The following is a 72089-nucleotide window of genomic DNA, read 5'->3' as shown; positions in this document are numbered from 1 at the left end:
CAAGTCCAAGAGTCGCGACAGTGTCGAGAGTGGGCAGGAGCCCAGGAAATACCAGCTGAGGGTGCAAGGAAGCTGTAACCGGATGGAAGAAGCTTGGTCTTCTGCAAGAACGAAGAGCACTAGGAACTTCCCCTTTGGAGGATGAGTGTCCCACGTCGTGAAGAAGCTTGCAGACGTGTTCCCACGCAGAAAGACCACAAACAAGCCTTGCTAGCTGCAGGGGTCACGGTTAGGGTTTTTGGGTGCTGCTGTGGCCCAGGAGGGACCAGGATGTCGCCACTTGGATGAGGAGACAGAGGGGGCGCCCAGCAACGTAGGAAGCCCTCACAGAAGCAGGCAGCACCCGCAGAAGTACCTGAAGAGGCACTTAGAAGAAAAGTGAACTGGAGTCCACCAAAAGTCACAAAAGGGAGTCCCACAACGCCGGAGGACAACTCAGAAGGTTGTGCACTGCAGGTTAGAGTGTCAGGGACCCAGGCTTGGCTGTGCACCAAGGAAATCCTAGAAGAGTGCACAGGAGCCGGAGCAGCTGCAAATCACGCGGTACCCAGCAATGCAGTCTAGCGTGGGGAGGCAAGGACTTACCTCCACCAAACTTGGACTGAAGAGTCACTGGACTGTGGGAGTCACTTGGACAGAGTGTAGGAGGCTGGACTGGCTTGTAGTGAGTACCAAGGGGTACTTACACCTTGCACCAGGCCCAGGTATCCCTTATTAGTGTATAGTGGTGTCTAGCAGCTTAGGCTGATAGATAATGGTAGCTTAGCAGAGCAGCTTAGGCTGAACTAGGAGACAAGTGAAGCTCCTACAGTACCACTCGTGTCACTTGCACAATATCATAAGAAAACACAATACACAGATATACTAAAAATAAAGGTACTTTCTTTTTATAACAATATGCCAAAGTATCTCAGTGAGTACCCTCAGTATGAGGATAGCAAATATACACAAGATATATGTACACAATACTAAAAATATGCAGTATAGTAATAGAAAACAGTGCAAACAATGTATAGTTACAATAGGATGCAATGGGGACACATAGGGATAGGGCCAACACAAACCATATACTCCAAAAGTGGAATGCGAACCACGAATGGACCCCAAACCTATGTGACCTTGTAGAGGGTCGCTGGGACTGTAAGAAAACAGTGAGGGTTAGAAAAATAGCCCACCCCAAGACCCTGAAAAGTGAGTGCAAAGTGCACTGAAGTTCCCCAAAGAGCAGAGAAGTCGTGATAGGGGAATACTGCAGGAAAGACCAACACCGGCAATGCAACAACGATGGATTTCCAGACTAGAGTACCTGTGGAACAAGGGGACCAAGTCCAAAAGCCACGATCAAGTCGAGAGTGGGCAGATGCCCAGGAAATGCCAGCTGTGGGTGCAAAGAAGCTTCTACTAGGCAGTAGAAGCTGAGGATTCTGCAGGAACGACAAGTGCTAGAAACTTTTCCTTTGGAGGATAGATGTCCCACGTCGTGAAGAGTCGTGCAGGAGTGTTTTCCCGCCAAAAGACCACAAACAAGCCTTGCTAGCTGCAAGCTTGCGGTTTAGGGTTTTTGGATGCTGCTGTAGCCCAGGAGGGACCAGGATGTCGCCAATTGCGTGAGGGAACAGAAGGGGCGTCCAGCAAGAAAAGGAGCCCTCTCTGAAGCAGGCAGCACCCGCAGAAGTGCCAGAAAAGGCACTACAAAGTGGAGTGAAACAGAGCTCAGCCGAAGTTGCACAAGAGAGTCCCACGCTGCCGGAGGACAACTCAGGAGGTCGTGCAATGCAGGTTAGAGTGCCGTGGACCCAGGCTTGGCTGTGCACAAAGGAAATCCTGGAAAAGTGCACAGGAGCCGGAGTAGGTGCAAAAGACGCGGTTCCCAGCAATGCAGTCTGGCGTGGGGAGGCAAGGACTTACCTCCACCAAACTTGGACTGAAGAGTCACTGGACTGTGAGAGTCACTTGGACAGAGTTGCTGAGTTCAAGGGACCTTGCTCGTCGTGCTGAGAGGAGACCCAGAGGACCGGTGATGCAGTTCTTTGGTGCCCGCGGTAGCAGGGGGAAGATTCCGTCGACCCACAGTAGATTTCTTCGGAGCTTCTAGTGCAGAGAGGAGGCAGACTACCCCCACAGCATGCACCACCAGGAAAACAGTCGAGAAGGCGGCAGGATCAGCGCTACAGTGTCGCAGTAGTCCTCTTTGCTACTTTGTTGCAGTTTTGCAGGCTTCCAGGGCGGTCAGCAGTCGATTCCTTGGCAGAAGGTGAAGAGAGAGATGCAAAGGAACTCTGATGAGCTCTTGCATTCGTTATCTACGGAATTCCCCAAAGCAGAGACCCTAAATAGCCAGAAAAGAGGGTTTGGCTACTTAGGAGAGAGGATAGGCTAGCAACACCCGGAGGAGCCTATCAGAAGGAGTCTCTGATGTCACCTGCTGGCCCTGGCCACTCAGAGCAGTCCAGTGTGCCAGCAACACCTCTGTTTCCAAGATGGCAGAGGTCTGGAGCACACTGGAGGAGCTCTGGGCACCTCCCTTGGGAGGTGCAGGTCAGGGGAGTGGTCACTCCCCTTTCCTTTGTCCAGTTTCGCGCCAGAGCAGGGCTGAGGAGTCCCTGAACCGGTATAGACTGGCTTATGCAGAAATGGGCACCATCTGTGCCCAGGAAAGCATTTCCAGAGGCTGGGGGAGGCTACTCCTCCCCTGCCTTAACACCTTTTTCCAAAGGGAGAGGGTGTAACACCCTCTCTCTGAGGAAGTTCTTTGTTCTGCCTTCCTGGGCCAGGCCTGGCTGGACCCCAGGAGGGCAGAAACCTGTCTGAGGGGTTGGCAGCAGCAGCAGCTGCAGTGAAACCCCTGAAAAGGCAGTTTGGCAGTACCCGGGTCTGTGCTAGAGACCCGTGGGATCATGGGATTGTGCCAACAATGCCAGGATGGCATAGAGGGGGCAATTCCATGATCATAGACATGTTACATGGCCATATTCGGAGTTACCATTGTGAAGCTACACATAGGTAGTGACCTATGTGTAGTGCACGCGTGTAATGGTGTCCCCGCACTCACAAAGTCCGGGGAATTTGCCCTGAACAATGTGGGGGCACCTTGGCTAGTGCCAGGGGGCCCACAGACTAAGTAACTTTGCACCTAATCTTTACTAGGTAAAGGTTAGACATATAGGTGACTTATAAGTTACTTAAGTGCAGTGGTAAATGGCTGTGAAATAACGTGGACGTTATTTCACTCAGGCTGCAGTGGCAGGCCTGTGTAAGAATTGTCAGAGCTCCCTATGGGTGGCAAAAGAAATGCTGCAGCCCATAGGGATCTCCTGGAACCCCAATACCCTGGGTACCTCAGTACCATTTACTAGGGAATTATAAGGGTGTTCCAGTATGCCAATGTAAATTGGTGAAATTGGTCACTAGCCTGTTAGTGACAATTTGGAAAGGAATGAGAGAGCATAACCACTGAGGTTCTGGATAGCAGAGCCTCAGTGAGACAGTTAGCCATTTTACACTGCACTTAAGTAACTTATAAGTCACCTATATGTCTAACCTTTACCTGGTAAAGGTAAGGTGCAAAGTTACTTAGTGTGAGGGCACCCTGGCACTAGCCAAGGTGCCCCCACATTGTTCAGGGCCAATTTCCCTGACTTTGTGAGTGCGGGGACACCATTACACGCGTGCACTACATGTAGGTCACTACCTATATGTAGCTTCACAATGGTAACTCCGAATATGGCCATGTAACATGTCTAAGATCATGGAATTGCCCCCTCTATGCCATCCTGGCATTGTTGGCACAATTCCATGATCTCAGTGGTCTGTAGCACAGACCCTGGTACTGCCAAACTGCCCTTCCTGGGGTTTCACTGCAGCTGCTGCTGCTGCCAACCCCTCAGACAGGCATCTGCCCTCCTGGGGTCCAGCCAGGCCTGGCCCAGGATGGCAGAACAAAGAACTTCCTCTGAGAGAGGGTGTGACACCCTCTCCCTTTGGAAAATGGAGTGAAGGCAGGGGAGGAGTAGCCTCCCCCAGCCTCTGGAAATGCTTTGTTGGGCACAGATGTGCCCAATTCTGCATAAGCCATTCTACACCGGTTCAGGGGACCCCTTAGCCCTGCTCTGGCGCGAAACTGGACAAAGGAAAGGGGAGTGACCACTCCCCTGACCTGCACCTCCCCTGGGAGGTGTCCAGAGCTCCTCCAGTGTGCTCCAGACCTCTGCCATCTTGGAAACAGAGGTGCTGCTGGCACACTGGACTGCTCTGAGTGGCCAGTGCCACCAGGTGACGTCAGAGACTCCTTCTGATAGGCTCCTTCAGGTGTTAGTAGCCTATCCTCTCTCCTAAGTAGCCAAACCCTCTTTTCTGGCTATTTAGGGTCTCTGTCTCTGGGGAAACTTTAGATAACGAATGCAAGAGCTCATCCGAGTTCCTCTGCATCTCTCTCTTCACCTTCTGCCAAGGAATCGACTGCTGACCGCGCTGGAAGCCTGCAAAACTGCAACATAGTAGCTAAGACGACTACTGCAACTCTGTAACGCTGATCCTGCTGCCTTCTCGACTGTTTTCCTGGTGGTGCATGCTGTGGGGGTAGTCTGCCTCCTCTCTGCACTAGAAGCTTCGAAGAAATCTCCTGTGGGTCGACGGAATCTTCCCCCTGCAACCGCAGGCACCAAAAACCTGCATTATCGGTCCCTTGGGTCTCCTCTCAGAACGACGAGCGAGGTCCCTCGAATCCAGCAACTCTGTCCAAGTGACTCCCACAGTCCAGTGACTCTTCAGTCCAAGTTTGGTGGAGGTAAGTCCTTGCCTCACCTCGCTAGACTGCATTGCTGGGAACGCGACTTTTGCAGCTACTCCGGCCTCCGTGCACTTCCGGCGGAAATCCTTTGTGCACAGTCCAGCCTGGGTCCACGGCACTCTAACCTGCATTGCACGACTTTCTAAGTTGGTCTCCGGCGACGTGGGACTTCTTTGTGTAACTTCAGGTGAGCACCGTTTCACGCATCCTCGTAGTGCCTGTTTCTGGCACTTCTCCGGGTGCTACTTTCTGCTAAGAGGGCTCCTTGTCTTGCTCTACGTCCCCTCTACCTCCTGGTCCAATTTTCGACCTCCTGGTCCCTCCTGGGCCACAGCAGCATCCAAAAATGCTAACTGCACGATTTGCAGCTAGCAAGGCTTGTTGGCATTCTTTTGGTGGGAAAACACTTCTGCACGACTCTACAAGGCGAGCGGGATCCGTCCTGCAAAGGGGAAGTCTCTATCCCTTTGCGTTCCTGCAGAAACCGCAGCTTCTTCTGTCCAGTAGAAGCTTCTTTGCACCCGCAGCTGGCATTTCCTGGGCATCTGCCCATCTCCGACTTGCTTGTGACTTTTGGACTTGGTCCCCTTGTTCCACAGGTACCCCAGATTGGAAATCCAGCGTTGTTGCATTGTTGGTTTGTGTCTTTCCTGCATTATTCCTCTAACACAACTTCTTTATCCTTAGGGGAACTTTAGTGCACTTTGCACTCACTTTTCAGGGTCTTGGGGAGGGTTATTTTTCTAACTCTCACTATTTTCTAATAGTCCCAGCGACCCTCTACAAGGTCACATAGGTTTGGGGTCAATTCGTGGTTCGCATTCCACTTTTGGAGTATATGGTTTGTGTTGCCCCTATCCCTATGTTTCCCCATTGCATCCTATTGTAACTATACATTGTTTGCACTGTTTTCTAAGACTATACTGCATATTTTTGCTATTGTGTATATATATCTTGTGTATATTTCCTATCCTCTCACTGAGGGTACACTCTAAGATACTTTGGCATATTGTCATAAAAATAAAGTACCTTTATTTTTAGTATAACTGTGTATTGTGTTTTCTTATGATATTGTGCATATGACATTAAGTGGTACTGTAGTAGCTTCACACGTCTCCTAGTTCAGCCTAAGCTGCTCTGCTAAGCTACCATTATCTATCAGCCTAAGCTGCTAGACACCCTATACACTAATAAGGGATAACTGGGCCTGGTGCAAGGTGCAAGTACCCCTTGGTACTCACTACAAGCCAGTCCAGCCTCCTACACCCTCCTATAGTTGAAAATGCAGTTTTAACTTTTGCATTCTCAGCCAATTTGATCTGCCAATACCCTGCAGTCAAATCAAAGGTGCTTAGATACTTGGCAGATGCCAGTGTATCTATGAGCTCATCTGCCCTGGGTAAAGAGTGAGCATCAGTTTTTGTTACCTGATTGAGACCTCTGTAATCAACACAAAACCTCATCTCCCTTTTTCCATCTTTTGAGTTAGCCTTTGGTACAAGCACCACAGGACTCGCCCATGGGCTTTCAAAAGGTTCAACCACTCCTAGATCAAGCATTTTGTGAACCTCTCGTTTTATGCAGTCCCTGACATGAACAGGCTGCCTATAGATTTTACTTTTGACAGGCAAGCTGTCTCCAGTATCAACTGTGTGTTCACACCAAAATGTGGTGCCTGGCACAGTTGAAAAGAGTTCAGAGAATTGTCCAAGGAGATTTATGCAGTTGTCTTTCTGCTCAGCAGTAAGACAGTCTGCCAAAATTACACCTTCCACTAGAGCATTCTCATCTGTGGAAGAGAAGAGATCAGGGAGAAGATCACTCTCTTCTTCCTGTCCCTCATCTGTTGTAATGAGCAGGGTGAGATCAGCCCTGTCATAGTAGGGTTTTATGCGGTTGACATGAATCACCCTAAGGGGACTCCTGGCAGTGCTTAGGTCAACCAAGTAGGTGACCTCGCCCTTCTTTTCAACAATGAGATGGGGTCCACTCCATTTGTCCTGGAGTGCTCTTGGGGCCACAGGCTCCAATACCCACACCTTCTGTTCTGGTTGGTACTGAATCAGAACAGCCTTCTGGTCATGCCATTGCTTTTGGTGCTCTTGGCTGGCCTGAAGGTTTTTACTGGCCTTTTTCATGTACTCCGCCATTCTGGATCTTAGGCCAATTACATAGTCCACTATATCTTGCTTAGGAGCTTTTAAAGGTTGTTCCCAACCCTCCTTTACAAGTGTTAGAGGACCTCTTACAGGGTGCCCAAATAGGAGTTCAAAGCGGCTGAAGCCCACTCCTTTCTGGGATACCTCCCTGTAAGCAAAAAGGAGGCAAGGTAACAGGACGGGAGTCCCATTATCATTCCTTTGAGAGTTTTATTAAACCTCTCTACCACTCCATTTGTTTGTGGGTGATAAGGTGTGGTGAATTTGTATGTTACACCACATTCCTTCCACATAGCATTCAAATATGGAGACATAAAGTTGCTACCCCTGTCTGATACAACCTCTTTTGGAAAACCCACCCTGGAAAAGATTCCCAGGAGGGCTTTTGCCACTGCAGGTGCTGTAGTTGTCCTTAGAGGAATAGCTTCAGGATATCTTGTGGCATGGTCCACTACCACCAAGATAAACCTATTGCCTGAAGCAGTAGGAGGGTCAAGGGGGCCAACTATGTCAACCCCTACCCTCTCAAAGGGGACCGCAAACTCAGGTAGTGGAATAAGGGGAGCCTTTGGTGTGCCACCAGTCTTGCCACTGGCTTGGCAGGTCACACAAGACTTGCAAAAATCTTTGTGTCCTCTGACATCCTAGGCCAGTGAAACAAGGGGACAAGCCTTTCCCATGTTTTGATCTGGCCGAAATGCTCAGCCAAAGGAATGTCATGTGCCAGAGTTAGGAGGAACTCTCTGTACTGCAGGGGAATGACCAATCTCTTGGTTGCTCCAGGTTTTGGGTCCCTTGCCTCTGTGTACAAGAGGTTATCCTCCCAGTAAACTCTATGTGAGTCACTGACATCCCCATTTTGCTGTTTGACAGCTTGCTGTCTGAGACCCTCTAATGTGGTCCAGGTTTGCTGTGCCACACTCAGCTCTTCCCAGGCAGGCCCCCCTCCACACAAAAGCTCAGCAGTGTCTGCTGCCAGCTCATCTGGTGAAGGTTCTGCACAGGGAGGAAATTCTTCATCCTCAGAAGGAGAATCATCTGTAGAGGGAGGGATAGTGGGTAGGAATTTACCCTTGCTACCCCGAGCTTTAGGGAGCACTTGGTCCATTGTTCCAGGATCCAAGTTACCCTGTCCTTTTTGCTTTTTGGACTGAGCCCTTGTCAAAGCAAAAATATGCCCAGGAATGCCCAGCATTGCTGCATGAGCCTCCAACTCCACTTCTGCCCCAGCTGATGTCTCTAAATCGTTCCCTAGTAGACAGTCTACAGGTAAATATGAGGCAACCACAACTTTCTTTGGACCAGTAACCCCCCCCCAGTTGAGATTCACAAACAGCCATGGGGTGACTAAGAGTGTTGTTATGAGTGTCTGTTACTTGGTACTGCTGACCAAGTAGGTGTTGTTCAGGGTGTACCAGTTTCTCTATCACCATGGTAACACTGGCACCTGTGTCCCTGTAGGCCTGAACCTCAACACCATTTATTAGGGGAAGTTGCTTGTACTTATCCATATTAAGGGGACAAGCAACCAAGGTGGCCAAATCAATGGCACCTTCAGAGACTAACACAGCCTCTGTGGTCTCCCTAACAAGATCAACCCCAACTAAATTACCAAAAGTGAGCCCAGCTACTCCCTTGGATTGGCTATTAGTAGGTTTGCTCCCACCACCACTGCTATTACTATGGGCACTAGAATTTGCAGTAGGGGTTGTGGTAGTGGGAGGTTTTGTGTTTTTCTTTGGACAAGTGGCATCACTTGTCCAATGGCCTTTGGCTTTACACAAATAACACCAAGGCTTTTTAACTTGATTATTGGAAGAGGATTTGGACCCACACCCCAACCATAGGCTTTTTGTGGGCCTGATGAAGACTCAGTTTTACTTTTGTCCCCACCCTTGTCAGAAGATTAACCATCCTTCTTCTTGCCATCCTTGTCACCCCTGTATGAACTTTTCTGTTCACTCTTGTTCTGACCCATTTGTCTGCCTTCTTTCCCAATTCTTGGGGAGAGGTCAGATCTGAGTCCACTAGATATTGGTGTAGACACACAATTATTCAGAATATGCTCTCTCAGATTAAGATTATACAGGCTTTCATAGTCAGAAACGTTACTGCCATGTAACCACCCCTCCAAGGCCTTCTGGTCCAATTTGCGACCTCCTGGTCCCTCCAGGGCCACAGCAGCGTCCAAAAACGCTAACCGCACGATTTGCAGCTAGCAAGGCTTGTTGGCGTTCTTTCGGCGGGAAAATACTTCTGCACGACTCTCCACGGCGAGTGGGATCCGTCCACCAAAGGGGAAGTCTCTAGCACTTTTCGTTCCTGCAGAAACCTCAGCTTCTTCTGTCCAGTAGAAGCTTCTTTGCACCCGCAGCTGGCATTTCCTGGGCATCTGCCCATCTCCGACTTGCTTGTGACTTTTGGACTTGGTCCCCTTGTTCCACAGGTACCCTAGATTGGAAATCCACAGTTGTTGCATTGTTGGTTTGTGTCTTTCCTGCATTATTCCTCTAACACGACTTCTTTGTCCTTAGGGGAACTTTAGTGCACTTTGCACTCACTTTTCAGGGTCTTGGGGAGGGTTATTTTTCTAACTCTCACTATTTTCTAATAGTCCCAGCGACCCTCTACAAGGTCACATAGGTTTGGGGTCCATTCGTGGTTCGCATTCCACTTTTGGAGTATATGGTTTGTGTTGCCCCTATCCCTATGTTTCCCCTTTGCATCCTATTGTAACTATACATTGTTTGCACTGTTTTCTAAGACTATACTGCATATTTTTGCTATTGTGTATATATATCTTGTGTATATTTCCTATCCTCTCACTGAGGGTACACTCTAAGATACTTTGGCATATTGTCAGAAAAATAAAGTACCTTTATTTTTAGTATAACTGTGTATTGTGTTTTCTTATGATATTGTGCATATGACACTAAGTGGTACTGTAGTAGCTTCACACGTCTCCTAGTTCAGCCTAAGCTGCTCTGCTAAGCTACCATTATCTATCAGCCTAAGCTGCTAGACACCCTATACACTAATAAGGGATAACTGGGCCTGGTGCAAGGTGCAAGAACCCCTTGGTACTCACTACAAGCCAGTCCAGCCTCCTACACAGACCCTTGTCAGAACCCTCCCCAGCTTCTTCAGGGAAGTCCTCTGAATCAGACTGGGAAGCTTCTCCCTTTTCTAACCTCTCATTTGATGGTCCAGACTGGTTCTGGTCATCCACAACAGGCATGTTAAAAAGAAACATGCCAGGCAAGATGATACTTTCCTACACTCAGTTCCCTTAGAGGATGGAACTTCTTCCTGGGAAGAGAGGTTCTGTTTCTTGTGCTGTGTTGAAGCTGGTTCCCAGTCTTCTTTCCTTTTCTCTTGGAAGGTCCGGCCATTATTCCAGACTCCAACACTTCTTTTTCACCCTGAGCCCTGCACGGTGCCCTTGTTTTGACACACACCAGTTCAGGGATACCCAGCATGGCTGCATGGGTTTTGAGTTCTACCTCAGCCAATACTGAGGACTCCAGATCATTTCCAATCAGACATTCTACTGGTATAGCAGGAGAGACTACCACCTGTTTCAGGCCAGTAACCCCTCCCCATTCTAAAGTTACCATTGCCATGGGATGGACTTTAGTCTGATTGTCAGCACTGGTGACTGGATATGTCTGTCCAGCAAGGTATTGTCCTGGGGAAACAAGTTTGTCTGTCACCATAGTGACACTGGCACCTGTATCCCTCAGGGCTTCTACTCTAGTCCCATTGATTAAGAGCTGCTGCCTTTAATTGTGCATGTTAGGTGGCTAGGCAGCAAGTGTGGCTAGGTCCACCCCACCCTCTGATACTAATGTAGCTTCAGTGTGAACCCTGATTTGCTCTGGGCACACTGTTAACCCCACCACTGCCACTAATGTAGGAAGTTGGCTCTGTATATACTATTTCAAAGTAAGAAATAGTGTGCACAGAGTCCAAGGGTTCCCCTTAGAGGTAAGATAGTGGCAAAATTAGATAATTCTAATGCTCTATTTTGTGGTAGAATGGTCGAGCAGTAGGCTTATCAGAGGGTAGTATTAAGCATTTGTTGTACACACACAGGCAATAAATGAGTAACACCCACTCAAAGACTTAACTCTAGGCCAATAGTTTTTATATAGAAAAATACCTTTTCTTAATTTATTTTTAGAACCACAATTTGAAGATTTTAAGTAAATAAAGGTATTCCACGCAGGTAAGTTAGGAACTTTGAATTAGACCAATAACATATACCGTTTTTGTTAAAATGGCAATAAGCTATTTTAAAAGTAGACAGTGCACAAATCAACAGTTCCTGGGGGATATAAATATTGGTTAGATTGTGAGGTAAATAAGACACTTACAAGTCTCAGTTCCTGGGCATAGGCAGCCCACCGTTGGGGGGTTCAAGGCAACCCCAAAGTTACCACACCAGCAGCTCAGGGCCGGTCAGGTGCAGAGGTCAAAGAGGTGCCCAAAACACATTGGCGCCTAAGGAGAACAGGGGTGCTCCAGTTCCAGTCTGCTGGCAGGTAAGTACCGGTGTCCTCGGGGGGCACACCAGGGGGGTTTTGTAGAGCACTGGGGGGGGGACAACTAGGCACACAAAACACACGCTCAGCGGCAAAGGGGCGGCCGTGTGAAGTGTACAAAGCAGGCGTCGGGTTTTGTATTGGTTTCAATGGAGGGACACGGGGGCACTCTAGCGGTGCAGGCAGGGCACAGGGGGGGCTTTTCGGGCCAGCCATGACCTGGGCTAGGATGAGGGTCGCCTGGGGGTCACTCCTCCACTGAAGTTCGGTTCCTTCTGGTCCTGGGGGCTGCGGGTGCAGTGCTTGGTCCAGGCATCCTGTCCCTTGTTACAGGCAGTCGCAGTCAGGGGGAGCCTCTGGATTCTCTCTGCAGGCATGTTGTGGGGGTCCAGGGGGGTCGTCTCGGGCTACTCACAGGGTTGCAGTTGCCGGGGAGTCCTCCCTGTGGTGTTTGTTTTCTGGATCTCGAACCGGAGGCGTCGGGTGCACAGTGTGAAGTCTCACGCTTCCGGCAGGAAGAGTGAAGTTCTTTAACATTTCGAGAAAGTTGCAAAGTTGTTGTTGAACTTGAACAGAGCCGCTGCTCATGGGAGTTTCTTGGTCCTTAGGTTCAGGGCAGTCCTCTGAGGCTTCAGAGGTCGCTGGTCCCTGTCGGATGTGTCGCTGGTTGCAGGTTTTCGAGTCAGGAGACAGGCCGGTAAGGCTGGGGCCAAAGCAGTTGTCGCCTTCCATCTTCTCTGCAGGGCTTGTAGGTCAGCAGTCTTTCTTATTTCTTCAGGTTGCAGAAACTGATTTCCTGGGTTCTTGGGTGTCCCTAAATACTAAATTTAGGGATGTGTTTAAGTCTGGGAGACCAGTAGCCAATGGCTACTGTCCTGGAGGGTGGCTACACCCTCTTTGTGCCTCCTCCCTGAGGAGAGGGGGGCACATCCCTAATCCTATTGAGGGGAATCCTCCAAAACTAAGATGGAGGATTTCTAAAGGCAGGGGTCACCTCAGCTCAGGGCACCTTAGGAGAAGTCATGATTGGTGGGTGACTCCTCCTTGTTTTCCTAATTATCTCCTCCAGCCTTGCCACCAATAGTTGGGGCAGTGGCCGGAGGGGCGGACATCTCCACTACCTGGGATGCCCTATGGTGCTGTAACAAAGGTGTTGCAGTTCCTGCAGGGGGAGGTGAGAAGCACCCACACCCAGTACAGGCTTGTTTCTTGACCACAGAGTGACAAAGGCACTTTCCCCATGTGGCCAGCAACTCTTCTGGTTGTGGCAGGTTGGCAGAAACTGGTCAGCTAACACTAGAAGTCCGATTGGTATTCAGGGGGCATTTCTAAGATGCCCTCTGGGTGCATTTTACAATAAATTCCACACTGGCATCAGTATGCATTTATTGTGCTGAGAAGTTTGATACCAAACTTCCCAGATTTCAGTGTAACCATTATGGAACTGTAGAGTTCGTGTTTGACAAACTCCCAGACCATATACTCTTATGGCTACGCTGCACTTACAATGTGTAGGAAAGTACCATCTTGCCTGGCATGTTACCACCATATTTCACTGTATATATGTTGTTTTAGTGTATGTGTCACTGGGACCCTGCCAGTCAGGGCCACAGTGCTTATAAGTGTGCCCTGTATGTGTTCCCTGTGTGATGACTAACTGTCTCACTGAGGCTCTGCTAACCAGAACATCAGTGGTTATGCTCTCTCTGCTTTACAAATTGTCACTAACAGGCTAGTGACCAATTTCACCAATTCACATTGGCATACTGGAACAACCTTATATTTCCCTATTATATGGTACTGAGGTACCCAGGGTATTGGGGTTCCAGGAGATCCCTATGGGCTGCAGCATTTCTTTTGCCACACATAGGGAGCTCTGACAATTCTTACACAGGCCTGCCACAGCAGCCTGAGTGAAATAACGTCCACGTTATTTCGCAGCCATTTACCACTGTACTTAAGTAACTTATAAGTCACCTATATGTCTAACCTTCACCTGGTGAAGGTTGGGTGCAAAGTTACTTAGTGTGTGGGCATCCTGGCACTAGCCAATGTGCCCCCACATCGTTCAGGGCAAATTCCCTGGACTTTGTGAGTGCGGGGACACCATTTCATGCATGCACTATACATAGGTCACTACCTATGTATAGCGTCACAATGGTAACTCCCAACATGGCCATTTAACATGTCTAAGATCATGGAATTGTCACCCCAATGCCATTCTGGCATTGGAGTGACAATTCCATGATCCCCCGAGTCTCTAGCACAGACCCGGGTACTGCCAAACTGCCTTTCCCGGGGTTTCACTGCAGCTGCTGCCAACCCCTCAGGCAGGTTTCTGCCCTCCTGGGGTCCAGCCAGCCCTGGCCCAGGAAGGCAGAACAAAGGACTTCCTCAGAGAGAGGGTGTTACACCCTCCCCCTTTGGAAAAAGGTGTCAGGGCACGGGGAGGAGTAGCCTCCCCCAGCCTTTGGAAATGCTTTGATGGGCACAGATGGTGCCCATCTCTGCATAAGCCAGTCTACACCGGTTCAGGGATTCCCCAGCCTCTGGAAATGCTTTGATGGGCACAGATGGTGCCCATCTCTGCATAAGCCAGTCTACACCGGTTCAGGGATCCCCCAGCCCTGCTCCGGCGCGAAACTGGACAAAGGAAAGGGGAGTGACCACTCCCCTGAACTGCACCTCCCAGGGGAGGTGCCCAGAGCTCCTCCAGCGTGCCCCAGACCTCTGCCATCTTGGATTCAGAGGTATGCTGGCACCCTGGACTGCTCTGAGTGACCAGGGCCAGCAGGTGACATCAGAGGCTCCTTCTGATAGGCTCTTACCTGTCTTACTAGCCTATCCTCCTTCCTAGGTAGCCAAACCTCCTTTTCTGGCTATTTAGGGTCTCTGCTTTGGGAAATTCTTCAGATACCGAATGCAAGAGCTCTCCAGAGTTCCTCTGCATCTCCATCTTCACCTTCTGCTAAAGGATCGACCGCTGACTGCTCAGGACACCTGCAAAACCGCAATAAATTAGCAAAGCCGACTACTGCAACCTTGTATCGCTTCATCCTGCAGGCTTTCTTGCCTGTTTCCTGGTGGTGCATGCTCTGGGGGTAGCCTGCCTCCTTCTTGCACCAGGAGCTCTGAAGAAATCTCCTGTGGGTCGACGGAATCTTCCCCCTGCAACCGCAGGCAACAAAAGACTGCATCACAGGTCCTCTGGGTCCCCTCTCACCTCTGATGAGCTCTTGCATTCGTTATCTGAAGAATTCCCCAAAGCAGAGACCCTAAATAGCCAGAAAAGGAGGTTTGGCTACCAGGTTAGGAGGATTGGCTACCAAGAGAGGTAAGAGCTTATCAGAAGGAGCCTCTGACGTCACCTGATGGCACTGGCCACTCAGAGCAGTCGAGTGTGCCCCAAACACCTCTGTTTCCAAGATGGCAGAGGTCTGGGACACACTGGAGGAGCTCTGGGCACCTCCCTTGGGAGGTGCAGGTCAGGGGAGGGGTCACTCCCCTTTCCTTTGTCCACTTTCGCGCCAGAGCAGGGCTGGGGGATCCCTGAACCGGTGTAGACTGGCTTATGCAGAGATGGGCACCATCTCTGCCCATCAAAGCATTTCCAGAGGCTGTGGGAGGCTACTCCTCCCCAGCCTTCACACCTATTTCCAAAGGGAGAGGGTGTGCACCCTCTCTCAGAGGAAGTCCTTTGTTCTGCCTTCCTGGGCCAGTGCTGCCTGGACCCCAGGAGGGCAGAAACCTGTCTGAGGGGTTGGCAGCAGCAGCAGCTGCAGTGGAGACCCCGGAAAGGCAGTTTGGCAGTACCCGGGTTCTGAGCTAGTGCCAGGGTGCCCACACACTAATTAACTTTGCACCCAACCTTCACCAGGTGAAGGTTAGACATATAGGTGATTTATAAGTTACTTAAATGCAGTGGTAAATGGCATGACATTATTTCACTCAGGCTGCACTGGCAGGCCTGTGTAGGAATTGTCAGAGCTCCCTATGGGTGGCAAAAGAAATGCTGCAGCCCATAGGGATCTCCTGGAACCCCAATACCCTGGGTACCTCAGTACCATATAGTAGGGAATTATATGGGTGTACCAGTATGCCAATGTGAATTGGTAAATGTAGTCACTAGCCTGTTAGTGACAAATTTGGAAACAGAGAGAGCATAACTACTGAGGTTCTGGTTAGCAGAGCCTCAGTGAGACAGTTAGGCATCACACAGGGAACACATACAGGGCACATACTTATGAACACTGGGGCCCTGCCTGGCAGGGTCCAGTGACACATAGACTAAAACAACATATATACAGTGAAATATGGGGGTAACATGCCAGGCAAGATGGTACTTTCCTACACAACACCCCCCAAACGAAGGACAATAAGACTAGCCATGATCTGATGAGTCTTCATTGTCTAAGTGGAAATATCTGAAGAGTCCATCTGCATTGGAGTGGGTACTCCCAGGTCTATGTTCCAATGTATAGTCCATTCCCTGTATTGATATGGACCACCTCAACAATTTAGGGTTTTCACCTTTCATTTGTTTTAGCCAAAGTAGAGGTTTGTGGTCTGTCTGAACAATAAAGTGAGTGCCAAACAGTGCCCAGACCAGAGCAAAGGCCTCCCTCTCAATGGCAGGCCAACGCTGTTCTCTAGGGGTCGACCTTCTGCTGATAAAAGCATCTGGTTGATCCTGGCCCTCAAAATTCAGTTGTGATAAGACTGCCCCTGCCCCTAATTCAGATGCATCAGTTTGAACAATGAATTTCTTGGAGCAACATGGGCTTTTTAGGACAGGTGCAGAGCACATGGCCTGTTTGAGTTCTTCAAAACCTTTCTGACAGCTAGCTGTCCACAATACCTTTTTAGGCATCTTTTTACTGGCGAGATCATTAAGTGGGGCTGCTATGTAGCCATATTTTTTAATGAATCTCCTTTAATACCCAGTGAATCCTAGGAAGGCTCTCACCTGGGTCTGAGTTGTAGGGGGAACCCAATCCATGATTGTCTGGATTTTCCCCTGAAGTTGTGCAATCTGTCCTCCACCTACCAGGTGTCCCAGATAAACCACCTTTCTCTGCCCTATCTGGCACTTTGAGGCCTTGATAGTGAGCCTGCCTTTTGCAGGGCCTCTACAACTTTCCAAAGGTGGACCAGGTGCTCATCCCAGGTGTAGCTAAAGACAGCTATATCATCTAGATATGCTTCACTAAAAGCCTCCAACCCTTGCAGGACTGTGTTCACCAACCTCTGAAAAGTGGCAGGTGCATTTTTCAACCCAAAGGGCATCACTGTGAATTGGCAGTGCCCTCCTATAGTTGAAAATGCAGTTTTAGGTTTAGCATCCTCAGCCAATTTGATCTGCCAATACCCTGCAGTCAAATCAAAGGTGCCTAGATACTTGGCAGATGCCAGTGTATCTATGAGCTCATCTGCCCTGGGTATAGGGTGAGCATCAGTTTTTGTTACCTGATTGAGACCCCTGTAATCAACACAAAACCTCATCTCCCTTTTTCCATCTTTTGAGTGAGCCTTTGGTACAAGGACCACAGGACTTGCCCATGGGCTTTCTGAAGGTTCAACCACTCCTAGATCAAGCATTTTCTGAACCTCTTGTTTTATGCAGTCCCTGACATGGTCAGGCAGCCTATAGACTTTACTTTTGACAGGCAAGTTGTCTCCAGTATCAATTGTGTGTTCACACCAAGATATGGTGCCTGGCACAGTTGAAATGAGTTCAGAAAATTGTCCAAGGAGATTTATGCAGTTGTCTTTCTGTTCTGCAGTCAGACAATCTGCTAAAACTACTCCCTCCACTAAAGCATCCTCTTCAGTGGAGGAGAAGAGATCAGGGAGAGGGTCACTCTCTTCTTCCTGTCCTTCATCTGTTGCCATGAGCAGGGTGAGATCAGCCCTGTCATAGTAGGGTTTTAGGCGGTTGACATGAATCACCCTAAGGGGACTCCTGGCAGTACCCAGGTCTACCAGATAGGTAACCTCACCCTTTTTCTCAGCAATTAGATGGGGTCCACTCCATTTGTCTTGGAGTGCTCATGGGGCCACAGGCTCCAATACCCACACCTTCTGTCCTGGTTGGTACTGTATCAGAACAGCCTTCTGGTCATGCCATTGTTTCTGGAGCTCTTGGCTGGCCTGAAGGTTTTTACTGGCCTTTTTCATGTACTCGGCCATTCTGGATCTTAGGCCAAGTACATAGTCCACTATGTCCTGTTTGGGAGCTTTTAAAGGTTGTTCCCAACCTTCCTTCACAAGTGTTAGTTGACCACTTACAGGGTGTCCAAAGAGGAGTTCAAAGGGCCTGAAGCCCACTCCTTTCTGGGGTACCTCCCTGTAAGCAAAAAGGAGGCAAGGTAACGGGACATCCCATCTCCTCATGAGTTTTTCAGGGAGTCCCATTATCATACCTTTGAGAGTTTTATTAAACCTCTCTACCAGTCCATTAGTCTGTGGATGATAAGGTGTGGTGAATTTGTAGGTTACACCACATTCCTTCCACAAAGCTTTCAAGTATGCAGACATAATGTTGCTACCCCTGTCTGATACAACCTCTTTTGGGAAACCCACCCTGGAAAAGATTCCCAGGAGGCCTTTTGCCACTGCAGGAGCTGTAGTGGTTCTTAGAGGAATTGCTTCAGGATATCTTGTGGCATGGTCAACAACCACCAAGATAAACCTATTGCCTGAAGCAGTAGGATGGACAAGGGGGCCAACTATGTCAACCCCTACCCTTTCAAAGGGGACCCCAACCACAGGTAGTCGAATTAGGGGAGCCTTTGGTGTGCCACCAGTCTTCCCACTGGCTTGGCAGGTCACACAAGACTTGCAAAAATCTTTTGTGTCCTCTGACATCCTAGGCCAGTGAAACAAGGGGACAAGCCTTTCCCATGTTTTGATCTGGCCCAAATCCCCAGCCAAAGGAATATCATGTGCCAGAGTTAGGCGGAACTCTCTGTACTGCAGGGGAATGACCAATCTCCTGGCTGCTCCAGGTTTTGGGTCCATTGCCTCTGTGTACAAGAGGTTGTCCTCCCAGTAAACTCTATGTGAGTCACTGACATCCCCATTTTGCTGTTTGTCAGCTTGCTGTCTGAGACCCTCTAAAGTGGGACAGGTTTGCTGTGCCACACTCAGCTCTTCCCTGGCAGGCCCCCTCCACCCAAAAGCTCAGCAGTGTCTGCTGCCAGCTCATCTGGTGAAGGTTCTGCACAGGGAGGAAATTCTTCTTCCTCAGAAGGAGAATCATCTGTGGAGGGAGGGATAGTGGGTAGGGATTTACCCTTGCTACCCCTAGCTTTAGGGATAACTTGGTCCATTGTTCCAGGATCCAAGTTACCCTGTCCTTTTTGCTCTTTGGCCTGAGCCCTTGTCAAAGCAAAAATATGCCCAGTAATGCCCAGCATTGCTGCATGAGCCTCCAAATCCACTTCTGCCCAAGCTGATGTCTCTAAATCATTCCCTAGTAGACACTCTACATGTAAATCTGAGGCAACCACAACTTTCTTTGGACCAGTAACCCCCCCCCTCCACAATTGGGATTCACAACAGCCATGGGGTGGCTAAGAGTGTTGTTATGAGCGTCTGTCACTTGGTACTGCTGACCAAGTAGGTGTTGTTCAGGGTGCACCAGTTTCTCTATCACCATGGTAACACTGGCACCTGTGTCCCTGTAGGCCTGAACCTCAACACCATTTATTAGGGGAAGTTGCTTGTACTTATCCATATTAAGGGGACAAGAAACCAAGGTGGCCAAATCAATGGCACCTTCAGAGACTAACACAGCCTCTGTGGTCTCCCTAACAAGACCAACCCCAACTAAATTACCAAAAGTGAGCCCAGCTACTCCCTTGGATTGGCTATTAGTAGGTTTGCTCCCACCACCACTGCTATTACTAGGGGCACTAGAATTTGCAGTAGGGGTTGTGGTAGTGGGAGGTTTGGTGTTTTTCTTTGGACAACTGGCATCACTTATCCAATGGCCTTTGACTTTACAAAAATAACACCAAGGCTTTTTATCTTGATTATTGGAAGAGGATTTGGACCCACCACCCCCACCAGAGGCTTTTTGTGGGCCTGATGAAGACTCAGTTTTACTTTTGTCCCCACCCTTGTCAGAAGACTTATCATCCTTCTTCTTGCCATCCTTGTCACCCCCTGTATGAAATTTTCTGTTCACTCTTGTTCTGACACATTTGTCTGCCTTCTTTCCCAATTTTTGGGGAGAGGTCAGATCTGAGTCCACTAGATATTGGTGTAACAAGTTAGACACACAGTTATTCAGAATATGCTCTCTCAGAATAAGATTATACAGGCTTTCATAGTCAGAAACTTTACTGCCATGTAACCACCCCTCCAAGGCCTTCACTGAACAGTCACCAAAGTCTATCCAGTCTTGCGAGGACTCTTTTCTGGTGTCTCTGAACTTAATCCTGTATTGTTCAGTGGTTAAGCCAAATCCATCCAAGAGTGCATCCTTCAAAACTGCAAAAATGTTTGCATCTCTTTCTCTAACAATAAGGAGCCTATCCCTACCCTTTCCATTGAAAGATAGCCATAGAATAGCAGCCCACTGCCTTTGAGGGACCCCCTGTACCATACAGGCCCTCTCAAGTGCAGCAAACCACTTGTTAATGTCATCCCCCTCTTTGTAAGGGGGAACTATCTTGTGCAGATTCCTTGAATCATGCTCTCTCACAGGATTACTATCAGGAATACTGCTGCTGCCACCATGGGGTCCTAACCCCAATCTCTGTCTCTCCTTCTCCAGGTCTAGGGATTCCCTGTCTAGAGCCAACTGTTGCTGTTTAAGCTTCAGTCTGGTCTCTTCCACTCTCAACTTTTTGAGTTCCCTTTCTAACATGTTGTCTTCAGGGTGGGTGGGTTGGGAATGCTTGGACACAGAAGGTAAATTGGAAACAACAGACGGAGATCTGTCCCTAACTGACTGAACCCTAATAACCTGGCCTCCAGGAATAAAGACACTCCTACTATGATGGGAGCCTCCATTACTACCAGCATTACTAGGTGGCCTGCTAGGGGGCGGATTTGGAACAGAACCCTCCCCACCTCCCTCAAGGAGATCCCCTGAGTCAGAATGGGAGCCTTCTATTAACCTTTCATTTGAAGTGCCTGCTTGGGACTTATCATTCACAATAAGCATGTTATAGAGAAACTCTTTTGTAGGGTTCTTTCCTATCACTAAACCTCTTTCTAAGCAGAGACTCCTTAGGCTCTTGTAATTTAAATTGTCATAGGTAGTATTGACCATCTTAAGAGCAGAATCTACATCAGACATGATAGAAGGTTTAGAGACAGTGAGAAGGAAGAAAAAGTTTCAGAACTTTTTAAAGAACAGAGAAAAAAACTTTTTCTAACTTTTAGAAACTTTTAGAAGTTTAGAGAAACTTTTCAGAACTTTGTAAAAAGTTTGAGAGAAGAAAAGCAAAACTTTTTGGTTAGGTGTACATACACTGAACTTGTTTTGTATATTATTCTCTTATGAAAAGTACACAATGACAAAGTGGTAAGTAGTTACAAGTACTTATCCCACCGCTGCACAACCAATGTAGGAGGCTGGCCTGGCTTGTAGTGGGTACCAGAGGTACTTACACCTTGTGCCAGGTCCAGTTATCCCTTATTAGTGTAGAAGAGGTGTTTCTAGCAGCCTAGGCTGATAGAAGGTAGCTATGGCAAAGCAGCTAAGGCTGAACTAGGAGACATGTAAAGCTCCTACTATACCACTGGTGTCACAATATCATAAGAAAACACAATACACAGAAGTACTAAAAATAAAGGTACTTTATTGTTATGACAATATGCCAAAAGTATCTCAGTGAGTACCCTCAGCATGAGGATAAGTTATATATACAAGATATATGTACACAAACCAAATTATACAGGTAATAGCAAGAAAAGTAATGCAAACAGTGAGGAATTATAATAGATTGCAATAGGAGCAGATAGGTATAGGGGCAACACAAACCATATACTCCAAAAGTGGAATGCGAACCACAAATGGACCCCAAACCTATGTGAGCTTGTAGAGGGTCGCTGGGACTGTAAGAAAACAGGGAGGGTTAGAAAAATAGCCCACCCCAAGTCCCTGAAAGGTAGGTGTAAAGTGCACCAACTACCCCCAGAGAGCACAGAAGTCGTGATAGGGGGATTCTACAGGAAGAACAAACACCAGCAATGCAAGAACAGTGGATTTCCGGACCTGAGTACCAGTAAGACAAGGGGACCAAGTCCAATAGTTGTGACAGTGTCGAGAGTGGGCAGGAGCCCAGGAAATGTCAGCTGAGGGTGCAAGGAAGCTGCCACCTGTTGGAAGAAGCTTGGAGTTCTGCAAGAAAAAAGAGAGCTAGGAACGTCTCCTTTGGAGGACTGATCTCCCACATAGTTTTGAGGCTTGCAGAGGTGTTCCCACGCAGAAATATCGCCAACAAGCCTTGCTAGCTGCAAGGGTCGCGGTAGAGGTTTTTGGGTGCTGCTGTGGCCCAGGAGGGACCAGGATGTCGCCACTTGGAGGAGGAGACAGAGGGGCCACCCAGCAAGTCAGAGAGCCCTCACAGAAGCAGGCAGCACCCGCAGAATTACCTGAACAGGCACTTAGAAGAAGAGTGGACCGGAGTCCACGTGAAGTCACAAAAGGGAGTCCCATGACGCCGGAGGACAACTCAGAAGGTTGTGCACTGCAGGTTAGAATGTCGGAGACCCAGGCTTGGCTCTGCATGAAGGAAATCCTGGAAGAGTGCACAGGAGCCGGAGCAGCTGCAAATCACGCGGTACCCAGCAATGCAGTCTAGTGTGGGGAGGCAAGGACTTACCTCCACCAAACTTGGACTGAAGAGTCACTGGACTGTGGGAGTCACTTGGACAGAGTTGCTGAGTTCCGGGGACCACGCTTGTCATGCTGAGAGGGGACCCAGAGGACCAGTGATGCAGTATTTTGGTGCCTGTGGTTGCAGGGGAAAGATTCCATCGACCCACGGGAGATTTCTTCAGAGCTCCTGGTTCAGAGAGGAGGCAGGCTACCCCCAGAGCATGCACCACCTGGAAACATTCGAGAAAGCCGGCAGGATGAAGCGATACAAGGTTGCTAGTAATCGTCCTGCTACTTTGTTGCGGTTTTGCAGGTGTCCTGAGCAGTCAGCGGTCGATCCTTTGGCAGAAGGTGAAGAGGGAGATGCAGAGGAACTCTGGTGAGCTCTTGCATTTGTTATCTGGTGAGCTCCCCAAAGCAGAGACCCTAAATAGCCAGAAAAGGAGGTTTGGCTACCTAGGAAGGAGGATTGGCTACCAAGAGAGGTAAGAGCCTATCAGAAGGAGTTTCTGACATCACCTGCTGGCACCAGCTACTCAGAGCAGTCCAGTGTGCCACAAACACCTCTGTTTCCAAGATGGCAGAGGTCTGGGACACGCTGGAGGAGCTCTGGGCACCTCCCCTGGGAGGTTCAGGTCAGGGGAGTGGTCACTCCCCTTTTCTTTGTCCAGTTTCGCACCAGAGCAGGGCTCGGGGATCCCTGAACCGGTGTAGACTGGCTTATGCAGAGATGGGCACCATCTGTGCCCATCAAAGCATTTCCAGAGGTTGGGGGAGGCTACTCCTCCCCAGCCTTCACACCTATTTCCAAAGGGAGAGGGTGTTACACCCTCTCTCAGAGGAAGTCCTTTGTTCTGCCTTTCTGGGCCAGGGCTGGCTGGACCCCAGGAGGGCAGAAACCTGCCTGAGGGGTTGGCAGCAGCTGCAGTGAAACCCTGGGAAAGGCAGTTTGGCAGTACCCGGGTCTTTGCTAGAGACTCGGGGGATCATGGAATTGTCACTCCAATGCCAGAATGGCATTGGGGTGACAATTCCATGATCTTAGACATGTTAAATGGCCATGTTGGGAGTTACCATTGTGACGCTATACATAGGTAGTGACCTATGTATAGTGCATGCATGAAATGGTGTCCCCGCACTCACAAAGTCCAGGGAATTTGCCCTGAACGATGTGGGGGCACATTGGCTAGTGCCTGGATGCCCACACACTAAGTAACTTTGCACCCAACCTTCACCAGGTGAAGGTTAGACATATAGGTGACTTATAAGTTACTTAAGTGCAGTGGTAAATGGCTGTGAAATAACGTGGACGTTATTTCACTCAGGCTGCTGTGGCAGCCCTCTGTAAGAATTGTCAGAGCTCCCTATGGGTGGCAAAAGAAATGCTGCAGCCCATAAGGATCTCCTGGACCCCCAATACCCTGGGTACCTCAGTACCATATACTAGGGAATTATATGGGTGTACCAGTATGCCAATGTGAATTGTTAAATTTAGTCACTAGCCTGTTAGTGACAAATTTGGAAAGCAGAGAGAGCATAACCACTGAGGTTCTGGTTAGCAGAGCATCAGTGAGACAGTTAGGCATCACACAGGGAACACATACAGGGCACATACTTATGAGCCCTGGGGCCCTGCCTGGCAGGGTCCCAGGGACACATAGACTAAAACAACATATATACAGTGAAATATGGGGGTAACATGCCAGGCAAGATGGTACTTTCCTACAATTGGTCCCCAGGGTGGCATAAGACATGCTGCAGCCCTTAGAGACCTTCCCTGGCATCAGGGCCCTTAGTACCAGGGGTACCAGTTAGAAGGGACTTATCTGAGTGCCAGAGCTGTACCAATTGTGGAAGCAAAGGTACAGTTTAGGGAAAGAACACTGGTGCTGGGGCCTGGTTAACAGGGTCCCAGCACACTTTGAATCAAAACTTGGCATCAGCAAAGGCAAAAAGTCAGGGGGTAACCACGCCAAGGAGGCATTCCTTACAAGGTGACTCTGGTTACCCCAACCTCTCATGGCTACTGTAGGAGGCTGGACTGGCTTGTAGTGAGTACCAAGGGGTACTTGCACCTTGCACCAGGCCCAGTTATCCCTTATTAGTGTATGGGGTGTCTAGCAGCTTAGGCTGATAGATAATGGTAGCTTAGCAGAGCAGCTTAGGCTGAACTAGGAGACGTGTGAAGCTACTACAGTACCACCTAGTGTCATATGCACAATATCATAAGAAAACACAATACACAGTTATACTAAAAATAAAGGTACTTTATTTTTATGACAATATGCCAAAGTATCTTAGACTGTACCCTCAGTGAGAGGATAGGAAATATACACAAGATATATATACACAATAGCAAAAATATGCAGTATAGTCTTAGAAAACAGTGCAAACAATGTATAGTTACAATAGGATGCAATGGGGAAACATAGGGATAGGGGCAACACAAACCATATACTCCAAAAGTGGAATGCAAACCACGAATGGACCCCAAACCTATGTGACCTTGTAGAGGGTCGCTGGGACTATTAGAAAATAGTGAGAGTTAGAAAAATAACCCTCCCCAAGACCCTGAAAAGTGAGTGCAAAGTGCACTAAAGTTCCCCTAAGGACAAAGAAGTTGTGTTAGAGGAATAATGCAGGAAAGACACAAACCAACAATGCAACAACGCTGGATTTCCAATCTGGGGTACCTGTGGAACAAGGAGACCAAGTCCAAAAGTCACAAGCAAGTCGGAGATGGGCAGATGCCCAGGAAATGCCAGCTGCGGGTGCAAAGAAGCTTCTACTGGACAGAAGAAGCTGCGGTTTCTGCAGGAACGCAAAGGGCTAGAGACTTCCCCTTTGGAGGACGGATTCCTCTCGCCTTGTAGAGTCGTGCAGAAGTGTTTTTGCCGCCGAAAGAACGCCAACAAGCCTTGCTAGCTGCAAATCGTGCGGTTAGCGTTTTTGGAGGCTGCTGTGGCCCAGGAGGGACCAGGAGGTCGCAAATCGGACCAGGAGGTAGAGGGGACGTCGAGCAAGACAAGGAGCCCTCTTACCAGCAGGTAGCACCTGGAGAAGTGCCAGATACAGGCACTACGAGGATGAGTGAAACAGTGCTCACCCGAAGTCGCACAAAGAAGTCCCACGTCGCCGGAGAACAACTTAGGAGGTCGTGCAATGCAGGTTAGAGTGCCGTGGACCCAGGCTGGGCGGTGCACAAAGGATTTCCGCCGGAAGTGCACGGAGGCCGGAGTAGCTGCAAAAGTCGCGGTTCCCAGCAATGCAGTCTAGCGAGGTGAGGCAAGGACTTACCTCCACCAAACTTGGACTGAAGAGTCACTGGACTGTGGGGGCCACTTGGACAGAGTTGCTGGATTCGAGGGACCTCGCTCGTCGTGCTGAGAGGAGACCCAAGGGACCGGTAATGCAGCTTTTTGGTGCCTGCGGTTGCAGGGGGAAGATTCCGTCGACCCACAGGAGATTTCTTCGGAGCTTCTAGTGCAGAGAGGAGGCAGACTACCCCCACAGCATGCACCACCAGGAAAACAGTCGAGAAGGCGGCAGGATCAGCGTTACAGAGTTGCAGTACTCGTCTTTGCTACTATGTTGCACTTTTGCAGGCTTCCAGCGCGGTCAGCAGTCGATTCCTTGGCAGAAGGTGAAGAGAGAGATGCAGAGGAACTCTGATGAGCTCTTGCATTCGTTATCTAAAGAATTCCCCAGAGCAGAGACCGTAAATAGCCAGAAAAGAGGGTTTGGCTACTTAGGAGAGAGGATAGGCTAGCAATACCTGAAGGAGCGTATCAGGAGGAGTCTCTGACGTCACTTGGTGGCACTGGCCACTCAGAGCAGTCCAGTGTGCCAGCAGCACCTCTGTTTCCAAGATGGCAGAGGTCTGGAGCACACTGGAGGAGCTCTGGACACCTCCCAGGGGAGGTGCAGGTCAGGGGAGTGGTCACTCCCCTTTCCTTTGTCCAGTTTCGCGCCAGAGCAGGGCTAAGGGGTCCCCTGAACCGGTGTAGACTGGCTTATGCAGAATTGGGCACATCTGTGCCCAACAAAGCATTTCCAGAGGCTGGGGGAGGCTACTCCTGTAGGAAAGTACCATCTTGCCTGGCATGTTACCCCCATTTTTCACTGTATATATGTTGTTTTAGTTGTATGTGTCACTGGGACCCTAGTAACCCAGGGCCCCAGTGCTCATAAGTATGCCTGAATGTGTTACCTGTGTAGTGACTAACTGTCTCACTGAGGCTCTGCTAATCAGAACCTCAGTGGTTATGCTCTCTCATTTCTTTCCAAATTGTCACTAACAGGCTAGTGACCATTTTTACCAATTTACATTGGCTTACTGGAACACCCTTATAATTCCCTAGTATATGGTACTGAGGTACCCAGGGTATTGGGGTTCCAGGAGATCCCTATGGGCTGCAGCATTTCTTTTGCCACCCATAGGGAGCTCTGACAATTCTTACACAGGCCTGCCACTGCAGCCTGAGTGAAATAAAGTCCACGTTATTTCACAGCCATTTTACACTGCACTTAAGTAACTTATAAGTCACCTATATGTCTAACCTTTACCTGGTAAAGGTTAGGTGCAAAGTTACTTAGTGTGAGGGCACCCTGGCACTAGCCAAGGTGCCCCCACATTGTTCAGAGCCAATTCCCTGAACTTTGTGAGTGCGGGGACACCATTACACGTGTGCACTACATATAGGTCACTACCTATATGTAGCTTCACAATGGTAACTCCGAATATGGCCATGTAACATGTCTATGATCATGGAATTGCCCCCTCTATGCCATCCTGGCATAGTTGGCACAATCCCATGATCCCAGTGGTCTGTAGCACAGACCCTGGTACTGCCAAACTGCCCTTCCTGGGGTTTCACTGCAGCTGCTGCTGCTGCCAACCCCTCAGACAGGCATCTGCCCTCCTGGGGTCCAGCCAGGCCTGGCCCAGGATGGCAGAACAAAGAACTTCCTCTGAGAGAGGGTGTGACACCCTCTCCCTTTGGAAAATGGTGTGAAGGCAGGGGAGGAGTAGCCTCCCCCAGCCTCTGGAAATGCTTTGTTGGGCACAGAGGTGCCCAATTCTGCATAGGCCAGTCTACACCGGTTCAGGGGACCCCTTAGCCCTGTCTGGCGCGAAACTGGACAAAGGAAAGGGGAGTGACCACTCCCCTGACCTGCACCTCCCCTGGGAGGTGTCCAGAGCTCCTCCAGTGTGCTCCAGACCTCTGCCATCTTGGAAACAGAGGTGCTGCTGGCACACTGGACTGCTCTGAGTGGCCAGTGCCACCAGGTGACGTCAGAGACTCCTTGTGATAGGCTCCTTCAGGTGTTGCTAGCCTATCCTCTCTCCTAGGTAGCCAAACCCTCTTTTCTGGCTATTTAGGGTCTCTGTCTCTGGGGAAACTTTAGATAACGAATGCAAGAGCTCATCCGAGTTCCTCTGCATCTCTCTCTTCACCTTCTGCCAAGGAATCGACTGCTGACCGCGCTGGAAGCCTGCAAACCTGCAACATAGTAGCAAAGACGACTACTGCAACTCTGTAACGCTGATCCTGCCGCCTTCTCGACTGTTTTCCTGCTTGTGCATGCTGTGGGGGTAGTCTGCCTCCTCTCTGCACCAGAAGCTCCGAAGAAATCTCCCGTGGGTCGACGGAATCTTCCCCCTGCAACCGCAGGCACCAAAAAGCTGCATTACCGGTCCCTTGGGTCTCCTCTCAGCACGACGAGCGAGGTCCCTCGAATCCAGCGACTCTGTCCAAGTGACCCCCACAGTCCAGTGACTCTTCAGTCCAAGGTTGGTGGAGGTAAGTCCTTGCCTCACCTCGCTGGGCTGCATTGCTGGGAACCTCGACTTTTGCAGCTACTCCGGCCCCTGTGCACTTCCGGCGGAAATCCTTTGTGCACAGCCAAGCCTGGGTCCACGGCACTCTAACCTGCATTGCACGACTTTCTAAGTTGGTCTCCGGCGACGTGGGACTCCTTTGTGCGACTTCGGGTGAGCACTGTTTCACGCATCCTCGTAGTGCCTGTTTCTGGCACTTCTCCGGGTGCTACCTGCTGCTGAGAGGGCTCCTTGTCTTGCTCGACGTCCCCTTTCTCTCCTGGTCCAATTTGCGACCTCCTGGTCCCTCCAGAGCCACAGCAGCGTCCAAAAACGCTAACTGCACGATTTGCAGCTAGCAAGGTTTGTTGGCGTTCTTTTGGCGGGAAAACACTTCTGCACGACTCTCCACGGCGAGAGGGATCCGTCCACCATAGGGGAAGTCTTTAGCCCTTTTTGTTCCTGCAGAAACCTCAGCTTCTTCTGTCCAGTAGAAGCTTCTTTGCACCCGCAGCTGGCATTTCCTGGGCATTTGCCCATCTCCGACTTGCTTGTGACTTTTGGACGTTGTCCCCTTGTTCCACAGGTACCCTAGATTGGAAATCCACAGTTGTTGCATTGTTGGTTTGTGTCTTTCCTGCATTATTCCTCTAACACGACTTCTTTGTCCTTAGGGGAACTTTAGTGCACTTTGCACTCACTTTTCAGGGTCTTGGGGAGGGTTATTTTTCTAACTCTCACTATTTTCTAATAGTCCCAGCGACCCTCTACAAGGTCACATAGGTTTGGGGTCCATTCGTGGTTCGCATTCCACTTTTGGAGTATATGGTTTGTGTTGCCCCTATCCCTATGTTTCTCCATTGCATCCTATTGTAACTATACATTGTTTGCACTGTTTTCTAAGACTATACTGCATATTTTTGCTATTGTGTATATATATCTTGTGTATATTTCCTATCCTCTCACTGAGGGTACACTCTAAGATACTTTGGCATATTGTCATAAAAATAAAGTACCTTTATTTTTAGTATAACTGTGTATTGTGTTTTCTTATGATATTGTGCATATGACAGTAAGTGGTACTGTAGTAGCTTCACACGTCTCCTAGTTCAGCCTAAGCTGCTCTGCTAAGCTACCATTATCTATCAGCCTAGGCTGCTAGACACCCTATACACTAATAAGGGATAACTGGGCCTGGTGCAAGGTGCAAGTACCCCTTGGTACTCACTACAAGCCAGTCCAGCCTCCTACAACTCCTCCCCTGCCTTCACACCATTTTCCAAAGGGAGAGGGTGTCACACCCTCTCTCAGAGGAAGTTCTTTGTTCTGCCATCCTGGGCCAGGCCTGGCTGGACCCCAGGAGGGCAGATGCCTGTCTGAGGGGTTGGCAGCAGCAGCAGCAGCAGTGAAACCCCAGGAAGGGCAGTTTGGCAGTACCAGGGTCTGTGCTACAGACCACTGGGATCATGGGATTGTGCCAACTATGCCAGGATGGCATAGAGGGGGCAATTCCATGATCATAGACATGTTACATGGCCATATTCGGAGTTACCATTGTGAAGCTACATATAGGTAGTGACCTATATGTAGTGCACGCGTGTAATGGTGTCCCCGCACTCACAAAGTTCAGGGAATTGGCTCTGAACAATGTGGGGGCACCTTGGCTAGTGCCAGGGTGCCCTCACACTAAGTAACTTTGCACCTAACCTTTACCAGGTAAAGGTTAGACATATAGGTGACTTATAAGTTACTTAAGTGCAGTGTAAAATGGCTGTGAAATAACGTGGACGTTATTTCACTCAGGCTGCAGTGGCAGGCCTGTGTAAGAATTGTCAGAGCTCCCTATGGGTGGCAAAAGAAATGCTGCAGCCCATAGGGATCTCCTGGAACCCCAATACCTTGGGTACCTCAGTACCATATACTAGGGAATTATAAGGGTGTTCCAGTAAGCCAATGTAAATTGGTAAAATGGTCACTAGCCTGTTAGTGACAATTTGGAAAGAAATGAGAGAGCATAACCACTGAGGTTCTGATTAGCAGAGCCTCAGTGAGACAGTTAGGCACTACACAGGGAACACACACATATAGGCCACAAACTTATGAGCACTGGGGTCCTGACTAGCAGGGTCCCAGTGACACATAACAAACATACTAAAAACATAGGGTTTTCACTATGAGCACTGGGCCCTGGCTGGCAGGATCCCAGTGAGACAGTGAAAACACCCTGACATACACTCACAAACAGGCCAAAAGTGGGGGTAACAAGGCTAGAAAGAGGCTACTTTCTCACAGCTAATGACCCCTGTGAGGAATCCCAGGACAAGGGCAGAGGAATGTTACAATGAGGCACATGGGCGAACAAGAAGGATTATAGAGAAGACATTCGGTCTACTGAATGCCAGGTTTCGGTGCCTCCATCTGACAGATGGTTCCCTGAGCTACTCACCCAAGAAGGTCTGCCAGATCATCGTGGCATGCTGTATGTTGCACAACCTTGCCTTACATCGCCAGGTGCTTTTTCTGCAGGAGGATGAGGCTGGAGATGGGAGTGTGGCAACAGTGGACCCTGTGGACAGTGATGAAGAGGAGGCAGAGGATGAGGACAACAGAACAGCAATCATACAACAGTACTTCCAGTGACACACAGGTAAGATACTTGTAATTCACCTTCCATTGACAGTTTTGTGTTGGATAGTGTCACTGGCAGGCTGATTTTCCCAGTACTATGGCCACTTACCCTTTGGCATGTCTATTGTCAGATATCTGTGTCTCACTCTGGCTCCTGGTGTGTTGACTGCAGCCAACTACAGGCCATATCTATGTGTACATTACTGTACAGTTGAATTGCAATGTTTACAGCTTGTTAAATGAATACATAGTTCAATCAACTGATAGACTCAGTACTTGTATTTTTTACAAGGGTGTTTATTGATATGCTAATAAGTAGAGGGGGTATGGGCTTGGGTGGTGGTGGAGGAGAGTCCAGGTTAAAGTTTCAGTCTATTTGTATCACAGGTGCATTGTCCAAGGGGGCATAGGAAGTGGAGCAATGGCGGTTCAAGGTGGACAGAGTGACAGAGTGGGAGACAAGGGTGACATTCAGGAGAGTCTTATTTCCTGGCAGGGGTCTTGGCAGCATTCTCTGGCTTCTGCCTGGATCGCATGGACCGGTTGTGGGGTGGTTCTCCTTCTGCCAGGGGGGCAGGAGTGCTGATGGCCTGTTGTTCCTGTGGCTGGGCATCCTGTCCACCAGCGTCAGCGGAGGTGCAAGGCTGTTCATTAGTGTGGCTAATGTCAGGGGCCTGTTGGTGTGCCACTGCCTCCCTCATGGTGTTGGCCATGTCTGCCAGCACCCCTGCAATGGTGACCAGGGTGGTGTGGATGTCCCTCAGATCCTCCCTGATCCTCAGGTACTGTCCCTTCTCCTGCAACTTGGCCAGTATCTGGCCCATTGTCTCCTGGTAATGGTGGTATGCTCCCAGGATGTTGGTGAGTGACCCGTGGAGAGTCGATTCCCTGGGCCTGTCCTCCCCCTGTCACACAGCAGTCCTCCCAGCTTCCCTGTTGTCCTGTGCCTCTGTCCCCTGAACCGTGTGCCCATGGCCACTGACCCCAGGTCCCTGATCATCCTGTGTTTGTGGTGTGGCCTGGGGTCCTTGTAGTGGTGGACACACTGCTGATTAACATGTCCTGGGGACAGTGGTATGGGCCCCCTGGGACTGGTGCTGTGGTAGTGTTTCCTGAGGGGGGATGCTCTGTGGTAGTATTGGACTGTGCCTTAGTATCCGACTATCTGGAGGTCCCTGATGGGCCAGGTTGGTCATCCAGATCCAGGCATGCAGAGTTGCTGTCATCACTGTGGGCATCTTCTGTGGGGGGACTGGATGTTGCTGGCACCTCCTCTCCAGTGACATTGATGGGGGACCTGTGGGGATGTAAATGCAGTGTTATTGTTTCTGCGTGTGCCATCTTGTGCATGGGTGTGTTGCGCTCTATGGTTGTTATTTCCCTGGCAGCTTAGGCTTGTGTGAGTAGTGATTTAGTGGGCTAGGTGATTGTCTCAAGTGTGCATGCTTTGGTGATCGGTGTTCATGCAGATCCGTGATGGGGGTCCATGAACTGGTGTTACATGTAGGGCTGTAGGAGGCAGGACTGGCTTGTAGTGAGTACCTAGGGGTACTTGCACCTTGCACCAGGCCCAGTTAACCCTTATTAGGGTATAGGGTGTCTAGTAGCATAGGCTGATAGATAATGGTAGCTTAGCAGAGCAGCTTAGGCTGAACTAGGAGACGAGTGAAGCTCCTACAGTACCACTTAGCGTCATATGCACAATATCATAAGAAAACACAATACACAGTTATACTAAAAATAAAGGTACTTTATTTTTATGACAATATGCCAAAGTATCTCAGAGTGTACCCTCAGTGAGAGGATAGTAAATATACACAAGATATATGTACACAATACCAAAAATATGCAGTATAGTCTTAGAAAACAATGCAAACAATGTATAGTTACAGTAGGATGCAATGGGGACACATAGGGATAGGGGCAACACAAACCATATACTCCAAAAGTGGAATGCGAACCACGAATGGACCCCAAACCTATGTGACCTTGTAGAGGGTCGCTGGGACTATTAGAAAATAGTAAGGGTTAGAAAAATAGCCCACCCCAAGACCCTGAAAAGTGAGTGCAAAGTGCACTAAAGTTCCCCAAAGGACATAGAAGTCGTGAAAGGGGAATTCTGCAGGAAAGACACAAACCAGCAATGCAACAACGATGGATTTCCAGTCGAGGGTACCTGTGGAACAAGGGGACCAAGTCCAAAAGTCACAAGCAAGTCGGAGATGGGCAGATGCCCAGGAAATGCCAGCTGTGGGTGCAAAGAAGCTTCAACTGGACAGAAGAAGCTTAGGTTTCTGCAAGAACGACAAAGGCTAGAGACTTTCCCTTTGGAGGACGGATCCCACACACCGTGGAGAGTCGTGCAGAAGTGTTTTCCCGCCGAAAGACCGCTAACAAGCCTTGCTAGCTGCAAATCGTGCGGTAAGCGTTTTTGGATGCTGCTGTGGTCCAGGAGGGATCAGGATGTCGCAAATTGCGTCAGGAGACAGAGGGGACGTCGAGCAAGAGAAGGAGCCCTCTCAGCAGCAGGTAGCACACGGAGAAGTGCCAGAAACAGGCACTACGAGGATGCATGAAACGGTGCTCACCCGAAGTCCCACAAAGGAGTCCCACGTCGCCGGAGAACAACTTAGGAGGTCGTGCAATGCAGGTTAGAGTGCCGTGGACCCAGGCTGGACTGTGTACAAAGGATTTCCACCGGAAGTGCACGGAGGCCGGAGTAGCTACAAAAGTCGCGGTTCCCAGCAATGCAGTCTGGCGTGGGGAGGCAAGGACTTACCTCCACCAAACTTGGACTGAAGAGTCACTGGACTGTGGGGGTCACTTGGACAGAGTTGCTGGATTCAAGGGACCTCGCTCGTCGTGCTGAGAGGAGACCCAGGGGACCGGTGATGCAGTTCTTTGGTGCCTGCGGTTGCAGGGGGACGATTCCGTCGACCCACGGGAGATTTCTTCAGAGCTTCTAGTGCAGAGAGGAGGCAGACTACCCCCACAGCATGCACCACCAGGAAAACAGTCGAGAAGGCGGCAGGATCAGCGTTACAGAGTTGCAGTAGTCGTCTTTGCTACTATGTTGCAGTTTTGCAGGCTTCCAGCGCGGTCAGCAGTCGATTCCTTGGCAGAAGGTGAAGAGAGAGATGCAGAGGAACTCGGATGAGCTCTTGCATTCGTTATCTAAAGTTTCCCCAGAGACAGAGACCCTAAATAGCCAGAAAAGAGGGTTTGGCTACCTAGGAGAGAGGATAGGCTAGCAACACCTGAAGGAGCCTATCAGAAGGAGTCTCTGACGTCACCTGGTGACACTGGCCACTCAGAGCAGTCCAGTGTGCCAGCAGCACCTCTGTTTCCAAGATGGCAGAGGTCTGGAGCACACTGGAGGAGCTCTGGACACCTCCCAGGGGAGGTGCAGGTCAGGGGAGTGGTCACTCCCCTTTCCTTTGCCCAGTTTCGCGCCAGAGCAGGGTTAAGGGGTCCCTGAACCGGTGTAGACTGGCTTATGCAGAAATGGGCACCAAATGTGCCCATGAAAGCATTTCCAGAGGCTGGGGGAGGCTACTCCTCCCCTGCCTTCACACCATTTTCCAAAGGGAGAGGGTGTAACACCCTCTCTCAGAGGAAGTCCTTTGTTCTGCCATCCTGGGCCAGGCCTGGCTGGACCACAGGATGGCAGAAGCCTGTCTGAGGGGTTGGCAGCAGCAGCAGCTGCAGTGAAACCTCAGGAAAGGCAGTTTGGCAGTACCAGGGTCTGTGCTACAGACCACTGGGATCATGGGATTGTGCCAACTATGCCAGGATGGCATAGAGGGGGCAATTCCATGATCATAGACATGTTACATGGCCATATTCGGAGTTACCATTGTGAAGCTACATATAGGTAGTGACCTATATGTAGTGCACGCGTGTAATGGTGTCCCCGCACTCACAAAGTCCGGGGAATTGGCCCTGAACAATGTGGGGGCACCTTGGCTAGTGCCAGGGTTCCCTCACACTAAGTAACTTTGCACCTAACCTTTACCAGGTAAAGGTTAGACATATAGGTGACTTATAAGTTACTTAAGTGCAGTGAAAAATGGCTGTGAAATAACGTGGACGTTATTTCACTCAGGCTGCAGTGGCAGGCCTGTGTAAGAATTGTCAGAGCTCCCTATGGGTGGCAAAAGAAATGCTGCAGCCCATAGGGATCTCCTGGAACCCCAATACCCTGGGTACCTCAGTACCATATACTAGGGAATTATAAGGGTGTTCCAGTAAGCCAATGTAAATTGGTAAAATTGGTCACTAGCCTGTTAGTGACAATTTGAAAGAAATGAGAGAGCATAACCACTGAGGTTCTGGTTAGCAGAGCCTCAGTGAGACAGTTAGGCACCACACAGGGAACACATACATATAGGCCACAAACTTATGTGCACTGGTGTCCTGACTAGCAGGGTCCCAGTGACACATAACAAAAATACTGAAAACATAGGGTTTTCACTATGAGCACTGGGCCCTGGCTAGCAGGATCCCAGTGAGACAGTGAAAACACCCTGACATACACTCACAAACAGGCCAAAAGTGGGGGTAACAAGGCTAGAAAGAGGCTACTTTCTCACACAACCCCCCCCCAAACGAAGGACAATAAGGCTAACCTTGGCCAGTTGAGACTTTATTGTCTAAGTGGTGATAAGTAGAGAGTAGCTCTGCAATAGACTGGTTACTCCCTTTATCATCCACTATATGGTTACTTCCCTTTGGGGATGTAAACCACCCTGTTTGAAGTTTTTTAGCTAAGCAACAATGTGAAGATGTATTTTCAGAGTTTCTATCAGTAAGTTTTAGTTTAGAGCAGTGGGAATTGTCCACTGAACCTATTTGAAATGATGGAAATGCCAGACAGGGATGCTGTCTCAATAAAGCCATAGCTGGGCAAAAACTTTGTCCATATGGCTGGAAGAGAGAACAGGGAAGCTGTTTCTCTTGAGTTGGAGCAGGGCAGGGATGCTGTCCTCTGAGCTCCACACTAGGGCAGGGATGCTGTCCTAAGTGTTGTGAGGCAGTGCAGGTTTTCTGCACTAAAGTTTCTCTGGGAGGGTTGGAGGGATGCTCCATGTTAACTAAAATGGTGCTCTTTTTCTCACCAATGTTAGTAATCCCACAGAGAGGTACTTCTACCTCAGGGAGTACAGTTTTGACAACTGATGATTCCCTTGAAACAGGTGCCACCCCTGGAGAGGTTTCTCCCACCACAGGAATGGTATCCTGAATGGTAGGGTGGTTAGGGGATACTGTGATACCCCTTTTACCTGTTGTTGGAGAGGGATCCTGAGTTTTCAGGCCTTCTCTCCTTTGCTTTTTCATTTCAGTAGAAATGAGAGGGAACAATTCCTCTGGGATGCCCAGCATGGCTGCATGGGCATAAAACTCTACATCAGCCCAACCTGAGGCCTCTAGGTCATTACCTAAGAGACAATCTACAGGTAAGCTAGGTGATACCACCACCTGCTTAGGGCCAGTAACTCCACCCCAACTAAACTGAATTATAGCTAAGGGAAGAAGCTTAGTGGAGTTATGGACATCAATAATCTTATACTGTTGTCCAATGATGTGTTGATCAGGGTGCACTAGGTTTTCAGTCACCAAAGTGATACTGGCACCTGTGTCCCTGTAGGCCAAGGCCTCAACACCATTTATTGAAACTGTCTGCCTGTACTTATCCATTGTAAGGGGACAAGCAGCCAGTGTGGCAAGGCCAATGCCACTAGGTGTGACAGAAACTGTCTTGGGAGTGACTACCCCAGTTTCTACTATGGACCCATAAGTGAACCCAACTACACCTTTAACTTGACTGTTGCCAGCAGTCCCACCACTAGTACCACTACTGCTAGGGGCACTAGAGCTTGATGTATTAGTGGTGGTAGGCTCAGGGGGTTTACCTGGACAGGACTTATCCCCTGGCCTATGGCCTCTATTTTTACACACAAAGCACCAAGGCTTTTTAAATTGTGTAGGTTGAGAAGAAGAGGAAGAATTTGTTTTATCCCCACCCCCTGAAGAGTGTTTAAGATTTGAAGTGGGATCTTTGGTTTTACCCTTATCCCCATGCTTATCTTGAGATTTTTCACCATCTTTCTTCTTAATGTTCTCTTTGTCACCCCCTGTATGAACCTTTCTGTTCACCCTTGTTCTGACCCATTTGTCTGCCTTCTTTCCCAATTCTTGGGGAAAGGTCAGATCAGAGTCCACCAAGTACTGGTGCAACAAATCAGACACACAATTATTAAGAATATGCTCTCTCAGGATCAAGTTATACAGGCTGTCATAATCAGTAACTTTACTGCCATGTAACCACCCCTCCAAGGCCTTCACTGAATGGTCAATGAAATCAACCCAGTCTTGTGAAGACTCCTTTTTGGTCTCTCTGAACTTTATCTGTATTGTTCAGTGGTTAAGCCATAACCATCCAGGAGTGCATTCTTAAGAACTTTTTAATCATTAGCTTCATTTTCTTTTACAGTAAGGAGCCTATCCCTACCTTTTCCACTAAATGATAGCCATAGGATAGCAGCCCACTGCCTTTGAGGGACATCCTGTACAGCACAGGCCCTCTCAAGTGCAGCAAACCACTTGTTAATGTCATCCCCCTCCTTATAAGGGGGAACTATCTTGTGCAGATTCCTGGAATTATGCTCTTTTGCAGGATGACTATGGGGAATACTGCTGCTGCCACCATGGGTTTCTAAACCCAGCTTCTGTCTCTCCTTCTCTACTTCTAAGGTCTGTCTATCCAAATCCAGCTGTTGCTTCTTGAGCTTCAGTCTGGTTTGTTCCACTCTCAATCTATTGAGCTCCCTTTCTAACAATCTGTCATCAGGGTGGGTGGGAGGGACATTCCTAGACACAGAAGTATGATGAGAATGAACAGAAGGAGACCTGTCCCTTACAGAGGGCACCCTAACAGCTTGGCTGACAGTGTAATGTGAGAGCACATCATCTGTATGATGTGACTCCACCTCAGTACCAACTATGCTAGACTGTCTAGTAATGGGCAGGCTAAGAAGTTTCTTTCCTGAATCTTTTCCTGGGGGAGTCCCTGGATCAGATTGGGAACCATTAGCTACTTTTTCAACAGATGGGGCACTCTTAACCTTATCTTGTTCTCTAATCATGTTAAGTAACAATTCCAAGGAAGGATTCTTCCCTACACTCAAACCTCTCTCTATGCAGAGACTCCTTGCTCCTTTCCAGCTAAGGTGATCATATGCAATTTTGGACAGATCAACATTTTGTCCTGTGCCAGACATTTTTAGAGAGAGTTAAAGTGATAGAAAAAGAGAAAAAAGTTTGTCAGAGCTTTTAGAAAGACAGAGAAAAAAAACTTTTAAAACTTTTTCGAACTTTTTGAAAGTTTAGAAGTACTTTTCAGCACTTAGAAAAGAGTGAAAAGAGGAAATGCAAAACTTTTTAGCTATGTGTACACACACTGAACTTGTTTTGTATATTTTTCTCTTATGAAAAGTACAATGACAAGAGTGGTAAGTAGTCTCAAAGCACTTATCCCACCGCTGCACAACCAATGTAGGAGGCTGGACTGGCTTGTAGTGAGTACCTAGGGGTACTTGCACCTTTCACCAGGCCCAGTTATCCCTTATTAGTGTATAGGGTGTCTAGCAGCATAGGCTGATAGATAATGGTAGCTTAGCAGAGCAGCTTAGGCTGAACTAGGAGACGAGTGAAGCTCCTACAGTACGACTTAGCGTCATATGCACAATATCATAAGAAAACACAATACACAGTTATACTAAAAATAAAGGTACTTTATTTTTATGACAATATGCCAAAGTATCTTAGAGTGTACCCTCAGTGAGAGGATAGGAAATATACACAAGATATATGTACACAATACCAAAAATATGCAGTATAGTCTTAGAAAACAGTGCAAACAATGTATAGTTACAATAGGATGCAATGGGGAAACATAGGGATAGGGGCAACACAAACCATATACTCCAAAAGTGGAATGCGAACCACGAATGGACCCCAAACCTATGTGACCTTGTAGATGGTCGCTGGGACTATTAGAAAATAGTAAGGGTTAGAAAAATAGCCCACCCCAAGACCCTGAAAAGTGAGTGCAAAGTGCACTAAAGTTCCCCAAAGGACATAGAAGTCGTGAAAGGGGAAATCTGCAGGAAAGACACAAACCAGCAATGCAACAATGATGGATTTCCAGTTGAGGGTACCTGTGGAACAAGGGGACCAAGTCCAAAAGTCACAAGCAAGTCGGAGATGGGCAGATGCCCAGGAAATGCCAGCTGTGGGTGCAAAGAAGCTTCTACTGGACAGAAGAAGCTTAGGTTTCTGCAGGAACGACAAGGGCTAGAGACTTCCCCTTCGGAGGACGGATCACTCACGCCGTGGAGAGTCGTGCACAAATGTTTTCCCGCCGAAAGACCACCAACAAGCCTTGCTAGCTGCAAATCGTGCGGTAAGCATTTTTGGATGCTGCTGTGGTCCAGGAGGGACCAGGATGTCGCAAATTGCGTCAGGAGACAGAGGGGACGTCGAGCAAGACAAAGAGCCCTCTCAGCAGCAGGTAGCACCCGGAGAAGTGCCAGAAACAGGCACTACGATGATGCGTGAAACGGTGCTCACCCGAAGTCACACAAAGGAGTCCCACGTCGCCGGAGAACAACTTAGGAGGTCGTGCAATGCAGGTTAGAGTGCCGTGGACCCAGGCTGGACGGTGCACAAAGGATTTCCGCCGGAAGTGCACGGAGGCCGGAGTAGCTGCAAAAGTCGCGGTTCCCAGCAATGCAGTCTGGCGTGGGGAGGCAAGGACTTACCTCCACCAAACTTGGACTGAAGAGTCACTGGACTGTGGGGGTCACTTGGACAGAGTTGCTGGATTCAAGGGACCTCGCTCGTCGTGCTGAGAGGAGACCCAGGGGACCGGTGATGCAGTTCTTTGGTGCCTGCGTTTGCAGGGGGACGATTCCGTCGACCCACGGGAGATTTCTTCGGAGCTTCTAGTGCAGAGAGGAGGCAGACTACCCCCACAGCATGCACCACCAGGAAAACAGTCGAGAAGGCGGTAGGATCAGCGTTACAGAGTTGCAGTAGTCGTCTTTGCTACTATGTTGCAGTTTTTCAGGCTTCCAGCGCAGTCAGCAGTCGATTCCTTGGCAGAAGGTGAAGAGAGAGATGCAGAGGAACTCGGATGAGCTCTTGCATTCGTTATCTAAAGTTTCCCCAGAGACAGAGACCCTAAATAGCCAGAAAAGAGGGTTTGGCTACCTAGGAGAGAGGATAGGCTAGCAACACCTGAAGGAGCCTATCAGAAGGAGTCTCTGACGTCACCTGATGGCACTGGCCACTCAGAGCAGTCCAGTGTGCCAGCAGCACCTCTGTTTCCAAGATGGCAGAGGTCTGGAGCACACTGGAGGAGCTCTGGACACCTCCCAGGGGAGGTGCAGGTCAGGGGAGTGGTCACTCCCCTTTCCTTTGTCCAGTTTCGCGCCAGAGCAGGGCTAAGGGGTCCCTGAACCGGTGTAGACTGGCTTATGCAGAAATGGGCACCAAATGTGCCCATGAAAGCATTTCCAGAGGCTGGGGGAGGCTACTCCTCCCCTGCCTTCACACCATTTTCCAAAGGGAGAGGGTGTAACACCCTATCTCAGAGGAAGTCCTTTGTTCTGCCATCCTGGGCCAGGCCTGGCTGGACCCCAGGAGGGCAGAAGCCTGGCAGGTTGGCAGCAGCTGCAGTGAAACCCCAGGAAAGGCAGTTTGGCAGTACCAGGGTCTGTGCTACAGACCACTGGGATCATGGGATTGTGCCAACTATGCCAGGATGGCATAGAGGGGGCAATTCCATGATCATAGACATGTTACATGGCCATATTCGGAGTTACCATTGTGAAGCTACATATAGGTAGTGACCTATATGTAGTGCACGCGTGTAATGGTTTCCCCGCACTCACAAAGTCCGGGGAATTGGCCCTGAACAATGTGGGGGCACCTTGGCTAGTGCCAGGGTGCCCTCACACTAAGTAACTTTGCACCTAACCTTTACCAGGTAAAGGTTAGACATATAGGTGACTTATAAGTTACTTAAGTGCAGTGAAAAATGGCTGTGAAATAACGTGGACGTTATTTCACTCAGGCTGCAGTGGCAGGCCTGTGTAAGAATTGTCAGAGCTCCCTATGGGTGGCAAAAGAAATGCTGCAGCCCATAGGGATCTCCTGGAACCCCAATACCCTGGGTACCTCAGTACCATATACTAGGGAATTATAAGGGTGTTCCAGTAAGCCAATGTAAATTGGTAAAATTGGTCACTAGCCTGTTAGTGACAATTTGAAAGAAATGAGAGAGCATAACCACTGAGGTTCTGGTTAGCAGAGCCTCAGTGAGACAGTTAGGCACCACACAGGGAACACATACATATAGGCCACAAACTTATGAGCACTGGTGTCCTGACTAGCAGGGTCCTAGTGACACATAACAAACATACTGAAAACATAGGGTTTTCACTATGAGCACTGGGCCCTGGCTAGCAGGATCCCAGTGAGACAGTGAAAACATCCTGACATACACTCACAAACAGGCCAAAAGTGGGGGTAACAAGGCTAGAAAGAGGCTACTTTCTCACAAGGGCTTGGTTGTGGGAGGGGTGGGTTGTGATGGTGGGGTGTGTGGGAGGTAGGAGGTAGATGAGTGATGGGAGTGAGGGTGAGGGTGGGGGTATGTGATGGCATGTAGGTAGGGTGGTGAAAGTAGTAAAGATTTGACTTACCAGAGTCCAGTCCCTCTGCTACTCCTGCCAGGCCCTCAGGATGCAGTAATACCAAGACTTGCTTCTCCCATGTTGTTAGTTGTGGGGGAGGAGGTGGGGGTCCACTGCCAGTCCTCTGTACTGCTATCTGGTGTCTTGCTACCACAGAATACACCTTCACCGTAGGTCATTCCAGCTCTTCCTGATGTCATCCCTTGTTCTGGGGTGCTGTCCCACGGCACTGACCCTGTCCACGATCCTCCGCCACAGCTCCATCTTCCTGGCAATGGATGTCTGCTGCACCTGTGATCCAATAGCTGTGGCTCTACCCTGAAGATTTCCTCTACCATGACCCTTAGCGCCTTCTCTGAGAACCTGGGGTATCTTTGTGGTGCCATGGGTGTAGTGCTAGTGGTGTGTGTGAGGTGATGTGTTGGGGTGTGTGCTGTAAGGTACATGGATGGTGTATGGCTGATGATGTTTTGTGTCTCTGGTTCTGTGGGTGCTGTTGGTCTGTCTCTCTCAGTTTGCAATATTTTTGAGTCGTAAGGGGTTGTGGGTAGTGTGGGTGTGTGTTTTATAATGTAGTTGTTGTGTGGGTGTGGTGTGTGTACGTGTGTCAGGTGTGTGTAGTTTGAATTGTCCAATGTAGTGTTGTTTTCTATGTGTGTGTGTATTTTGAGCGCAGCGGTATGTACCGCCGGTGGTTTACCGTGGTTGAATGTCTGCCGCAGTGATTCGTGGGTCATAATGCTGTGGGCGCAGTTCTGTTAGCGCAACGGTGTGGGTTTTGCTACCGCCAGTTTATCACTGACCTTTGGGCTGGTGGACTTGTGTGTGTGGCTGTATAGTGACGAATTCCTATGTGTGTGTCATAATAGGGGTAGCGGTAAACCGCTACTGTGGTGGTATGTTGGCTGCAGTCAGCATGGCGGTAAGCGGGAGTTACCGCCAAAGTAATAATGAGGGCCTTTGTTTGCTTTTAAAAGACTTAAGACACTTTTTTGGGGGTTATTCTAACTTTGGAGGAGTGTTAATCCGTCCCAAAAGTGACGGTAAAGTGACGGATATACCACCAGCCGTATTACGAGTTCCATAGGATATAATGGACTCGTAATACGGCTGGTGGTAAATCCGTCACTTTTCCGTCACTTTTGGGACGGATTAACACCTCCTCCAAAGTTAGAATAACCCCCTTTGTATCACTTTTACAGTTATTTCTCAACACTTACTTATTGCATTTTAATCGTTTTGACCTGCATCTTATCAGATAAATATTATATATTTTTCTAAACAATGTGTGGTGTATGTTTGTGGTGCTATATTGTGTTACTGTATGATTTATTGCACAAATACTTTGCACATTGCCTTCTAAGTTAAGCCTGACTGCTCAGTGCCAAGCTACCAGAGGATGGGAACAGGATCATTTGGATTGTGTGTGACTTCACCTGACTAGAGTGGTGGTCCTTGCTTGGACAGGGGGTAACCTGACTGCCAACCAGAGACCCCATTTCTAACACAGGGCTACTGTCCTCGGGAGTTCTTGGTCCTTTGGGGTGCAGGGCAGTCCTCTGCAGCTTGGCAGAGTCGCTGGTCCCACAGGAGGTGTTGCTTTCTTGTTGCAGGTTCTTTGAAGCAGGAGAAAGGCCGGTAGGGCTGGGGCCAAGTCAGTTTGCGTCTTCCTTCTTCTCTACTGGGGTTTCAGCTTAGAATTCCTTCTTCTTTCTTGTCAGTTAACCAGGAATTTGATGACTTAGGTTCAGGAAACCCTTTATATATGGGTTTAGGAGCGTTACAGGGGTTAGAGGGCTTTAGCCAATGGCTACTCTCCCTGAAGGAGGCTACATCCTTCTTGTGCCCACTCTCTTTGGGGATGGGGACACAAACATAACCCTATTGGTCCCTGTCCTCCAAACCAAGATGGAGGATTCTGCAGGGAGGGGGTCAACTCAGCTCTGGACACCTTATGGTTTGTCCTAGCTGGGGTGGTCACTCTTCCCTGTTTTCCCTAATTTTCGCGCCGGACTTGCCACCAAAAGTGGGGCTTTGTCTGGGGCACGGGCAACTCCACTAGCTGGAGTGACCTGGGGCACTGTAACCCGACGCATGAGCCTTTGAGGCTCCTGCCAGGTGTTACAGTTCCTGCAAGGGGAGGTGTGAAACACCTCCACCCAGGACAGACTTTGCTTCTGGCCACAGAGGGCACAAAGGATCTCACCCCATGTGGTCAGAAACTTGTCTGAAAGTGGCAGGGTGTCACAGACTGGTCAGTCCTGCACTGGCAGTTTGGCTAACATACAGTGGGCATCTCTAAGATGCCCTCTGGGTGAATTTTTCAATAAATACCACACAGACATCAGTGTGGGTTTAGTGTACTGAGAAGTTTGATACCAAACTTCCCAGTATTCAGTGAAGCCATTATGGAGCTCTGGAGTTCATACTAAAAAACTCCCAGACCATTTACCCAATACTTCTACACTGCATTACAATGTCTAAGAATGGACTTAGACACTGTAGGGACATATTGTTCATGAAGCAATGCCCTCACCTGTGGTATAGTGTTCCCTGCCTTAGGGCTGTACGGTCTTCTAAAGGGGTGACATACATATGCTACTGGTCGCGGTTTGTGGGCATGGCACCCTGAAAGGGGTGCTGTGTCGACTTTGCCTTTTCTCTAGACCAGCACACACAAGCTGCAAAGGCAGTGTGCATGTGCTTTGTGAGGGGTCCTCCAGGGTGGCATAATACATGCTGAAGCCCTTAGGGACCTTCCCTGGCCACAGGGTCCTTGGTACCAGAGGTACGTTTTACAAGGGATTTACCTATATGCCATGTGTTTGACAACTGTTGAAACAAAGGTACAGATTTTGAGAAAGAACACTGGTGCTGAGGCCTGGTTATCAGGATCCCAGCACAATTTCAATCAAAATTGGCATCAATATAAGGCAAAAAGTGGGGGGTAACCATGCCAACACCGGCACTTTGCTATACAACTCCTCTCCCCCAAATGAAAGAGGATGAGACTAATCTTTCCCAAGAAAGTCTTCATTATCTAAGTGGAAGAACCTAGAAAGTCCGTCTGCATTGGCATGAGCAGTCCCAGGCCTGTGTTCCACTGAAAAGTCCATTCCCTGTAGGGATATGGACCACCTCAACAGTTTAGGGTTTTCTCCTTTCATTTGCATTAGCCATCTGGGAGGTCTGCGGTAAGTTTGAACAATAACGTGAGTACTAAACAAGTATGGTTTCAACTTCTTTAGGGACCAGACCACAGCAAAGGCCTCCCTCTCAATGGCACTCCAACGCTGCTCCCTGGGAAGTAACCTCCTGTTAATGATAGCAGCAGGCTGGTCAAGGACATCCTCATTTGTTTGGGACACGACTGCTTCTATCCCTTGTTCAGAGGCATCTGTCTGCATAATGAACTGCCTAGAATAAACTGGAGCTTTGAGTACTGCTGCTGAGCACATTGCCTCCTTCAGGGTGTCAAAGGCCTTTTGACAGTCAAGGGTCCAGTTTATCTTTTTAGGCATTTTCTTGGAGGTCAGTTCTGTGAGGGGAGTCACAATGCATCCATCCCCCTTCCCAAAGCTCCTGTAATAACCAGTCAAGCCAAGGAATGACCTGACTTGAGTCTGGGTTTTTGGAGCTGTCTGAATCTTGGGCTCTAAGGGTTGCACTTGGTCTCCACCTACAAGATGATCCAAGTATACAACTGTGCCCTGCCCTATTTGGCACTTTGATGCCTTAATAGTGAGTCTGGCTGATTGTAAGGCCTGCAAAACCTTCCCCAGATGGATCAGGTGATCCTGCCAGGTGTACCTGAAGACAGCAATATCATCTAGATATGCTGCACTAAAGGACTCCAAGCCATCAAAGACTTGATTCACCAACCTTTGGAAGGTGGCGGGGCATTCTTTAAGCCAAAGGGCATAACAGTAAATTGATAATGCCCATCAGGTGTAGAGAATGCTGTCTTTTCTTTTGCTCCAGGTGTCATCCTAATATACCAGTATCCTGTATTTAAGTCAAATGTACTTAAGAATATAGGTGCACCAAACTTGTCAATTAATTAGTCTGCTCTGGGTATAGGGTGTGCATCTGTCTTAGTGACAGAGTTGAGACTTCTATAGTCCACGCAGAACCTCATTTCTCTCTTGCCGTCTTTGGTATGAGATTTGGGGACTAAGACCACTGACTTAGCCAAGGGACTGTCAGAGTGCTCAATTACCCCTAACTCCAGCATCTTGTGGACTTCCACTTTGATGCTCTCTTTGACTTGGTCAGACTGTCTGTTTATTATTGTTTTGACAGGTAAATTGTGTCCTGTGTCCATATCATGAGTACATCAGGGGTCAAAGAGAAGAGCCCAGCATACTACTATACAATAAGCCTACAGTCAGTTCGCTGTTGGGCAGAGAGTGTGTCTGAATAGACAGCTCCATCCACTGACCCATCCTTAGGGTCAGTTGAGAGGAGATCTGGGAAAGGTTCACTCTCTGCTTCCTGATTGTCATCAGTAACTATCAGCATGGTTATGTCTGCCCTATCATTATAGAGTTTCAGGTGGCTAACATAGATCACTCTCTTGGGTGTCCTGCTAGTGCACAGGTCCACCTTCTGCCCTGGCTGGAACTCTACCAGTGCAGCCTTTTGGTAATACCACAACGTCTGGAGCTGTTGGCTGGCCTCAAGGTTTTTGAATGCCTTCTCCATGTACTCAGCCATCCTAGTGCGGCGGCCAAGCACATAGTCCACCACATCTTGTTTAGGCTCCTAGAGAGGCCTGTCCCAGCCTTCTTTCACAAGTGCCTGTGGTCCCCTTACCGGGTGGCCAAACAGAAGTTCAAAGGGGGAAAACCCCACTCCCTTCTGAGGCACCTCTCTGTAAGCGAAATGCAGGCATGGAGGACATGTGTAGGAAAATGCTTATCTTGGCTGGGTTACCCCCTATCTTTTTGCCATTTATTGATACTAGTTATGATTGACAGTGTGCTGGGACCCTGCTAACCAGGCCCTAGCACCAGTGTTCTTTCCCTAAAATGTACCTTTGAATCCACAATTGGCACAGCCCTGGCACATAGATAAGTCCCTTGTAAATGGAACCACTGGTGCCAAGTGCCCTATGGCCAGGAAAGGTCTCTAAAGGGCTGCAGCATATATTATGCCACCCTGAGGACCCCTCACTCAGCACATGCACACTGCCTCACAGCTTGTGTGTGCTGGTGGGAAGAAAATGACTAAGTCGACATGGCACTCCCCTGAGTTCCATGCCCACACCCCACTGCCTGTGGCACAGGGAAGTCACCCCTCTAGCAGGCCTTACAGCCCAAGGCAGGGTGCAGTATACACAGGTGAGGGCATAGTTGCATGAACACTATACCCTACAGTGTCTAAGCCAAATCTTAGACATTGTAAGTGCAGGGTAGCCATAAAAAGTATATGGTCTGGGAGTCTGTCAAACACGAACTCCACAGTTCCATAATGGCTGCACTGAATTCTGGGATGTCTGGTATCACAGACACAGCCCCAACTTTTGGCAGCAAGTCCGGAGGAGATAATGAGAAAAACAAGGAGGAATCACCCACAAGTCAGGACAGCTTCTAAGGTATCCTGAGCTGAGGTGACCCCTGCCTTAAAAAATCCTTCATCTTGCTTTGGAGGATTCCCCAATAGGAATTGGGATGCGTCCCCCTCCCCTCAGAAAGGAGGCACAAAGAGGGTGTAGCCACCCTCTAGGACAGAAGCCATTGGCTACTGCCCCTCAGATCTAAACACACCCTACAATTGAGTATTTAGGGGCGACCCTGAACCCAGGAAATCAGATTCCTGCAAGCTGAAGTACGAAGAAGGACTACTGACCTGAAACCCCGCAGACACGACGGAGACGACAACTGACGTGGCCCCAGCCCTACCGGCCTGTCTCCCGACTCAAAGAACCTGCACAGTGATGCATCCAGCGGGACCAGCGACCTCTGAGGTCTCAGAGGACCGACCTGCACCTAAAGGACCAAGAAACTCCTGAGGACAGCGGCTCTTGCCAAAATCTGCAACAAGGAAACCAACTTTAAAGAGACTCCGGCCTCATTCCGGAAGCGTGAGTCTTCACACTTTGCACCCAAAGTCCCCGGCTTGAGTTCAGAGAAACCAACACCGCAGAGAGGACCCCCAGGCGACTCCAACAATGTGGACACCCTAGGTTGACCTCCCTGCACCCCCACAGCGACACCTGCAGAGAGGATCCAGAGGCTCCTCCTGACAGCAACTGTCTGGTAACAAAGGAACCCGACGCCTGGACAAAGCACTGCACCTGCAGCCCCTAAGACCAAGAGGAACCAACTGCCAGTGCAGGAGTGACAATGATGCGGCCCTCATCCTTGCCCAGTCGGTGGATGGCCCGAGAAGCCCACCTGTGCCCTGCCTGCATCGCCAGAGTGACCCCCTGGTGCCTCCATTGCTTCAACGTAAAATCCAACACCTACTTTGCACACTGCACCCAGCCGGCCCTGTGCCGCTGAGGGTGTCTTTTGTGTGTCTGTGTGTCCCCCCCGTGCTCTACAAACCCCCCCTGGTCTGCTTCCCGAGGACGCAGGTACTTACCTGCTTGCAGACTGGAACCGGACCACCCCTGTTCTCCATATGCGCCTATGTTATTTGGGCCCTACTTTGACCTCTGAACCTGACCGGCCCTTTGTTGCTGGTGCTTGGTGTTTGGGGTCGACTTGAACCCCCAACGGTTTGGTGAGAAACTAACCAATACTTACCTACCCCTGGAACTGTTGATTTTTTCACTATGTCCACTTTTAAAATAGTTTATTGCCATTTTTGCCAAAACTGTGTACATTACTGTTTTCATTCAAAGTTCCATATTTACCTGTGTGTAGGACCTTTCAATTTATTTACTTACCTAAAATCTGAATCTTGTGGTTCTAAAATAAATTAAGAAAATAATATTTTTCTATATTAAAACCTGTTGGCCTGGAGTTAAGTCTTTGAGTGTGTGTTCTCATTTATTGCCTGTGTGTGTACAACAAATGCTTAACACTACCCTCTGATAAGCCTACTGCTCGACCACATTGCCACTATCAACCTCTAAGCGGAACCCTTGGACTTTGTGCACACTATCTCTCACTTTGAGATAGTACATACAGAGCCAACTTCCTACAACATCCCATCTCCTTTTGAGTTTTTCAGGGATCCCATGATCGTGGCCTTCAATGTCTTGTTGAATCTCTCAACAAGTCAATAGGTTTGTGGATGGTACGATTTGTTGAATTTATAAGTCACCCCACACTCATTCCACAAGTGTTTCAGGTAAGCTGAAATAAAGTTTGTATCTCTGTCAGAAACCACCTCCTTAGGAAAACGCACTCTAGTAGAAATACCAACCAGGGCCTTGGCTCATGCAGGAGCTGTACTAAACCTAAGGGGAATTGCTTCATGGTATCTGGTAGCATGTTCCAAAACCACTAGTATGTACTGGTGCCCTGCTGCTAGGGTGGCTCAAGTGGACCCACAGTGTCCACACCAACTCTTTCAAAGGGAACTCCCACCACAAGAAGTGGAATGAGGTGGGCTTTTGGGTGGCCATCTGTCTTGCTACTGGCTTGACAGGTGACACAGGAGTTACAAACTCCTTCACTTTCTGGGACATATTGGCCAATAGAAGTGGTTGACAAGCCTACTCCATGTTTGTGTTTGTCCCACATGCCCAACTAGGGGGATGTCATGGGCCAAAGTTAGGATAAATTCCCTAAAATGCGGAGGCACTACCACTCTCCTAGTTGTACCAGGTTTGGGGTCTCTGGCCTCAGTGTAAAGGAGTCCATCTTCCCAATAGACCCTATGGGAGCCACTGACATCTCCCTTCTCCTGTGCAGCAGCTTGCTACATCAGGCCTTTGAGAGTAGGACAAGTCTTTTGTCCCTGGCACAGCTGTTCCCTTCAGAGCCCCCTGTCCCTAGAGCTCTACCTGGTAAGGCTCCAGCTCCATGGACTTAGTTCCCTCAGGGAATAAGACATCTTCCTGAGAAGAGATGTATTGATTCTTGTGCTGGTCATAGGCTGATCCCCTAGTCCTCTTTCCTTTTCTCTTGGAAGGTGGGGCCATTATTCCAGGCTCCAACACTTCTTTTTCACCATGTGCTCTGATTCGTGCTCTAGTTTTCACACACACCAGTTCAGGGATTCCCAGCATGGCTGCATAGGTCTTGAGCTCTACCACAGCCCAAGCTGAGGACTCCAGATCATTCCCTAGCAAGCATTCATCTGGGATTGCAGAAGAGAGCACTAGCTGTTTCAAGCCGGTACACCCTCCCCATTCTAAAGTCACCATAGTCATGGGATGGACCTTAATTACATTGTCAGCATTGGTGACAGGATAAGTTTGTCCAGCCAAATTTTGTCCTGGGGAAACCAGTTTTTCTGTCACCATGGTGACACTGGCACCTGTATCCCTCAGGGCTTCTACTTTTGTCAAATTAATTAAGAGTTGCTGCCTGTATTTTTGCATATTAGGCGTCCAGGCAGCAAGTGTGGCTATATCCACCCCACCCCCAGAGACTAGAGTAGCTTCAGTGTGGACCCTGATTTGCTCTGGGCACACTGTTGATCCCACCTGGAGACTGGCTATACCAGTACTAACTGGAGCAGTGCTAGGCAGATTCTTTTTGAGTCAGGCCATGTCTCCAGTTTGGTGTCCATCCTGTTTACAAGTGTGACATCAGGCCTTCTTGGGATAAAGGTTTTCACCCTTGTACCCACTTGTAGACTGTGAAGAGGCTCGGGCCCACCCTCCTGTGCAGGTCTTTGGGACCCTTTTGAAGACTCTGTTTTTGTCCTTAGGTGTCTCAGTACCCTTCACCTGTGGAGGCTTTGTGACCCTTTCTTTTGGTCACCTTCTGTGGAAGTCTTGGTCACCCTAGTCTTGACCCAATGGTCTGCATTCTTTCCCAAATCTTGGGGAGAAATTGGACCCAGGTCTACCAGCTATTGATGCAACTTGTCATTGAAGCAGTTACTTAAAACATGTTGCTTCATAAACAAATATAAAGTCCATTATAGTCATGCACCCATTGCCAGTTATCCAACCATCTAGTGTTTTCACTGAGTAGTCTACAAAATCACAGAGGACTGGCTCGATGTTTTGTGAGCTCCCCTTAACCTAATTCTATGATCCTCAGTGGTGAATCCAAAGCCCTAAATCAGGGTAGCTTTCATGTGGCCATAGGATTCAACATCTGCACCAGCGAGTGTGAGGAGTCCATACCTACACTTAAAAGTAAACAGCTCCCAAAGGAGAGCTCCCCATTGGGATCTGTTTAGCGTTCTGGTTGCATAAGCTCTCTCAAAGGCTGTGAACCATTTGGTGATATCATCACCTTCTTCATATTTTGAGATAATCCTTTTGGGGATTTTGAGGATATCAGTATTCTCTCTGACCCTATTTACGTTGCTGCTACCATTAATGGGTACTAAGCCCATTTCTGCTCTCCCCCTTTCTATAGCTAGGAGTTGTTGCTCCAAAGCTAACCCTTTGGCCATCCTTGCTAAAAAGAAGGTTCATTCAGGCTGCCTTCAATGTTCCCAGAGGAGCTGGCCTCCCTTGTGGAAGATCCACATCCTGTGAGCACTATCTTTAGAGATAATGGCCTTGGGTCCCTGATCTCCCTAGTTAGGTGAGGAAGAGGGAGTTCATCCTCCTCATCTCTAACACCTTCCCTGTCTGAGGGGACATCTTCCTCCTCAGCAGAGTGGTCCCTGATGTACTCCAGTTCTAGTCTTTTTCAGCTTGCAGAGGTTCTTTAACTCTCCCATCTGTAAATGGAGGTAAGGGGTGAGGTTGAGTTCCACATCCATTTTCTCTGAGCTGCTTATTATGTTACTAAAGTTGAGGGATTACTTTTAGAAACTAAAAACTACTTCTAGTAACTAACCCCTAACTTATAAATAACTTTTAAATCTCATCAAACAAACCTTTATTCGGCTATTAGCCATAAAAGGATAATACAATCAAGACATCATAAAATAACAAATAATCTTACAGATACTAAAATCAGTTGTATAAATAACAGATAATACTCCTAAAATCAGTAAACAGTAATCAGTTTTTGATTGAAAAAGTTAAAAATGTTAACAATTAAGTCCAAACCCAATGAAATGCCACTGTTCTATTAACTTTCAGATAGAAAGCCATTTGGCCATTTAGTAAAATCAATTACATGATGTGGAATAATATTCCTAAAATTGGGAGATAACTATATTCTTTCCTTATATTTAAAAAAATCCTAAAATTACATCTTAAGCAAATTAACTACCAGAGATCTATTAGCTTACAGGATGGGAAGCCCATTAGCCATTTGTAACACCATTAAGTTTGTCTATGGGCATTTGATAAATCTAGGTTTACTAGAACCTCAGGCCCTCCTTTTCCCTAATATATGATGTTGCTAGGAGAAAGCGGCTTATTCCAAAAACAATAGATGGAATAGTACTAGACCTTAATAGTCTTGCTGCTTCATTGTGATTTCTAATTCCTAGATTCCTACAAATGGGTTGAATCCATTTTCTCCTTGGCTTATCATAGGCTTTACAGATTAATAGAACATGTTCTACCGTTTCAATAGTCTCCATATTACATAATCCGCACTTAGAATCATGTATATTCTCGCCCTGGGGGCCCCATTTGATACTGAACGCCTTGGTCTGGAGAATTCCATATCGAAATTTCATGAATAGTGCTTTAGCTCGCCTAGGCTGAATTATATCTAGCCATTCCTCAGATCTTGGTGTTGGCTTGACATCCAAAAATTTTGAAGTCAGTCTACCCAGATACTTACTATAAAAAAGACTAATCGAAGAATAATCCCATTATACTTGCTTTCACTGAATCTTTGATTGTATCGTGAGGGTGTGGGGTTCGTCCCAAAAGGATTTAAGCCCTAGGTTATAAAACCAGGCCCTTATATGGTGAAGCCAAGGAAGGGAAACTGATTTATCAAGGTCCATTATCTCAATTAGTGCTTCCCTATAGTAAATCAGTTCTGGAGTTGACCAAAGCCTACACCAGTAAAGCAATGGCCTCAAAACTGCCAAGTTACCTATTTGCTTCATATTTAAGTCGTAAGAAAGAGGGACCATTGGAGTAGATGGTGGCAGTCCCAGTACCCCCCTCATGAAACTGTTTTCTTGGGATGCTAGTGAGGTTAAGTTTGCAATTCCCCAGAGTTCGGCGCCATATAAAGCAGCGGCCTGCGCTTTATATCTATAGACCTCGAACACTGGTGAGACAATTTCAGTTCTTGAGTTTTTATAATTACTGCTTATTGCCGTAGAGCTATGGACCAGAGATGTTGCAGCTTTGTTAACATGCGGTGTCCAGGACAACTTGGCATCCAGCAATATCCCTAGGTAATTAAAGCTTTTAACGCGTTCCAATTCGTACCCATTGATCAGGATGCTTCTTTTAAGTGCTCTGTGGGGTTTAACAATCAAAGATTTTGTCTTGTTTGTATTTATTTCTAGCCCCTTCAATATGCAATATTTACTAAACGTTCCCAAAAGAGTCTGTAGGCCAATGTGAGTTTGAGATAGTAAGATGGTGTCATCTGCAAAAAGGAGAGCAGGAACTGGATCTCCATTTAATCTTGGTGAGTCATGATTGCTCCGTTTAAGGTACTCAGCCAAATCATTGATATATAGTGAGAAGAGGGTTGGGGCAAGCACACAACCCTGCCTTACTCCCCTCTTAATGGGTATTGGGTCTGTCAGCTCTCCATTTGGGCCCCACCGTACCTTTGCGTAAGTATTTGCATGCAGCCTCTTTATCTGGTACAAGAGATTCCCCGGCATACCCTGGTTCCCTAGCGCAGCCCATAGAGTGTCTCTTGGAACCAGATTGAAGGCCGCACACAAGTCCACAAACGCAATATAAAGACGACCCTTCTTTAGTCTTGAGTATTTCCACATTATGCATAGTAACCTAAAGGCCTGGTCAATTGTACTTGTCTGCTGCCTGAAACCTGCCTGGTATATTGTCAGGATATTATTTTCCTCTGTCCAGCTAGCTAATCTATTCAGCAGCTGCCTAGCGTATATTTTTTGCATAACATCAATAAGGCTGATAGGCCTGTAATTCCCAGGGTCCTCCCTAGATCCTTTTTTATAGACTGGGATTATTTCCACTCCTTTCCATGACTCAGGAACTGGCTCCCCCCTTGCTATAGCATTGCTAAGTAGATTTGCAAAAGGTGCCAATACATCTATATTATGTTTGAACAGATCCCCAGGGATTTTATCCAGACCCGGGGCTTTGCCTATTTTGATCGCTTTTATGGCAATCACCGTTTCTTCCAGGCTAAATTGTATGTCAGGTAAAGTGCCCCAGGAGGGTAATTCTATATGCAGTGAAAGGTGTAAACCATGCTCAGAGGAATCTGAATCTGAATAGAGGTTCGTAAAATGATTAACCCACGCACTGGGATCTATATGATGTTCGGTGTTAAATATCCCCTCTTTTCTACCATGAGTAACTATCTTCCAAAAGGCTACTACATCATTGCATTTGGTTGCCTCTAAGAGGACATGTCATTTTTGGTCTTCCTAGTTTTTCTGTGCCTCAGCCAAGGTTTTCCTATAACCAGCCCTTGACTGTTGCACTGCTAACATATTTTTCTGTTTTAGAGCCTCTACCAGTAGTGTTTTTCCCTCTCTACAGTCAGTGGTATACCAGGGATTAGATGAGATAGTTTGCTCCCTGCCCTGTATGTGCTTTTGTTGTATCTGTTTGGTAAGATAGGGTCTCAAAGCAGTGGTCAATGATTGATGAATATCCATAATGGGAATGTCAATACGATTTTTATGGGCATGGGGTTCCAGCAATTCTGAGTATATATTATAGATATTCGTCATAACATCCAAATTGCCCAATATCGCCGGCCATCTTACTGCCCTATGATTATTACTAAGGGTAGGTTGGGGCTCCACCTTATCCTTTTTCGTGCAATCTAGGTCTAGGATGTAGCCCCTCAATTCAACTACTAACGGAAAATGATCACTTTCTCTCCTCCTATCTATTTTAAAGGTCACTATTCTCTCCCATGTAATCGTGCTATGCATGATATAGTCCAGTTTTGAACCTGCGTTACCTCTCTGGAAAGTGTCCATATTAAGACCACATTGTCCCACTCTACCATTACAAGCCCTCAATCCATATTTTAATGTGAGGCCCATAAGTTGCAGGGCAGCAACCGTACCGGGGACTGTCTCTTCAGTAGATAGGAGGGGAACTGCTCTTGCTAAATCTTCATCTTCTACTAGGTGTTCAAGACCAATTATGGGTTCATAGTTGCAATTAAGATCTCCCCCTATCAAGATTGTTTCTCCTATCGGGATTTTCTTAAGCATACCATCTAATATTTCTATTTCATGTGACTCCTGATTTGGTCTTCTGGGCCTTATATACACATTGAATAAATGGGATAACGCCTTGTTTTTGTCCCCTAGTTCCAGCCACAAAATGTCAGCAGACCCTGTGTCATGTTTGCTTATCTCAATATTAAGGGAAATTTTCACCCATGCAACCAACCCCCCAGACGGCCTCCCTCTTGCTACTGAGGTGGCACTAATAAAAAAAGTTTTGTAACCCAGTTTGTATGGTGGGTCCTTTAACCAGGTCTCTTGGAAAAGACAGACATGGAATTGGTCAATATATTCGTGCCAGTCAGGGTCTATAAGCTTACTTTTTAGGCCTGCTACATTCCAGGAGACCATAGTGACTTTTGGCTGCAAGTCCAAGGGAGATAATGAGAAAAACAAGGAGGAGTCACCCACCAGTCAGGACAGCCCCTAAGGTGCCGTGAGCTGAGGTGACCCCTGCCTATAGAAATACTCGATCTTGGTTTTGGAGGATTCCCCCAATAGGAATAGGGATGTGTGTAGGAGGCTGGCCTGGCTTGTAGTGGGTACCAAGGGGTACTTACAATCTGTACCAGGTCCAGTTATCCCTTATTAGTGTAGAAGAGGTGTTTCTAGCAGCTTAGCCTGATAGAAGGTAGCTATAGCAGAGCAGCTTAGGCTGAACTAGGAGACATGCAAAGCTCCTACTATACCACTCTTGTCATATGCACAATATCATAAGAAAACACAATACACAGATATACTAAAAATAAAGGTACTTTATTTTTATGACAATATGCCAAAAGTATCTCAGTAAGTACCCTCAGTATGAGGATGCCAAATATACATAAGATATATGTACACAATACCAAAAATATGCAGTAATAACAAAAGGAAGTAATGCAAGCAGTGTAAAGTTACAGTAGATTGCAATTGGAGCACGTAGGTATAGGGGCAATACAAACCATATACTCCAAAAGTAGAATGTGAACCACAAATGGACCCCAAACCTATGTGAGCTTGTAGAGGGTCGCTGGGGCTGTAAGAAAACAATGAGGGTTAGAAAAATAGCCCACCCCAAGACCCTGTAAGGTAGGTGTAAAGTGCACCTACAACCCCCAGAGAGCACAGAAGTCGTGATAGGGGGATTCTACAAGGAAAACCAACACCAGCAAAGCAACAACAGTGGATTTCCAGACCTGAGTACCTGTAAGAGAAGGGGACCTAGTCCAAGAGTCGCAACAGTGTCGAGAGTGGGCAGATGCCCAGGAAATGCCAGCTGAGGGTGCAAAGAAGCTGCCACCGGATGGAAGAAGCTTTGTGTTCTGCAAGAACGAGGAGGACTAAGAAATTCCTCTTTGGAGGATGGATGTCCCACGTCGTGAAGAAGCTTGCAGAGGTCTTCCCACACAGAAAGACCTCAAACAAGCCTTGCTACCTGCAAGGGTCACGGTTAGGGGTTTTGGGTGCTGCTGTGGCCCAGGAGGGACCAGGATGTTGCCACTTGGATGAGGAGACAGAGGGGGTGCCCAGCAAGTCAGGGAGCCCTCACAGAAGCAGGCAGCACCCACAGAAGTACCGGATCAGGCACTTAGAAGAGGATTGAACCGGAGTCCACCCGAAGTCACAAAAGGGAGTCCCACGACGCCAAAGGACAACTCAGAAGGTTGTGCACTGCAGGTTAGTGTGTCGGGGACCCAGGCTTGGCTGTGCATGAAGGAAATCCTGGAAGAGTGCACAGGAGCCGGAGCAGCTGTAAATCACGTGGTACCCAGCAATGCAGTCTAGCGTGGGGAGGCAAGGACTTACCTCCACCAAACTTGGACTGAAGAGTCACTGGACTGTGGGAGTCATTTGGACAGAGTTGCTGAGTTCCAGGGACCACGCTCGTCGTGCTGAGAGGGGACCCAGAGGACTGGTGATGCAGTCTTTTGTTGCCAGCGGTTGCAGGGGGAAGATTCCGTTGACCCACGGGAGATTTCTTCAGAGCTCCTGGTGCAAGAAGGAGGCAGGCTACCCCCAAAGCATGCACCACCAGGAATCAGGCGAGAAAGCCAGCAGGATGAAGCGATACAAGGTTGCAGTAGTCGTCTTTGCTACTTTGTTGCGGTTTTGCAGGTGTCCTGAGCAGTCAGAGGTCGATCCTTTGGCAGAAGGTGAAGAGGGAGATTCAGAGGAACTCTGGTGAGCTCTTGCATTCGGTATCTGAAGAATTCCCCAAAGTAGAGACCCTAAATAGCCAGAAAAAGGATTGGGGTGACAATTCCATGATCTTAGACATGTTACATGGCCATGTTCGGAGTTACCATTGTGACGCTATACATAGGTAGTGACCTATGTATAGTGCACGCGTGAAATGGTGTCCCCGCACTCACAAAGTCTGGGGAATTTGCCCTGAACGATGTGGGGGCACCTTGGCTAGTGCCAGGGTGCCCACACACTAAGGAACTTTGCACCCAACCTTCACCAGGTGAAGGTTAGACATATAGGTGACTTATAAGTTACTTAAGTGCAGTGGTAAATGGCTGTGAAATAACGCAGACGTTATTTCACTCAGGCTGCTGTGGCAGGCTTGTGTAAGAATTGTCAGAGCTCCCTATGGGTGGCAAAAGAAATGCTGCAGCCCATAGGGATCTCCTGGAACCCCAATACCCTGGGTACCTCAGTACCATATACTCGGGAATTATAAGGGTGTTCCAGTATGCCAATGTGAATTGGTGAAATTGGTCACTAGCCTGTTAGTGACAATTTGGAAAGCAGAGAGAGCATAACCACTGAGGTTCTGGTTAGCAGAGCCTCAGTGAGACAGTTAGTCATCACACAGGAAACACATGCAGGGCACACTTATGAGCACTGGGGCCCTGGCTGGCAGGGTCCCAGTGACACATACACTAAAACAACATATATACAGTGAAATATGGGGGTAACGTGCCAGGCAAGATGGTACTTTCCTACAATGTGCCCCTCTCCCCTCAGGGAGGAGGCACAAAGAGGGTGTAGCCACCCTCAAGGACAGTAGCCATTGGCTACTGCCCTCCCAGACCTAAACACACCCCTACATTCAGTATTTATGGGCTCCCCAGAACCTAGGAAACTAGATTCCTGCAACCTGAAGACGAAGAAGGACTGCTGACCTGAAGCCCTGTAGAGAAGACGGAGACACAAACTGCTTTGGCCCCAGCCCTACCGGCCTGTCTCCCCACTTTGAGAAAAACTGCAACAGCGACGCGTCACCCAGGGTCCAGTGACCTCTGATGCCTCAGAGGACTACCCTGCATCTAAAAGGACCAAGAACTCCCGAGGACAGCGGCCCTGTTCCACAAAGACTGAAACTTGCAACAAAGAAACAACTTTTGAAGGACCACATGTTTCCCGCCGGAAGCGTGAGACTTTCCACTCTGCACCCGTCGCCCCCTGCTCGATGTGCGGAAAAACAACACTACAGGGAGGACTCCCTGGCGACTGCGAGCCCGTGAGTAGCCAGAGTTGACCCCCCTGAGCCCCCACAGCGACGCCTGCAGAGGGAATCCAGAGGCTCCCCCTGACCGTGACTGCCTGCTTCAAAGAACCCGACGCCTGGTAAACACACTGCACCCGCAGTCCCCAGGACCTGAAGGATCCGACCTCCAGGGCAGGAGCGACCCCCAGGTGGCCCTCTTCCTAGCCCAGTTGGTGGCTACCCTGTGGAGCCCCCCCCCTTGCCTGCCTGCATCGCTGAAGAGACCCCTGGGTCTCCCATTGAAACCTATTGCGAACCCGACACCTGTTTGCACTCTGCACCTGGCCACCCCTGTGCCGCTGAGGGTGCACTTTCTGTGCTGACTTGTCCCCCCCCGATGCCCTACAAAACCCCCCTGGTCTGCCCTCCAAAGTCGCGGGTACCTACCTGCTGGCAGATTAGAACCGGGGCACCCCTATCTCCATTGGAGCCTATGCGTTTTGGGCACCACTTTGACCTCTGCACCTGACCGGCCCTGAGCTGCTGGTGTGGTAACTTTGGGGTTGCCCTGAACCCCCAATGGTGGGCTACTTTGGACCCACTTTGAACCCTGTAAGTGCTTTACTTACCTGCAAAACTAACCAATACTTACCTCCTCCAGGAACTGTTGAATTTTGCACTGTGTCCAATTTTAAAATAGCTTATTGCCATTTTTGCCAAACCTGTATATGCTATTGTGATGATTCAAAGTTCCTAAGATACCTGAGTGAAATACCTTTCATTTAAAGTATTGTTTGTAAATCTTGAACCTGTGGTTCCTAAAATAAACTAAGAAAATATATTTTTCTATGTAAAAACCTATTGGCCTGGAATTGTCTTTGAGTGTGTGTGTTCCTCATTTATTGCCTGTGTGTGTACAACAAATGCTTAACACTACCCTCTGATAAGCCTACTGCTCGACCACACTACCACAAAATAGAGCATTAGAATTATCTCTTTTTGCCACTATCTTACCTCTAAGGGGAACCCTTGGACTCTGTGCATGCTATTTCTTACTTTGAAATAGTACATACAGAGCCAACTTCCTACATTGGTGGATCAGCGGTGGGGTACAAGACCTTGAATTTGCTGGACTACTCAGCCAATACCTGATCACACGACTAAATTCCAAAAATTGTCATTAGAAACTGATTTTTGAATTTTGAGCTATTTTTCTACATTTTTAAAAGTCCTGCTAGGGCCTTGTGTTAGTCCCTGTTAGCATTTCTTTTAAAGTGTAAAAGTTTTTTGTAAAAGTTTGGATTAAGTTCTAGAGATAGTTTTAGATTCTTATAAAGTATCCCAACTTTTAGAGAACTAATGTCTACTGCAGAAGAGATGGTGGTGGAGCTCAACCTCACCCCTTACCTGCATCTTAGGATGTCAGAGTTAAGGACTCTCTGCAAAATCAAAAAGATAAAAACTGGATCAAACCCTACCAAAGTACAGCTCTAGGAGCTCTTGGCGTAGTTTGCTAGAGACAACCCCTCTGAAGATACCCTTACAGAGGGCAAAGCTAGTGATGTGGAGGAGAATTACCCACCTCCAGTCCTAGTTAGGGAGACCAGGGTTCCTCCAACCATGACTCCACAAGCGATAGTCAGAGATGCTGCTTCTCCCACAGGGGAGTCCAGCAACTCGGGAAGCATTGAGGGCAGCCTCAATGAAGATGACCTCCTGCTAGCCAGGATGGCCAAAAGATTGGCTTTGGAGAGACAGCTCCTAGCCATAGAAAGGGAAAGACAAGAGATGGTCTTAGCTCCCATCAATGGTGGCAGCAACTTAAATCAGGTCAGGAATACTCCTGACATGCTAAAAATCCCCAAAAGTATTGTAACAAAATATGAAGATGGTGATGATATCACCAAATGGTTCACAGCTTTTGAGAGGGCTTGTGCAACCAGAAAAGTAAACAGATCTCACTGGGGAGCTCTCCTTTGGGAAATGTTCACTGGAAAGTGTAGGGATAGACTCCTCACACTCTCTGGTAAAGATGCATAATCCTATGACCTCATGAAGGCTACCCTGATTGAGAGCTTTGGATTCTCCACTGAGGAGTACAGGATTAGGTTCAGGGGGGCTCAAAAATACTAGAGCCAGACCTGGGTAGATCAGGTCTTTTGATTGGTAAATCTAAAAAGGTCTTTTTGATTGGTAAATCTAAAAAGAAATGCGAAAGTTACTTAACCAAGGCCCTAGCAGGACTAAAGTATTAGAATAATTTACCAAATTCAAAAATCAGTTTCTAAGGGCAATTTCGGAATTTAGTCATGTGATCAGGTATTACATAGTAGTCCAGCAAATGCAACATCGTAGATCCCACCGCTGCCACCAATGTAGGAAGCTGGCACTGTATATACTATATCAAAATGTGATATAGGCCCTCATTACGACCCTGGCGTGGGTGATAAAGTGACAGTAACACTGCCAACAGGCTAGCGGTAATTACCACCAAATTATGATCAGGGCGGTGCTATCTCCCATAGACAGCCAATGAACGACACCAACCAACAGGGCGGAAACAACAGTCACCACGGCGTTAGCTACCTACAGCCAGGTGGAAGACAAAGTACTGCCCACCATATTAAGACACGCAAATCCGCCACCTTTACTGGGCGGTTGTAGGAAAGGACCATCTTGCCTAGCATGTTACCCCCATATTTCACTGTATGTATTTTGTTTTAGTCCTTGTGTCACTAGGACCCTGCCAGGCAGGGCCCCAGTGCTCATAGTATGTGCCCTGTATGTGTTCCCTGTGTGGTGCCTAACTGTATCACTGCGGCTCTGCTAACCAGAACCTCAGTGTTTATGCTCTCTATGCTTTCCAAATTTGTCACTGCAGGCTAGTGACTAAATTTACCATTTCTCATTGGCACACTGGTACACCCATATTATTCCCTTGTATATGGTACTTAGGTGCCCAGGGTATTGGGGTTCCAGGAGATTCCTATGGGCTGCAGCATTTCTTTTGCCACCCATAGGGAGCCCAGACAATTCTTACACAGGCCTGCCACTGCAGCCTGCGTGAAATAACATCCACGTTATTTCACAGCCATTTACAACTGCACATGAGTAACTTATAAGTCACCTATTTGTCTAACCTTCACCTGGTGAAGGTTGGGTGCCAGTGTGTGGGCACCCTGGCACTTGCCAAGGTGCCCCCACATTGTTTAGGGCAAATTACCCGAACTTTGTGAGTGCGGGGACACCATTACACGCGTGCACTATACATAAGTCACTAACTATGTATAGTGTCACAATGGTAACTCTGAACATGGCCATGTAACGTGTCTAAGATAATGGAATTGTCACCCCAATACCATTCTGGTATAGGGGTGACAATTCCATGATCCCTCGGGTCTCTAGCACAGAGCCCGGGTACTGCCAAACTGCCTTTCCGTGGTTTCCACTGCAGCTGCTGCTGCTGCCAACCCCTCAGACAGGTTTCTGCCCTCCTGGATCCAGGCAGCCCTGGCCCAGGAAGGCAGAACAAAGGATTTCCTCTGAGAGAGGGTGTGACACCCTCTCCCTTTGGAAATAGGTGTGAACTGCTAGGGAGGAGTAGCCTCCCCCAACCTCTGGAAATGCTTTGATGGGCACAGATGGTGCCCATCTCTGCATAAGCCAGTCTACACCGGTTCAGGGATCCCCCAGCCCTGCTCTGGCCCAAAACTGGACAAAGGAAAGGGGAGTGACCACTCCCCTGACCAGTACCTCCCAGGGGAGGTGCCCAGAGCTTCTCCAGTGTGTCCCATACCTCTGCCATCTTGGAAACAGAGGTGTTGGGGGCACACTGGACTGCTCTGAGTGGCCAGCGGCAGCAGGTGACGTCAGAGACTCCCTTCGATAGGCTCTTACCTCTCTTGGTAGCCAATCCTTCTTCCTTGGTAGCCAAACCTCCTTTTTCTGGCTATTTAGGGTCTCTGCTTTGGGGAATTCTTCAGATAACGAATGCAAGGGCTCACCAGAGTTCCTCTGCATCTTCCTCTTTGCCTTCTACCAAGGATCGACCACTGACTGCTCCAGGACGGCTGCAAAACCGCAACAAAGTAGCAAGACGACTACCAGCAACATTGTAGCGCCTAATCCTGCCGGCTTTCTCGGCTGTTTCCAGGTGGTGCATGCTCTGGGGGTAGCCTGCCTTCCGCCTGCACCAGAAGCGCCGAAGAAATCTCCTGTGGGTCGACGGAATCTTCCCCCTGCCAACGCAGGCACCAAAAGACTGCATCACTGGTCCTCTGGGTCCCCTCTCATCCTGACGAGAGTGGTTCCTGGAACACAGCAACTCTATCCAAGTGACTCCCACAGTCCAGTGACTCTTCAGTCCAGGTTTGGTGGAGGTAAGTCCTTGCCTCCCCACGCTAGACTGCAAAGCTGTGTACTGCGTGATTTGCAGCTGCTCCAGCTTCTGTGCACTCTTCGAGGATTTCCTTTGTGCACAGCCTAGCCTGCGTCCCCAGCACTCCGTCCTGTAGTGTAGGAAAGTACCATCTTGCCTGGCATGTTACCCCCATTTTTTACTGTATATATGTTGTTTTAGTTGTATGTGTCACTGGGACCCTGCCAGCCAGGGCCCCAGTGCTCATAAGTGTGCCTGAATGTGTTACCTGTGTTATGACTAACTGTCTCACTGAGGCTCTGCTAACCAGAACCTCAGTGGTTATGCTCTCTCATTTCTTTCAAATTGTCACTAACAGGCTAGTGACCAATTTTACCAATTTACATTGGCTTACTGGAACACCCTTATAATTCCCTAGTATATGGTACTGAGGTACCCAGGGTATTGGGGTTCCAGGAGATCCTTATGGGCTGCAGCATTTCTTTTGCCACCCATAGGGAGCTCTGACAATTCTTACACAGGCCTGCCACTGCAGCCTGAGTGAAATAACGTCCACGTTATTTTACAGCAATTTTACACTGCACTTAAGTAACTTATAAGTCACCTATATGTCTAACCTTTTCCTGGTAAAGGTTAGGTGCAAAGTTACTTAGTGTGAGGGCACCTGGGCACTAGCCAAGGTGCCCCCACATTGTTCAGGGCCAATTCCCCGGACTTTGTGAGTGCATGGACACCATTACACGCGTGCACTACATATAGGTCACTACCTATATGTAGCTTCACAATGGTAACTCCGAATATGGCCATGTAACATGTCTATGATCATGGAATTGCCCCCTCTATGACATCCTGGCATAGTTGGCACAATCCCATGATCCCAGTGGTCTGTAGCACAGACTCTGGTACTGCCAAACTGCCTTTTCAGGGGTTTCACTGCAGCTGCTGCTGCTGCCAACCCCTCAGACAGGCTTCAACCCTCCTGGGGTCCAGCCAGGCCTGGCCCAGGATGGCAGAACAAAGGACTTCCTCTGAGAGAGGGTGTTACACCCTCTCCCTTTGGAAAATGGTGTGAAGGCAGGGGAGGAGTAGCCTCCCCCAGCCTCTGGAAATGCTTTCATGGGCACAGATGGTGCCCATTTCTGCATAAGACAGTCTACACCAGTTCAGGGACCCCTTAGCCCTGCTCTGGCGCGAAACTGGACAAAGGAAAGGAGAGTGACCACTCCCCTGACCTGCACCTCCAGAGCTCCTCTAGTGTGCTCCAGACCTCTGCCATCTTGGAAACAGAGGTGCTGCTGGCACACTGGACTGCTCTGAGAGGCCAGTGCCACCAGGTGACGTCAGAGACTCCTTCTGATAGGCTCCTTCAGGTGTTGCTAGCCTATCCTCTCTCCTAGTTAGCCAAACCCTCTTTTCTGGCTATTTAGGGTCTCTGTCTCTTGGGATTCCTTAGATAACGAATGCAAGAGCTCATCCGAGTTCCTCTGTATCTCTCTCTTCACCTTCTGCCAAGGAATCGACTACTGACCGCGCTGGAAGCCTGCAAAACTGCAACATAGTAGCGAAGACGACTACTGCAACTCTGTAACGCTGATCCAGCCGCCTTCTCGACTGCTTTCCTGGTGGTGCATGCTGTGGGGGTAGTCTGCCTCCTCTCTGCACTAGAAGCTCCGAAGAAATCTCCCGTGGGTCGACGGAATCTTCCCCCTGCAACCGCAGTCACCAAAGAACTGCATCACCGGTCCCCTGGGTCTCCTCTCAGCACGATGAGCGAGGTCCCTTGAATCCAGCAACTCTGTCCAAGTGACTCGCACAGTCCAGTGACTCTTCAGTCCAAGTTTGGTGGAGGTAAGTCCTTGCCTCCTCACGCCAGACTGCATTGCTGGGAACCGTGACTTTTGCAGCTACTCCAGCCTCCGTGCACTTCCGGCAGAAATCCTTTGTGCACAGTCCAGCCTGGGTCCACGGCACTCTAACCTGCATTGCACGACCTCCTAAGTTGTCCTCCGGCGAAGTGGGACTCCTTTGTGCGACTTCGGGTGAGCACCGTTTCACGCATTCTTGTAGTGCCTGTTTCTGGCACTTCTGTGGGTGCTGCCTGCTGCTGAGAGGGCTCCTTGTCTTGCTCGACGCCCCCTCTGTCCCCAGACGCAATTGGCAACATCCTGGTCCCTCGTGGACCACAGCAGCATCCAAAAACCCTAACCGCATGATTTGCAGCTAGCAAGGCTTGTTGGCGGTCTTTCTTCAGAAAAATACTTCTGCACAACTCTCCACGGCGTGGGGGATCCATCCTCCAAAGGGGAAGTCTCTAGCCCTTGTCGTTCCTGCAGAACCTTCAGCTTCTACTGTCCAGTAGCAGCTTCTTTGCATCCACAGCTGGCATTTCCTGGGCATCTGCCCATCTCCGACTTGCTTGTGACTTTTGGACTTGGTCCCCTTGTTCCACAGGTACCCTCGACTGGAAATCCATTGTTGTTGCATTGCTGGTTTGTGTCTTTCCTGCAGAATTCCCCTATCACGACTTCTATGTCTTTTGGGGAACTTTAGTGCACTTTGCACTCACTTTTCAGGGTCTTGGGGTGGGCTATTTTTCTAACCCTTACTATTTTCTAATAGTCCCAGCGACCCTCTACAAGGTCACATAGGGTTGGGGTCCATTCGTGGTTCGCATTCCACTTTTGGAGTATATGGTTTGTGTTGCCCCTATCCCTATGTGTCCCCATTGCATCCTATTGTAACTATACATTGTTTGCACTGTTTTCTAAGACTATACTGCATATTTTTGGTATTGTGTACATATATCTTGTGTATATTTGCTATCCTCATACTGAGGGTACACTCTGAGATACTTTGGCATATTGTCATAAAAATAAAGTACCTTTATTTTAAGTATATCTGTGTATTGTGTTTTCTTATGATATTGTGCAAGTGACACTTGTGGTACTGTAGGAGCTTCACTCGTCTCCTAGTTCAGCCTAAGCTGCTCTGCTAAGCTACCATTATCTATCAGCCTATGCTGCTAGACACCCTATACACTAATAAGGGTTAACTGGGCCTGGTGCAAGGTGCAAGTACCCCTTGGTACTCACTACAAGCTAGTCCAGCCTCCTACATTGGTTGTGCAGCGGTGGGATAAGTGCTTTGAGACTACTTACCACTCTTGTCATTGTACTTTTCATAAGAGAAAAATATACAAAACAAGTTCAGTGTGTGTACACATAACTAAAAAGTTTTGCATTTCCTCTTTTCACTCTTTTCTAAGTGCTGAAAAGTACTTCTAACTTTCTAAAAAGTTCTTAAAAAGTTTAAAAAGTTGTTTTCCTGTTCTTTAAAAAGTTCTAAAAACTTTTTTCTCACTTTTTCTGTCACTTAAACACTTTCTAAAAATGTCTGGCACAGGCCAAAATGTTGATCTGTCCAAACTTGCATATGATCACCTTAGCTGGAAAGGAGCAAGGAGTCTCTGCATAGAAAGAGGTTTGAGTGTAGGGAAGAATCCTTCTTTGGAATTATTGCTTAACATGCTTAGAGAACAAGATAAGGCCAAAAGGGCCCCATCTGTTGAAAAAGTAGCAAATGGTTCCCAATCTGATCCAGGGACTCCCCTAGGAAAAGATTTAGGAAAGAAACTTCCTAGCCTGCCCATTACTAGACAGTCTAGCATAGTTGGTACTGATGTGGAGTCACACCATATAGATGGTGGTGTCTCACATCATAGCAAGAGTATTCCTTCTCACCACAGTAGAAGTGATGTTTCTGTTAACCAAGCTGTTAGGGTGCCTTCTGTAAGGGACAGGTCTCCTTCTGTCCATTCTCACCATACTTCTGTTTCAAGGCATGTCCCCTCCACCTACCCTGATGACAGATTGTTAGAAAGGGAGCTCAATAGATTGAGAGTGGAACAAACCAGACTGAACCTCAAGAAGCAACAGCTGGATTTGGAAAGACAGACCTTAGAAGTAGAGAAGGAGAGACAGAAACTGGGTTTAGAAACCCATGGTGGCAGCAGCAGTATTCCCAATAGTCATCCTGCAAAAGAGCATGATTCTAGGAATCTGCACAAGATAGTTCCCCCTTATAAGGAGGGGGGTGACATTAACAAGTGGTTTGCTGCACTTGAGAGGGCCTGTGCTGTACAGGATGTCCCTCAAAGGCAGTGGGCTGCTATCCTATGGCTATCATTTAGTGGAAGAGGTAGGGATAGGCTCCTTACTGTGAAAGAAAATGAAGCCAATGATTACAAAGTTCTTAAGAATGCACTCCTGGATGGTTATGGCTTAACCACTGAACAGTACAGGATAAAGTTCAGAGAGACCAAAAAGGAGTCTTCACAAGACTGGGTTGATTTCATTGACCATTCAGTGAAGGCCTTGGAGGGGTGGTTACATGGCAGTAAAGTTACTGATTTTGAAAGCCTGTATAACTTGATCCTGAGAGAGCATATTCTTAATAATTGTGTGTCTGATTTGTTGCACCAGTACTTGGTGGACTCTGATCTGACCTCTCCCCAAGAATTGGGAAAGAAGGCAGACAAATGGGTCAGAACAAGGGTGAACAGAAAAGTTCATACAGGGGGTGACAAAGATGGCAACAAGAAGAAGGATGGTAAGTCTTCTGACAAGGGTGGGGACAAATCTAAAAATGAGTCTTCATCAGGCCCACAAAAACACTCTGATGGGGGTGGTGGGCCCAAATCCTCTTCTAATCAAAACAAAGAAAAGAAACCATGGTGCTATTTATGTAAAATAAAAGGCCATTGAACAACAGATCCCAGTTGTCCAAAGAAAAGCACCAAGCCTCCTACCACTACAACCCCTATAGCTACACCTAGTGTCCCTACTAATAGCAGTGGTGGTGGGAGCAAACCTACTAATAGCCAATCCAAGGGAGTAGCTGGGCTCACTTTTGGTAACTTAGTTGGGGTTGGTCTTGTTAGGGAGACCACAGAGGCTGTGTTAGTCTCTGAGGGGGCTATTGATTTAGCCACCTTAGTTGCTTGTCCCCTTAATATGGATAAGTACAAGCAGCTACCCCTAATAAATGGTCTTGAGGTTCAGGCCTACAGGGACACAGGTGCCAGTGTCACAATGGTGATAGAGAAACTGGTCCACCCTGAACAACACCTACTTGGTCATCAGTACCAAGTAACCGATGCTCACAACAACACACTTAGCCACCCCATGGCTGTTGTAAATCTCAACTGGGGGGGGGGGTTACTGGTCCAAAGAAAGTTGTGGTAGCCTCAGATTTACCTGTAGACTGTCTACTAGGAAATGATTTGGAGACATCAGTTTGGTCAGATGTGGAGTTGGAGGCCCATGCAGCAATGCTGGGCATCCCAGGGCATATTTTTGCTTTAACCAGGGCTCAGGCCAAAAAGCCAAAAGGACAGGGAAACTTGGATCCTGGAACAATGGACCAAGTGCTCCCTAAAGCTAGGGCTAGTAGAAGTAAAAGACTTCCTACTACCCCTCCCTCTACAGTGGATTCTAATTCTGAGGAAGAAGAATTTCCACCCTGGGCAGAACCTACACCAGAGGAGCTGGAAGCAGACACTGCTGAGCTTTTGGGTAAAGGGGGGCCTGCCAGGGAGGAGCTGAGTGTGGCACAGCAGACCTGTCCCACACTAGAGGGTCTAAGACAGCAAGCTGTCAAACAAGCTAATGGGGATGTCAGTGACTCTCACAGAGTTTACTGGGAGGACAACCTCTTGTACACTGAAGCAAGGGATCCTAAACCTGGAACTGCCAGGAGGTTAGTGATTCCTCAGGAGTACAGAAAGTTCCTCCTAACTCTAGCCCACGACATTCCCCTAGCTGGACATTTGGGACAAATGAAAACTTGGGACAGACTTGTTCCCTTGTTTCATTGGCCTAGAATGTCTGAGGACACAAAATAATTTTGTAAGTCCTGTGAAACCTGTCAAGCCAGTGGCAAGACAGGTGGCACCCCAAAGGCACCCCTTATTCCACTGCCTGTGGTTGGGGTTCCCTTTGAAAGGGTAGGGGTTGACATAGTTGGCCCCCTTGACCCTCCTACTGCTTCAGGCAATAGGTTTATCTTGGTGGTAGTGGACCATGCCACCAGATATCCTGAAGCAATTCCTCTAAGGACCACTACAGCTCCTGCAGTGGCAAAGGCCCTCCTGGGAATATTTTCCAGGGTGGGCTTCCCAAAAGAGGTAGTTTCAGACAGAGGAAGCAATTTCATGTCTGCTAACTTGAAGGCCATGTGGAAAGAGTGTGGGGTGACATACAAGTTCACCACACCCTATCATCCACAAACAAATGGACTGGTGGAGAGATTTAACAAAACTCTCAAAGGCATGATTATGGGTCTCCCTGAAAAAGTCCGCAGGAGATGGGATATCCTGTTACCATGCCTCCTTTTTGCCTACAGGGAGGTACCCCAGAAAGGAGTGGGCTTCAGCCCCTTTGAACTCCTCTTTGGACACCCTGTTAGGGGTCCACTAACACTTATCAAGGAGGGTTGGGAACAACCTTTAAAAGCTTTAAAGCAAGATATTGTGGATTATGTACTTGGCCTCAGATCAAGGATGGCTGAGTACATGAAAAAGGCCAGTAAAAACCTTCAAGCCAGCCAAGAGCTCCAGAAGCAATGGCATGACCAGAAGGCTGTTTTGGTTCAGTACCAACCAGGGCAGAAAGTGTGGGTCTTGGAGCCTGTGGCCCTAAGAGCACTCCAAGATAAATGGAGTGGACCCCACACAATTGTTGAGAAAAAGGGTGAAGTCACCTACTTATTTGACTTAGGCACTGCCAGGAGTCCCCTTAGGGTGCTCCATGTCAATCGCCTGAAATCCTACTATGACAGGGCTGATCTCACCCTGCTCATTGAAACTGATGAAGGACAGGAAGAAGACAGTGATCCTCTACCTGATCTCTTCTCTTCCACAGAACAAGATGCTCTAGTGGAAGGTGTAGTTTTGGCTGATTGTCTTACTGCTGAGCAGAAAGACCATTGCATAAATCTCCTGGGTCAGTTTTCTGAACTCTTCTCTACTGTACCAGGTATCACTTCTTGGTGTGAGCACACTATAGACACTGGAGACAGCTTGCCTGTCAAAAGTAAGATCTATAGGCAGCCTGACCATGTCAGAGACTGCATAAAGCAAGAGGTGCAGAAAATGTTAGAACTGGGAGTGGTTGAGCACTCTGAAAGTCCATGGGCTTCTCCTGTGGTACGTGTACCAAAACCCCATTCCAAAGATGGAAAGAAGGAAATGCGGTTTTGTGTAGACTACAGAGGTCTCAACCAGGTAACCAAAACTGATGCTCACCCTATACCCAGGGCAGATGAGCTCATAGATACACTGGCATCTGCCAAGTATCTAAGCACTTTTGATTTGACTGCAGGGTATTGGCAGATCAAATTATCAGAAGATGCTAAACCTAAAACTGCATTTTCAACCATTGGAGGCCATTACCAGTTCACAGTAATGCCTTTTGGATTGAAAATGCACCTGCCACTTTTCAGAGGTTGGTGAACACAGTCCTGCAAGGGCTGGAAGCTTGCAGTGCAGCATATTTGGACGATATAGCTGTCTTTAGCTCCAGCTGGGATGATCACCTGGTCCACCTATGGAAAGTTTTGGAGGCCCTGCAAAAGGCAGGCCTCACTATCAAGGCTTCAAAGTGCCAGATAGGGCAGGGTAAGGTGGTTTATCTGGGACACATTGTTGGTGGGGAACAGATTGCACCACTACAGGGGAAAATCCAAACAATTATTGATTGGGTTCCCCCTACTACTCAAACTCAGGTGAGAGCCTTCCTAGGCCTCACTGGGTACTACAGGAGGTTTATTAAGAACTATGGCTCCATTGCATCCCCTCTTAATGACCTCACATCCAAGTAAATGCCTAAAAAGGTATTATGGACAGCAAACTGTCAGAAAGGTTTTGAGGAGCTGAAGCAGGCCATGTGCTCTGCACATGTCCTAAAAAGCCCTTGTTACTCTAAAAAATTCTATGTCCAAACTGATGCATCTGAATTAGGAGTAGGGGCAGTCCTATCACAACTTAATTCTGAGGGCCAGGATCAACCTGTTGCTTTTATTAGTAGGAGGTTGACCCCTAGAGAAAAGCGTTGGTCTGCCATTGAGAGGAAGGCCTTTGCTGTGGTCTGGGCACTGAAGAAGTTGAGGCCATACCTGTTTGGCACTCACTTCATTGTTCAGACAGACCACAAACCTCTACTTTGGCTAAAACAAATGAAAGGTGAAAATCCTAAATTATTGAGGTGGTCCATATCCCTACAGGGAATGGACTATACAGTGGAACATAGACCTGGGAGTAGCCACTCCAATGCAGATGGACTCTCCAGATATTTCCACTTAGACAATGAAGACTCATCAGGTCATGGCTAGTCTTATTGTCCTTCGTTTGGGTGGGAGGGGTTGTGTTGGAAAGTACCATCTTGCCTGGCATGTTACCCCCATTTTTCACTGTATATATGTTGTTTTAGTTGTATGTGTCACTGGGACCCTGCCAGCCAGGGCCCCAGTGCTCATAAGTGTGCCTGAATGTGTTACCTGTGTTATGACTAACTGTCTCACTGAGGCTCTGCTAACCAGAACCTCAGTGGTTATGCTCTCTCATTTCTTTCAAATTGTCACTAACAGGCTAGTGACCAATTTTACCAATTTACATTGGTTTACTGGAACACCCTTATAATTCCCTAGTATATGGTACTGAGGTACCCAGGGTATTGGGGTTCCAGGAGATCCCTATGGGCTGTAGCATTTCTTTTGCCACCCATAGGGAGCTCTGACAATTCTTAGCCACTGCAGCCTGAGTGAAATAACGTCCACGTTATTTCACAGCCATTTTACACTGCACTTAAGTAACTTATAAGTCACCTATATGTCTAACCTTTACCTGGTAAAGGTTAGGTGCAAAGTTACTTAGTGTGAGGGCACCCTGGCACTAGCCAAGGTGCCCCCACATTGTTCAGGGCCAATTCCCCGGACTTTGTGAGTGCGGGGACTCCATTACACGCGTGCACTACATATAGGTCACTACCTATATGTAGCTTCACAATGGTAACTCCGAATATGGCCATGTAACATGTCTATGATCATGGAATTGCCCCCTCTTTGCCATCCTGGCATAGTTGGCACAATCCCATGATCCCAGTGGTCTGTAGCACAGACCCTGGTACTGCCAAACTGCCTTTCCCGGGGTTTCACTGCAGCTGCTGCTGCTGCCAACCCCTCAGACAGGCTTCTGCCCTCCTGGGGTCCAGCCAGGACTGGCCCAGGATGGCAGAACGAAGGACTTCCTCTGAGAGAGGGTGTTACACCCTCTCCCTTTGGAAAATGGTGTGATGG

Source organism: Pleurodeles waltl, chromosome 4_1, assembly GCF_031143425.1.
Source record: "Pleurodeles waltl isolate 20211129_DDA chromosome 4_1, aPleWal1.hap1.20221129, whole genome shotgun sequence".
NCBI lineage: Eukaryota > Metazoa > Chordata > Amphibia > Caudata > Salamandridae > Pleurodeles > Pleurodeles waltl.
Note: the sequence above shows the minus strand (reverse complement) of the source record.